The sequence below is a fragment of the Cupressus sempervirens genome, chromosome 9 (assembly GCF_028749045.1).
Source record: "Cupressus sempervirens isolate cs-2001-9-10 chromosome 9, ASM2874904v1, whole genome shotgun sequence".
In the NCBI taxonomy this organism is placed as follows: domain Eukaryota; kingdom Viridiplantae; phylum Streptophyta; class Pinopsida; order Cupressales; family Cupressaceae; genus Cupressus; species Cupressus sempervirens.
The window spans coordinates 153,826,002-153,898,090 of NC_143126.1; positions in this window are offsets into that span (position 1 = coordinate 153,826,002).

The following is a 72,089-nucleotide window of genomic DNA, read 5'->3' on the forward strand; positions in this document are numbered from 1 at the left end:
GATCTTTTTGATTTATGTAGGTTGTTATCATGTGCACTTACACTTGGTTTTAAAAACAATTCTTGCTATATTTCATCCTTATTCCAAGGATCTTTGGGCGGGGCATTATATCCTTCATTAGCTAACCCTACTCTGTAGATACTATCACAACAATGATTTTCCTGTGTTAACCAAGTAAACTTAGTTAACACTACATATTCATAAAGTTCCTTTGGTAACCAAGTGAGCTTGGTTAACATTGGTTCCATCCAACATTTCCTTCATTAATTGAGTGAACTCGGTTAACACTCAACTTCTTTAAACTTTCCTTTTTTGCCTAAATAAACTCGGTAGACACTATCTTCTGAACTAGGCAAAATCTAGAATGCTCGACAGACATAGGAAATTATCTTCAATGCCTAAGTGAGCTTGACATACACTAAATAGCAATGATATGACATTTTGTATAACATCAAAGACAATACGCAATTAATCAATTTTTTCCAACAGTTATATTATTATCTTTTCGGTATTCAAATAAAGAGAAAACTTGCATGTCTAGTTTGTGGTCTAAAGGCGAAATCTTGTCATTCAAAAAGTTTAGGAAAATAGATGTTTGAAGAGTATAGGAACTTCCTCCACAAAAATCATAAGTATCAAACTAAGAACAAATATCTTTTTAATTTAAAAGAAGACACCTTTCCTATGGGAGTTGGATTATAATAGAATTACTTGTTAAGGTAAGGTTGTTACACATAATGGTTTATGTTTGGTATTTATATATTTTTATTGTGTTTTGTTTGTTGATCATGTAATTTATTATCATGAAGATGCACAAGGCATTACTGAGCACCTTTGAAAGGGACTAAAATTCTATCCACAATAATTTAATAGGTTGCCCTACTATGATTACAAATTGTGCATTTATTTGATACTATACATATTGAAAATAATATAATAGAGACATTGTGGAAAATATTGGATGGAAGTTGTGACAAAGAAAAAAAATCATAATTTAGAGTGACATTCATAAATCCTATCATGCACTAAAATATTAAATTTAGTCGAATAATAATGGAGACCAGATTAATATGAGTTCCCTTTCTTGGTTACTAATGGAGGAACAAAGTGATTCCATAAAATCAGTCATGCAAAAAACTAGATTTCCCATAGGATTTTCTATAAACATAAGTAGTCTAGTATCAAAGAAAGGTGAATTTAAGCCAAGGTTGAAAACACATGATTGACATACCTTCATCAAGGTAACTTATGTTCTTCTTTATTTACAATATATTTGTAAAACTATATCTACTTTTCATTGTATTTTGTTAGGAAATAATGAAATCATCAGTTTATAATTATTGTAGTACATGCTACTCCCATCCCTCCCTATTAATTTTGATAATAACATCAAATACATATTATATGGTCTTAGAAAATAGATAAAATAAGAAGTGACATCTAATCAATTTGTTGTATATATTTATTACACTCAGTATTTTTTTCCTTGTTATGGAATATATCTCATTATCTTGTATTTATATATATTAATGTCTTGAATCTCTTGTAAGTGGTTGTCATCTAAATAAATCTATAAAATAAAAAAATATTGGAAGAGAAGAATTACTCAACTAACATGTGAGATGTAAAAGTACTACTTTCAACTTTTTTCAATGCACAAAAACACCACCTCACACACCAAGTCGAGGAGATTGAATTGTGTGGACCTATACAGAGTAGGTCAATGTGGATGGTTGAGAGTCACATGCAATTTTTGAAGGCTTTTATTCGACAAAGAGAACATCCTAAAGGTTTTATGGTGGAGGTATATATGGTATTCCAGATTATGGTGTACATTACTCAATATCTTCTTAATCTTGCAACAAAGACCCATTTAGATTGCATTTGGGATCCTATCCCCATTAAAACATTAGAAGGGGAGTACTTGTTGGGGAAATGTATATTGAGGAAACTAAGAGGCAAAATAATTATAGGATGTTATTTTAGTTAATTATTTATTAATATTCTAAATAAATCAGTTGTGAGTCATCTACTTATTTTTTTGTACAATGACTCGAGAGTGAGATGCACTACATTTGTATATTAGCAATAATCAAGATTAGATGATGGTATGTATATAATTATGTCAACATTATAGTCACACATTAATATGGGAAGGCATGTCTTCATTGGTTAGAGAAGCTCACCATAATGGAGATTCTAATGTTACACAAAGCAAAATAGATTTAGAAAATGGCTTAAGAGATTTAGGTACATATAAATTTGTTAATCACTTGCATATTTATTAACTCATGATAAATGAATTTTATATGTTTGACATATTATTGTAGATGAAACACTAGAAGGATATGTTATGCAATAGTTGTAAATTTGTATAAAAAATTTAGATGATACAAAGAAAACTTGTGATTTTGGGATAAGTACAATCTTTAGGTGACTAATATTTCATCTAGAAATGACTTACATCCTCAAAAGTTTCAAAATTGATACTATGGCATCTCAGACCATATACTTGAGTATGAATTTTTATTCCTTCAAATTATTTCTCTTTTTCGTCAAATGGTACATGCTTTGAATTAATCAAAATGATCCTAATAGAAATGTTATTGAACATGAAAATGGTTTTCCAATGATTAATATAAGGTTATTTGCACTAGTTGGGGATGAGCTCTATATTATTTCAAGCCAATGTGAGTAGGCATTTACTTAGAGGTTTCACATAAATTGAGTTGACCATTTGTCATTACATATGATCCAAGAGGAAGGTTGACAAAGTATAATGCGATGAAAGAAGATGTATTGGAAGACAAAGAAGCAGGAGATGATGTAGATGATGGCCACAATAGAGAGTTAGTTGATCATGATGTTCCTAAAGAAAATTATCTTTCAGATGATGATGATGATGCTGATGTTGCACATGTTTATCATGATGATGATGATGATGATGACAATAATGATGATGACGAAGATGACAACAATGACGATGATGACAATGATGGCAATGATAATGGTAATGACAACAACAACGAATATGATGACGATGAGATGGATGAAGAAAATAAATGACATAAATGAAGTGTATAGTTATGCAATCAATGTGTATGCTATTTAATATTGATTTCTTGATATAAATATATAGTTATTCAATAAATGGTTAATATCAGTAATTTTTGATGTAAAATTTAAAGTTTTTATTTCATATGTAATGGTTATAATAGATGTGAAACATTCAAACTTTTTGTTGGTGCTGATTTTATGTTTATGTTTTGTGTTATATTGCCACCCTTGTTGGAAACATGTAATGAAATATAGACATCGTCAAGCTAGCTTATTTTGAGAGTACTTTATAAACAACATAAACTAAAGGTAAGGGATACAAAAATTATATATTGTTCATGTCGTCTACTATGTAATTTTGAGTACGTGGCTCATGATATTTTTAGCTAACATAAGATAAATGAATTATATATCTAGGAACCTAAACCCCTTTCATAAGAATCCCACATATTCTCATGGATAATTAGGTATAACTTAATACACCCTATGAAGATTAATGTCTTTTATCATTTACAAAATATCTCTCTCATTTCTAGCTATTTCTCTCATTTCTTTGAGTGTAGTTACTGGAAAATAGGTATTTTGTTAGATTTGTGGCTTCCTTGAGCAAGGAAAATATATGAATGGAAGAAGAAAGTGAGACATTTAGTAGTCCTACTTTAAGGAGATGAAATATAGGTCAAAATATTAGAAAGAAATTCAATCAATGCGTGAAATATTTTCTTTCTCAAGGGGGTTCATGTTCTTATGACAATGAGAGAAAACACGACTCTTGAGGATCCCTTTAGGTACCAACATGTATAGTAACAAGGTTTCCAAGGAACTCCCTCCAATAAAATTGATGTTTTCATTGGAGAGAGGGTATATCACATAACATTGTTTCCATTACATGGTTTGGGCCTATTTTCCATGGATGGAATAAAGGTATCTTATAAAAAGTTGTTGAATCGATGGAGTATGTCAGACCTTGTTACAATTGTGGTAGTTGGATGCATACTATTAAATTAAAAAAGAGAGAGAGTATGTATAGGCATGCACTCTCGAGAAATTATATATAATAGAAAGACAATGAAAAATGTAAAAGTGTAGCTATATACATTAATGGAAGGCCAAAAAAATTCAGGGAATATTATAGGTTTTATAAATAGTATGTAACCTACATCAACTATTAAGAAACCCAATTTTATATTTGAGGCATGCAATGGAAATTGTGTATTCATATGTACATTTAAATCAACATGCACATGGGAAGAGCTTCTTATTTATTATAATTAAAATCACATAGATACACAAAAAACCACTACCATGGTATGTACTATGCACCATTTAAATCAATATCCAATCAATCACTCCAAGACACCATAAAATTATTAAGTTTTTTTGCTAAAATTTCTACTAATATATGTCACTCTCTTCCTATGTGTAAACTATTAGTACTATTCAAGATAGTTAAGTGTAATTAGCACTTATTTTTCACAAATAATTAGATTGTTTATAGACTCACATTTTGATATCAAATAGTAAATTGAATCTCTCTAATAATTATTTATTATTCAACATAATTTAGAATAATAATAATGTATGTGCTAAATATGGGCCTCTAATTCAATGACACACTTCAACATGATCATTATTTGTTAGGTACATCCAAGAATGAATATGAGATTGCTCATCATGAAAGTCTGCACAAGGTGATCTGTCACTTTCCATATAGATGGGGTTTTACTATGCGATCTCAGAATCATGAGTTTAGTAACTAGACCAACTAAAATGAAGGGTTTTAATATAGATGAATGTAAGATTAAGCTAGAATGTAAATGAAGTTAAGCTATTTTTTTAAATATTTTCAATGCAAAGATATGAACTAATCTATATGATTATGCAAATTTAATCTATTGAAAAGAAGAAAAAACTAGACTAAATGTATGCATATTAATCTAGAATGAAGTAATGAAATAAGTAAATGTGAGAAATATTTGAATGCACAAATGGTGAGGTCTTAAATAAAAAAGTTTCAATACTCATCAATTGTATCCCCCAAAATGAGAGGCAGAAGGTCTCTTTTATAGAATCCTAGAACCAAATGATAGTTGAGATTGAAGCAAAGGAACAATTTAGATTAGAGGAGAGGTGAGTTTAACTGGAGAGATTTCATAATCAAAGGAGTTAATCGATTGCTTTTGGAGAGAATCAGGAGTTACCTAATTTATTTCCTTTTCTAGTTCCAAGTAGACTCATAATATCCAATTTAGAACTTGAAGATAATATTTGATTTATTGAATTAAATGTGACCTCATGATTGAATATTCCAATTAATTAAATAATTAAATTCAATAATTGAGATGAGGGTATTTAATTAAACCAAATATATTTAGTTCCTTATGTCATGTGTTTTAGCTAAAGGGGATGAATTTATTTAATAAAAGTACTAGGACTTATAATTAACTTAATTCAATTAGAGGGTTTATTTAGCAAATTTAAGTCAATGTTTATGAATTAAATATGGTATGTGAGTATTGTAATTTTAGGATTTCTTTACAATTTGATATTGAGATCAAGTAGAGACAATTGGTCAGAAATGCCTAGTAAAATAAGACTTTATTGATCAAAAAATTGGTGATCTGAGATTAATGCACCAAAATTGGTTCAGAATGGTAAGGTGCCAATTTTGGGGTATTCCATTTCCCCTCTTTGAATTTATGTGCAAGCAGTGCATTGATTTAAAGAATAGTCAAAATTATGAAGTATAGAATGAGAACTAAGATTGGCTTTGAGATTGATGATACAAAGACCAATTGATGATATTTTAGGGTTATCTCTAGAATGAAGCTTAACCCTTCAGAGTCTAGATAGAAAACTTGGATACTAGCCTAAGAGAACAAATATTGTCATGATTCATAGAATTGTCCAAGAATGAGGCTCCATCCTTAGGAGCTTGGGTTAGAATGCCTCGATACTTGTTCATTGAAATGATGAAAAGATTAATCACAATTCATAGGATTGTCCCCAGAATGAGGCTTAACTCTCAGGAGTTTGGATAGAACATTCAAATACATGTCCATTAAAAGGTGATTGAAAGATAATTTTAGGATTATCTCTAGAATGAATCTTAATCCTTTGGAGTCCATATAGAACACCTAGATACTAGTCTATCAAAGAGATGAAGAGACCTATCATAAGTCATAGGATTATCCCTAGAATGAGGCTTAACCCTCAAGAGACACCCAAATACCTATTTGTTAAGCTATGATAAGGATTTCAATAAGTTTGATTAGCTAATTGATATATGAGATAGATAACATATGATGCTAGCTAGAGGGAAAAAATATTCCCCTAGTGATGAGATTCTCCTAGCAATGAGGACTTTGAGTTCAGATAAGATTTGAAGAAAAATTTGATTGATGCAATGATGTAACATCCTACCCCCTTGGGAGTGAAATTGAAAGATGACACATTAGAATAGTGAATGTAGAGTAGTAGCTTTGAAGATATTGATGTCATCAAAGACTCAGACAAAAGTAGAACCAATCAAAAGAGTATGCAGAATATTTTGAGTCGATTTAGAGTGACTTCGAGGTCCACTTGACCAAGGTTACTAGAGTTGATTTTTAAAGAAATTTTTGAAAATATTGAGAAAATGTTGATATGATGAGATTTTGGTAAAAATTTTGTGTCAAAAAATGAACCGCACAAGCCTTCAATCACGTTAGTCCCACAAATTTAAAATGTGATTTTGAGCTTTGTAGAAGTGACAAATTTTGACCTTGATCCTAAAAATGAGTGCAAAGCAATAAAATCAGCTAGGGGTGATTTTTATGTCAGTCAGAAAATTTTTCAAAATTAGGTCAAACCCTATATAACACCTCAAAAGGTCATTTTCAATTCATTTGTGCTTTTGTCCTTTTGTGAGGAGCTTTGAGTCACCATTGTGGTCCCTATCCATTTGCACAGATTTGAGCATTCATGACATCATTAATAGCCAGAAGACTATGAAGCACTAGTAAGTGATAAAAAATCTACCTTGCCAATTCAAATTTAATGCATTTTGGTTTAATTTTGTATTTTTTAAAGAATTTTTTAATATTGAGTCAATTAGTTCCTCATGCTTGAGTAACCTATTTTCTCGTGTGGGATGTGGAGGAAACTCATGTGAGGCTTTTTTGGGATGGTAAAGTCTCACATCATGAGGAACTATATCTGACATTAGAGGGATGCATAGCTCCTATCAAGAGCCCTAGAATATGGTCCTTTCTCTCATTGTGTGGTGCAAGATCTCGCATGAAAGGGTTTTCTTGCGTCACAACTACTAGAGTCTTGCATGAGACTTAGCATTATTTTTTATCTTTCTATTTTCTCGTGTGAAAAACATATGCTAGTTTTCTTTGTCAAAGGTAGAGATTTCACATTTTTGATCTATCAAAGCATCTTTATAGGGAGTTTTAGCATGTTTTTAGATAGTTTTTTATTATGTTTTTAGTGTTTTAGATAGCATTTGAGTTAATTTAGTATTGATTGTGTGATGTTTATTTGATTGTTTGCAAGTTGACTTTCTTGATATCTCTTTTCAGTGGCATTACCTAGCCATAAAAGGGATGGTGAGATAGTTAGATGCCACTAAGGTGGCTCATCTGGATGTATTGGGATTATCATATCTCTGTGATGTGCCCAACATTTAGGTGAATCATGGTTTAGTGACAATATTGGTGGAGTGTTTCCATTTGGAGAAAAACTCCTTCCACCTTCCTTTGGGTGAGATGAATATCACGTTACCTAGCCATTAGAGGAATGGTGAGATAGTTACTAAGGTGGCTCATCTAGATGTATTAGGATTATCATATCTTTGTGATGTGCTTGACATTCAGGTGAATCATGGTTTAGTGATAACATTGGTGGAGTGTTTCCATTTGGAGACAACCTCCTTCTACCTCCTTTGGGTGAGATAAAAATTACATCACCTAGCCATCAGAGGGATGGTGAGACAATTAGATGTCACTGAGGTGGCTCATCTAGCTGTATTGGGATTATCATATCTTTGTGATGTGCTCGACATTTAGGTGAATCATGGTTTAGTGAAAACATTGGTGGAGTGTTTCCATCTAGAGACAAACTCCTTCCACCTTCCTCTGGGTGAAATGAATATCACATCGGAGGATATGTATAGAATTTTGTGTATCCTCTTCCATGGCCTTCAAGTATAGTATGAAAAATAGCTTATGCTAATGATACTAGTATTGAGAGAAGTCTTTCGAGATGACATCATTTTGGGTAGGCCCATCCCTTGAGATGCTCTATGTTGATATGGTTAGAGGTGTAGATTGGAAGTGGTGCTAATAGAATTCATTAGTTTCTATTTGATACCAAGAAAAGGGAAACTTGGATTGGAGTGTGATTGGGGGAGGATGCTCCAAAGGATGTTGGATCAGCCATCATAGTTTGGATGGGGCAAGTGTATGCTGGAAAACATGTTTCACGAGATGCATGAGATTGCCCATAAAGAGGTGAAGAGCATGTTAGTAGGAGTCTTTGTGCTTTAGGTGTGGCCATGGGAGCACTTACCCATTACTAGGTCCATCTTTAAGGATCTCTGATAGCCACATGAACCTCATAAATGAAGATACAAAAGAGATATGACCCAACCTATGCTAGATAAGATAGACCACTAGAGGGTCTAGATGGATGATTTGATATTAGTTAGATGGAGATTGTAGAGAGAGACCAAGGCATGGGATGATGCTAGAGCATAGCTTGGATATATGTTTGCATCATGACTACTAATCAACTAATCCATTTAGATTATTGAGAGGTTTCCATTGACTTGGGTCTAGTGATAGTATGGGTGTCCCTAGGACATTTCTCAGAAGTATTGTGTGCATGCCTTCTTTCCTGATGAGTTGAAGAAGGGATGGTACCTAGGTTGGATCTAGGAGGATCTATGATAGATGTTAGAGGACTTACTATTTCTAGATGGGATAACCTCTCAAAGGTAGAAGATGAAGGGGTTACATTGGAGTTTTGAGAGTACTTTGCAAGTCATCCTTTTTTGAGGTTCACAGATCTGATGGTATAGTTACCACCAGTGAGTGCACAACAATAGCAACATGCTCCAAAATGGCAAGGACAACAACAACTATGGAGATAGAGGATGACCCAAGTGCCTATTCCTCCTTGACACATGATAATAGTTTCAAGTGCAAGTAGCAGTGAGTTAGGACAATGATGACCCGAGGGAGAGATGGGCACCTTGGTTGTTACTAGTGGAGAGGAGTAGATGGATGGGATTGATGAGGAGATGCTAGATTAGCCTCCATAGGGTCCCACAGTAGGGGACCTATTAGCTCAAACATAGGATGCTCTCCAACTATCTAGAGAGAGGGCATGGACAACACAACAAAAACTAGGAGAGCTATAGATCCAAGTTTCTATGTGGGATGCATGGTTAATAGAGTGAGACAAAGAGGTCTAGGAGTTGAGGAAGCAACTCAAGAGATAGCGAGAGGAGACCTATCATCAGACTACTTGAGTGGCATACTACTATGTTGCATATGTTAGAGTCATGCCAGATGTTTTTGAGCAAGTGCCCCAATTCTCTGAGTATGCACATGGTTTTGAGGGTGTGGCCACTCCAACAAATGAAGATGTACCTCCTCCTCCACCTTCTAGTGATGAGGAGGAGGGAAATAGTTAGCTCACTCTCTTCTCATCAAATTCTATAATGTATATCATGTTGTATTCGATGTATCAACATCACCTTTGTGTCATTTTGAGAAATTACTATTGATAGTTCTTGCGTAGAAAGGATTTTGAATTACCACCCATTTTGACTTATATATATCAGATATCTTTCCATGTGTCATGCTTTATCTTTATGATGTTCATATGTGAGATGTATCCTAGATAGATTTTGTACAAAATTTTATGTTGTATGGATGTATAGCTTAGACGATATGAGATGTATATGCATATATATGCAAATGTGATGGATTAGACATAGATACATGATGTATGCTTATGGGATGAGATGTAGATGATATGATTCTAACATGCATAAGTGTAAATGGATGTGTTATAATGTAAAATGAATATGTATTAACATCTCATGTAGGTTTCACTTTTGTTGTTCATGACAGGTGGTGAATCAAGTTCTTAAAGATCAAACATGGGATCAAACACTTGTGCAGTCAAGATGAAAATATGATATGCATAACAAGCCTTCTACCTCTTGAGTTGATGATTGCAATCTAATGAGAAATCAAGATAATGAAAGTGCAAGTCTAAAATGAAATGCAATCCTATGCTAGATGCAATCCCTAGAACTTGGTTACTAAACCCTTACTAACATTTCTATCATGAGAATATGAATATGACATTAGTCATAATTTTTCCAGAATGAGATGTAAGCATTAAGGCACAAGAAACCAGAATGACTAGAACATTTTTTCCTTTTGATTTAGCAAGTGGACATAAGCATTAGAGAATAAATTCTAGGATGACTAGATTGTTTCTTGTGTATAAGAATACCAGACACATGAGAGATCCTACTTATGCTAAGTAATCAATAACTATTTTTTTTGCAATGACTCTTACATTTGTAACTTGAGATAGAAGTGTGCTAAGTATACTCACAATGACCCACATGTTCACTTCATAAGCTAAGTATCAACATTTATTGTAGCATAGAGAATTCTATCAAAAAGACAAGGAAAAGAACCAAAGTCACCAAAGTTTACATATAAAATGAGTCGAGGTACATATGGTCATCCATCATGAGATAGAGGCTCTTGTAGTGGACACATCTTTTATGTGAATCCTTTAGTTTATTGGAACTAAACCAACAAATAGAAAACAAAGAAAATATAATGCCCCTAGTGTTTTCTCCTCTAGCCAAAATAGACATCCCAAAGTTTCTCGAAGGGGAATGACAAAGAGAAATAAAAACATACAAAGAAAAGTGTAGCATAGTTCAAATAGTTTCAATTTTCAATTTCAATTTTAGTGTCATAGGATTGATGTCAAATTGGAAGTTCATAATGTTTGTGAGAAATCTCTTCAGTAGGTGGACAATAGTAGGTAGGCATACTTAGGAAAACTAGTGATTGAACAAGAGAGACTCTCTAATAGCTTAGGAAAATGCTCCCCTAGATTGGGTAGATTACCCTTAGACTATGGCCAATTTCAATCCATGCAGGTATGAGTAAGGTCTTGAAGATAACTGAGAGCAATGAGAGCCACAAACTAAAGTGGAAAGAAAATAACTAAAAGAAGGAAAATAAATATACAAAAGCTAGAAGGTGCACCAATAGATATAGAATTTGGAACAAGAGGCACATGTTTACCTAGATTTTATCTTCTTGGTAGAGATTCTATTTTTTCTATGATGATGCCTATTTGCTAGGTTTTCATCAATGGAACTTTTTCTTCTTTTTCAATTTTTTTGTTCTTTTCTCCTTTTTTTGATTTTTTTGTATTTTTATATTTTTTGATTTTTTTTGATATTATCAAGGAACCTATTTCTAGGTTTTCACTAGGATAATATATATTTTTAGGACTTTTTGCAATTTTTAGATTTTTTTAGGACATTTAGATATGTACAAAGAGCTTTAGAAAATATTAGTTGTAGAAATTTTTAAGGTGAAGGGTGTTGATTGACTTCTTAAGAATTTCTCCTTCAGTAGTTGAGAATTGACAAGAACCTAATTTGAACACTATAGTGATGATGTGTGGACCAAGCTAGTTTGGTTCAAACTTTCCCTTCTATACCCAATGTTGCTGATTCTTGGGTTTCTCTCTTAGGATGAAGTCACTGACTTGGAAGTTACATGGTTTAAATTTCTTGTTGTGGATCTAAGACATCCTCTTTTGGTAAGCTCTTAATGATCAAATGATACTTTTCGATGTTCATCCAATAGTTCTATCTCTTGTAGCCTAGATATTCTATAGTCATCATCAGTGATGATGCCCTTTAGAGAGTCTCATAGAGTAGAAATCTTGACCTCAGTTGGGAGTACAACATCCACTCCATATACTAAATAAAAGGGCATTGACCTTGTAGTCATTTTGATACTTGTTTTGTAAGTCCATAGAGCTAGATTGATTTGAAGGTGCAAGTCCCTTCTAGACTTGTTGACAATGCAATATAGAATTTTAAGGATATCCTTATTGGATGCTTTCACTTATTCATTATCTTGGGGGTAGTAGATGGAAGAGCAATATTGTGTAATTTTGAACTTTGAACACAACTCTTTCAGATCCTTGTTTTTGAATTGCTCCCCATTTTTAGTAATGATTGAGGAGGGTACACCATACTTATAGATGATGTAATTTAGAATGAACATAGCTATAGTTTTTTCATTGACCTTAGTAAGAGGTGCTAACTCTACCCACTTTGTAAAGTAGCTTGTAGCTATGATAATGAACTTGTGTCCATTTGAGGAAGAAGGATGAATCTGACTCACCAACTCAAATCTCCCATTGCTGGAATAGCCAAAGTGTGATGAATGGAATTAACTCCCTAGCTAGAGCACAAAACACATTTTTGTGGAGTTGACACTACTTGCAAGACTTAGTATACTTGATTGCCTCTTTCTCCATCTTTGACCAATAATAACCAACTCTAAGAGGTTTTTGATTTAGTGTTAGGCCATTTGAGTGGGATCCACAAATGCCTTCAAGCACCTCAGGTAACATGCATTTTGACTCTTCAAGTTCTATACACCTAAGGAATGTACTGTCTAGACCTCTTCTAAAATTTTTTTTAGCTATGATGACATACCATGAAGCATTTAAGATAAGGTGGCATTTTTCTTTCTAGGTTAGAGTATCCAAAACAATATGGTCACGCAAGTATGATTATATGTAGTGGTAGAGGGATGAGTCATGTCCTATGATAGAACATATCATCCAAGATTCAAGAGAGTCATAAGAAGGGCAAGGTAATATTTTTACCAAGAATTCATGTCTAAGTCATTTTCTGGCATCTATAATATGAAATCTAGATTGGACATTGCATCAATTGCCTTATTATCTACTCAATGAATGTAATGGAAAGTAATATGTGAAAAGTACTTTTTAAGGTCATCAACCATTCTTTTGTAGGACATTATTTTTCATCCTTTGTTTGATAAATGTCATTGACCTAGTTGATTACCAATTGTGAGTTGTTGAAGATATTCAATTTACCTACCCTCCATTCAATGTCTATCTTCATTCCATTGATTAAGGCTTCATATTCAATAATTTTCTCTATACAAGGAAAATTATCTTCTATGCCTTAGGTAGAAACTAATTTTGTGGTGTGATGGAAAATATCCCAACACTTAATCCTTGTTGGTTAAATGATACATCAAATAACATAGTCCATATTTGGCATGTTAGAAGTAGAATCAATTCATTAGGAAACTCAATATTCATTTGTTGGTGACTTGGCAATAGTACTTCTTCCAGTTGAATAATGATCACTTTCCCTTTGATGGATTTCCTTTTGACATACTCGATGTTGATCTCACTCATTATCATGACCCATTTTGCTAGTCTTCTTGTCAGAGTATCCTTTCTTAGTAGATACTATAATGGATCATTTTTTATAATTAGGCTTGTAGTGTGAGAAAGCATGTAGTGTTTCATCTTCTAGGAAGTGAAGACAACTACCAAACAAACCTTCTTTATGATACTGTAACTCACTTCATACAAGACTAATGTACAACTAATTTAGTAGATAGCTTGTTCCTTATTGTTGTGATCTTCTTGAGCCAATAGGACACCCAAGAATGAGTCAGCCGTAGAGATGTATAAAATAAGTGGCTTCCCATGAGTTAGAGGAATCAATATAGGAGGGTTGGAAAGATATTGCTTGATTTGTGTTAAGCTCTAGTCACATTCTTTGTTTCAATTGTATTTCACCCCCTTTTGCAAAGTTTTAGTAAGGGTTATGATTTACATGATAGTTGTGAGATGAACCGAAAAATAGACTTAAAAATGCCCTATGTTCCTCTCATGTAACTAATGTTCGAAGGTGGAGGCATTTCCATTATAGCTTAAACCTTTTCAGGATCCACCTCTATGCCTTTTGTAAAAACAATATATCCTAACATCTTTCCTAATCTGACACCAAATGCATACTTTTTGGGATTCTATCTGAGACTAATTTTTTTCCATGTGATCTAATATAGGTCCAAAGTCTTTGAGATGAGTGCTTCTCTACATGCTTTTGGCCAAAGTATCATCAACACAATGTTTCATTTTTTTATGCATCACATCATGGAAGATTGTTGTGACAACTAGTTGGTATGTAGCTCCAACATTCTTTAAGCCAAATGACATTATGTTCTAGCAGAATGTTCCCCATGAACAAGTGAAGGTAGTCTTGTCTTGGTCTTTCGATGCAATCTTTATTTGGTTATAGCTAGAGAGACTATCCATTGGTGAATACATCTAATACCCAACAGTCAAGTCTAGTTTCATGTCAATGTTGGGTAGTAGAAAGTCATCCTTCACACATGCTTTGTTGAGATCCCAAAAATTAGTACAAATTTTGATAGATTTATCATGTTTAAAAATAGGAACTATGTTTCATATCCATGCAGTGTAGTTGATGATTCAAATGAATCCAACTTTTAGTAGTTTTTCCAATTCAACTTTGACACAGAGTGCCACATGAGGGTACATCTTTTGAAGCTTTTATTTAATAGGTTTTATCCCTAGTGCAATGGAAAAGTGATGCATAATGAGGTCAGGTGGTACAAGAGCACCTATTCCTTCACTCTCCAGAGTATCCACAATATCTAACTCTTAATGAGTTCCTCTTAAGGGAATTTGTACCTAAGAGACATTGTTATAGGTAAAAGTAGTTTCTTGTTTGAAACAAGCCTATTTGTAAGACCCAATCCCCATTTGGATATATAAACCATGGGTTTTTACTATGGTCATTAGGAAAATCTTAGTGCTAGGATATGGTAGGTGTGTTCTTAGGCCTCTAAACTATGTACTTAGTTAACATAGGGAATCCCTTTGTTAACTGACCCAACTTGGTGAGTATAGAGTTAATGCTAACATTACTTCATTAACTGACCCAACTCGGTTAACACTGGATGCTCAACACATACAAGGAATTGTCTTCAATGCTCAAGTGAGCTTTGTTAAAATTGAATGCTCGGTAAAGGCTGATAGTTTCTCATTACATTAAACAAAATATCATTTAATCACTCCCAATGGTCAGAAAATTTGAAAATTGGTTGGATTAGTTGGGAAAGGTCTTCAAATAGCCCTTTTAGGTGGGTGGAAGACATAATATGTAATTTTGCAATTTGAGTCTACAAAAGATCCCATTTTTCCTTGTAATTTAGTGCAAAATGTAAGTGTATAGATTGGAAGAGATAAATGAATGTTTGATTTTGAATCTTGATTTTTTTTGTAGAAGAATTCAAGTGGTTTGAGGTTTGGAATTGATATGCACCAAAAGATATCCAAGTTTCTTTCTCGAGTGGACCGAAACCCTCAATTTAGTGACCAATTTTGGTAAAAATGCCCTAACTTGAATTTCCATTGTGAGAACTTCATTCCACTTGGTAAAATGCAATTTATATTGATGTACCATAGGAAAATTGAAGGATGGGAGATGGAAAGCAAGGAATCTAATTTTACTAGCCAATCATAGGCCAAACATCTCTATGTGTTTGGTGCCATACAATAGGTACTGAAGTGTTGTAGACCATTAGGGGATGGATAAAACCTTTCTAGTGGTAGGATATGATCTTTGATAGACCCCTCTAATTTCTAAAAATTTGTGGTTAAGTCTGATTATTAGCCCAATGCATACTTCCTTCACAAACACAATGGCTAATTGAGACTCCTAAGCCTAAAAGCTAGTTTTGCTACTTGAGGCTATTGGCATAAGTTAGGCTATTCTAACCCAATATTTTGATTTTGTTGAGCATCTAGGAAGCTTTCCACTCCACTTTGAACATATAGGTTCCCATTTCAAGCATAAACCTAGTATTTAGTTTTTTTGTGCTATTAGACCTAGTTGTACTCTTTTGGGTACCTAGGCCATGTTTAGGAACAATTTTATTCTAAAGGTGTAGAGCCCTCTCTTGACTCCATTTTGGGGTAATTGAAGCAATCTAAGGCCACACAACAACCTATTTTCCTATATAAGGGAGAGCTCTTCATCAAGTTTTATCAAAACAACCTAAGATCCCTTAGGTTAAAGGATTTAAAATACCATTGAAGGAGAAGATGATGAAGGGTTATCTTCAAGGATGACCAATGTAGAGATTGTGAAATACTTGGGAGACCAAAAGGTAAGGAAAGATGAACAAAGAGACAAGGAGATTCAGTTGATGAGGCAAGAGATAAATAAGGTTAAAGAATAGCTTTGTAACAAAAGCAATGAAAACTCTAAAGAAGTTAGACAAGGGAGTGATGAAGAACACCTTGAGTAGGAGGAAGAAGAATGTCCTACTAACCAGAGGCTACTTGTGAGGACTCTAAAATATATGGAGATGAAAACCATGGATGCTAATCTTGACTTGCCCACATATAATGGGAAGATGAACCCAAATGCTATAGTTGATTGGGTAGATTCCCTAACCATTTTCTTTGATTGTGAAGACATCCCTAAGAACCAAAGGGTGAAGATTAGAAAGTCTAGACTCAAGGGCTCTACACTCACATGGTGGAACTTCACTAAAGATGACAGGGTGAAGAATAATAGAATCTAGTCACCACATGAAAGAATATGGTGGCTCTACTCAGAGAGACCTATGTCCTTGAGGATTTTTAAGTTCAACTTCATAAGAAGAGAATGAGTTTGAGGTAGAAAGAGATGGACATCTCTACCTATACTAAAGAATTTTAGGAGTTGGTGATGAAAATGAAACTTGTTGAACCTAAAAGTGTGAAAATTGCTGGGTATATGCAAGGCCTAAGGATTTCCATTCAAGATGAACTAAGTTTGATAAGTCCTACCACTATAAACCAATGCTATTAATTGGCACTTAAGGTTGAAGAGAAGTTTAAAAGAAGGAATGAAAAAAGTGGTAGAAATAAAGGAAAGAATGATAGAGGAAAAGAAACTATGGGGGTAAAGGAACACAAGGCAATATACCTCAAGAAGATTCTAACAAGGAGAATACCCAAGGAGAAATTAGTTCAAGAGGTGGATAGAATGCAAGGAGAGGTAATGGCAAAGGAAAAAATGGTGGAAGAAACAATGGGAGGATCAAATGCTACAGTTGTAACCAAATGAGCCACTATACAAATAAGTGCCTTGAGAAGGAAAAAAATCAAGGAGAGAGAAGAACTAATATTTTTCAAGAAGAAGATGATGATGAAAGTGTCAAAGACTATACTGGTGAAGAAGGGGCTACTCTCATGATGAAGAGGACATTGATTGAAGCACCCATGCTAGTGGAGCCTCCATAAAGAAATAATCTCTTTAGTACCAATTGCAAAAGCCATGGAAAGGTATGTAAGGTAGTTATTGAGTCTGGATCTACTAAAATCTTTTACCTAAAGAAATGGTAGATAAGTTAAATCTAGAGAAAATACCCCACCCTAATCCCTCCCATGTATCTTGGTTGACAAAAGGGCAACAAAAACTAATAAATGAATAGGTTGGGGTATATTTTTCAATAAAATATTATAAGGATAGAGTCCTTTCTGATATTGTAGACATGGACATTTGTCACCTTTTGCTAGGTCTTCAATGTAGTATGACCTTAAGGCCAAAAATGATGGTGTCACAAACAAATAAAAAATTACTAAAGATGGTCACAAATATAATCTTCTTCCCAACCCTAATCCTCACCAAGAGAAACCAAAAGAATAGTTAGTTATTATGGTAGGTAAACAAGAGATGATGATTACCATCCAAGACTCTCAAATAGGGTATGCCCTAATCCTCAAACCTAAGATGAAAGCATCCATTCAAGAAGTTACTAAAGAAGTAAATAATATACTACAAAAGTATAAAGGGATACTTGCAAGAGACACACTAGATAAACTCCCATCATTGAGGGACATCTCACACTAGATTGACTTCATACCAGGTGCTTCACTTCCCAAAAAATTTGCATATAAACTCATCCCTGATCAAAATGTAGAGGTATCTAGTTAGATCAGTGATTTATTGGCTAAAGAATCCATTGAAAAGAGTCTCAGCCTTAATGTAGTCCCTAGTGTATTGTTCCCTAAAAAGGATGGCAAATGGAGACTTTACGCTAACTCTAAGGCAATCAAAAAAATAACAATAAGGTATAGGTTTCCTATACCAGGTATTGAAGATCTACTAGACCAACTTGGAGGAACATGCTACATTTCCAAAATAGACCTTAAATCAGGCTATCATCAAATAAGGATTTGGCTTGGAGATGAGTGGAAAACAACATTTAAAACCACTGGAGGGTTATATGAATGGCTTGTCATTCCATTTGGTCTAAGAAATGCCCCTAGCACCTTCATGAGGTTGATGAATGAAGTACTTCATGACTTCATTGGTAAGTTTGTATGGTCTATCCTGATGATATATTGTTCTTCAACAAAACCAAAGAATAGCATATGAAACATTTGGATCAATTTCTTCAAATACTACATGAAAAGAAGTTAGCAATCAACCTTGAAAAGTGTGCATTCATGTAGACAGAATTGACATTCTTGGGCTTTGTCATCTCAAAGAGTATCTTGAAGATGGATCCTAAAAAAGTAGAGGCTATCATTAACTAGCCAACACCTAAAACAATAGGGAAGTTAGGAGCTTCCATGGATTGGAAACATTCTATTGAAAATTTATTAATAACATCAATCAAAGGAGGCAAGAAGAAAAAGTTTTGATGTACAACTCAAGAAGATGAATCATTTGAATACTTGAAGGGTAGAGTAGCATAATATCCAATATTAACACTACCTACCTTCAACAAATTGTTCATAGTAGAGACTGATGCTAGCAACCTTGTGATATGAGAATTTCTTAGTCAAGAGGGAAGATTAATGTCTTTATTCTCTAAAAAAATCAATGATGTCAATAAGAAATACAATACATATGACCTAGAATTATATATTATGGTTTAGGCTCTCAAGAATTGTAGGAACTACTTGCTTCCTAAGGAATTCATTGTCTACATAGATAATCATGCACTAAGCTTCCTAAATTACCAAGACAAATTGAGTTGTAGACATATGAAGTGGGTTGAGAAACTCCAAGCCTTCACATTCTCAATAAAACAAAAGAAAGGAACTACAAACAAGGTAGCAGATGCTCTCAGTAGGAGAGTCACCTTGGTGGAAGAAGTTAAAGTGCAAAGCATGAGGATTGATTCCCTTAAACATCTATGCAAAGATGAACTAGACTTTGGGGAAATCCATAAGGTTTGTTCTACATTATCTAATGCATATAACACAACATATTCTAAGTATTTTTTTTTGGACAGTCTCTTGTTCAAAGGAGGATATCTTTTCATTCTAAGATGCTCCATGAGGGAAAATCTAATAAGAGAGAAGCATTTTGGCACATTAGGAGGTCATTTTGGGATTGACAAAACTCTAGAACTCTTAAGGAGAAATTATTGCTAGCCAAAGCAATCTACTAATTTCAAAAAGTTTGTAGAAACTTGCACAATATGTCAAAGAGACATGGGAGTAAAGAAAAACCAAGGTCTTTTCTATTCCAAAAAATCCATGAGACAGTGTGAGCATTTTCCTTAGGCCTTTCAAGGACAAGACATGGTTTGATATCATTTTTTTTTATTGTAGATAGATTTAAGAAAATGGCTCATTTTGTTCCTTGTAGGAGCTCTAATGATGCTTCACACATTGCTATTTTTTTTTTCAAGGAATTGGTTAGGATTCATGGATTACCAACATCCATTATCTCAAATGGAGATGTCAAGTTCCAAGGTCATTTTTTGAGGACCTTATAGAAAAATTTGGGAAAAAATTTACCTTTTAGTTTTTCCTACCATCCACAAATAGATGGGTAGATTAAAGTAATAAATAGATCATTAGGCAACCTTCTAAGGTGTCTAACAAAGAAACATGAGTAGAAATGGGATGTGATCCTCCCTCAAGTAGAATTTATCTTCAATGACTTAGTGAACAGGTCAACATGGAAGACACCATTCCAAGTGAACTATGGACTTTATCCTAGAGGAGTCATGGAACTAAGAGATTTACCAAGTAATTTCAAAATTAGTGTACAAGGTGAAGAATTCTGAGCATGAATTAGAAAAATTCATGATTAGGTCAAAGACACCCTGAATCAAAATACTACAAAATACAAACAATAGGTCGACAAGAAAAAGATAGATGTTTCTTTCAAGGAAGGATATCAAGTATGGACTTATCTCAACAAAGAAAGGCTACCAAGGGGACACACAAAATTGTAGATGAGGATGATTGGACCCTGTCAAAAATTGCACAAATTTGGGGAAAATGCATATGAAATTTCATTGCCCCCCAACCATATCAATTTCTTCTATTTTTAATGTTTTTGATCTCACGTCTTTCAAATGTGATGCAAGAACTAGTGATATAATGTTGGATGCTAATGATAAAGAAGAATGGATCAAGGATCTATTAGAATAAATAGTGCACTAATATAACTATGGGGGGCATGAATCAATTATCCAACAATTATAAAAATTAACAACTTTAAACAATCTTAACCATATGAGTAATATAAACTGAAACCACAACAAGATACTCATTGATGCAAATAAGTCTACCAAAAAACCAGTAAATGGGATACATGTTGATCCCATCAAAATCCATGAGATAAATTCCATTCTTAGAGACATCTCATGAGGCAAAACACAACACTTTCCAATAAAATTTTACCAATACTTCGCCATTTACATTGTCTGATTTCTATTCGAGAATATATTACTCATAGCTTTTGTTTCTAAATTTTTCTTGAAAAAATATTTTAAGGAGTTTTTTCAAATTATCCATTATAAAACATATCAAACTCTAAGACCAATCTAATCAATAGATTACAAGTTATGATCTCTGTATCGAGTCCCATTTTTACTATCATAAATTAGTAACAAAAATTGTAACCCTGCATAGGGCATCCCATATCTTTCATAATAAAAAATCAATTGATCCCAAACCAATTTCATAATAAGGATTAATGAATCTAGTTTCCAAAAGTGTAATCCATTGAATCCTCCAATGCATGAATTATTATGTGCATGCAAATCTATGCCTGCAACTCCATTGAAGATTTTAAAAAACTAGTTTTCACTAAGAAATGTATAACTTCCACAAATCTCAATGAAAATGACTCAAATGAAATGGAAATAAAACTAGATTCTATATATTTCTAATTAATCAATTTAGAGTTTTTAAATCTTTAATATTTGTCAATACCAAGTGCTGCAACATGACTATTGTCACAAAATTTCAAATCTACAAACAAGCACTTTTACCAAAATACTTATATCTCATTCATTTCTTCACATAAACACTCCAAACCAAATCTAAAAGAAATTTTCTTCATCCTACTATCCATATATATATATATATATATATATATATATATATATATATATATATATATATATTTTACATGGCTTTTAGGCTATGATTAATATATTATTGAATAGAAATCAGAATATATTACTCATAGTAATCAAAACAACTTAGAAATATATTACACAAAAACTGAAAAACCAATCAAAACAACTTAGAATCACTCCAAATTTGTTAAAAATGTGAATTTTTCCTTCCATTATTATTTGGTTCGACCATACTTTAGTTTTTATAAGTTAATTGGTGGTTTAAAACTTCCCAACCAAACTTTGAACCAACTTCTTACAATCTTTTAATCATGATGCATTTTCATGACAACATTTTATGCGTTTTGCATTACAACTTTATAGTTTTGCACTTTCTTGACAACTTTACATTTGTTTCCTCTAGGCATTACCATTGATTCCATTACATGGAGTATCACATAAAAACATATGGAATTAAATTAAATAATAAAAATATTTCTAGGGATCATCTCCAATATCTTTAAGACTAGGTGCTCTTGCACCATACTTCTGAGCTTGAAAATTTTCCATATCCCATGGAAATGCTCTGGTGAGAATTTGTAAACAAATATTTTGCCTCTTTGTCTTCATCATTGGATCAATACCTCCTCCACTTTCTATATCTCATTCAACCATGAATCCTATTCATGAATTTTATGTTGGTCTCCTTCAATGGTACTTTAGCCATTGCACAATCCAATCATCCATGCTGCATTTGTCCCTCACCTAGGAGTTTCATCACACCTCTCTCCCCAAGACTATTGGTAATACAAAAGACCAATCAATGGCCCTAGATCATTTCTCATGACCCTATTGGTATAAATTCTTTTCCAAATACTAAAACTAATCAAATTGACACCAATCTACAACCAAAACTTCATAAAAAGAGTCTGAAATAAACCCAACAAAGGGTTCTTGGGGTGAGTCCTCACACTTTCAAGAGCTTCCAACTCTGATACCACTTTCATGCAGAGGATCCTATAAAGAAACCAATAATTGGGATACATTCTAATCTTATCAAAATCCATGAGATAAATTCCATTCTTAGAGACATCTCATTAGGCAAAACACAACACTTTCCATAAAAGTTTACCAATACTTCACCATTTGCATTGTTTGATTTCTATTCAAGAATATGTTACTCATTTGTTGCTGAATGTTTCTTGAAAAACCATTTCAAGGAGTTGTTCCAAATTATCACTTCTAAAACATATCCAACTCTAAGACTAATCCAATTAACAAATTACACATTATGATCTCTGGACCAAGACCCATTTTAACTATCATAAATTAGTAACAAAAATTGCAACCCTACCTAAGGCATCCCATTTCTTTTATAATACAAAATCAATTGATCCCAAACCAATTTCATAATAAATATTAATGAATCTATCTTTAAAAAATTTAATCCATTGAATCTTCTAATGCATAAATAATTACATGCATGCAAATCTATGTCGACAACTCCATTGAATATTTTAAAAAATTAGTTTTCATTAAGAAATATATAACTTCTATAAATATCAATGAAAATGACTCAAACAAAATAGAAATAAAACTATATTCACATACATTTCCAATGAACCCCTTTAGAGTTCATAACTCTTCCATATTTGTCAGTATCAAGTGCTGCAACATGACTACTATTAGGGAATCCCAAATCTGCAAACAAACACTTTTACCAAAATGCTTATAATTTATTTATTTCTTCACATAAACACTCAAAACCAAATCCAAAAGGAATTTTATACACCATACTATCCAAATATATATATTTACATGTTTCCATGCTGTACATGGCCATACAAGACCTAGAAACAACACAAAAACTAAAAAACTAATCAAAACAACAACTTAGAATCACTCCAAGTTTGTTTCAAATGTGAATGTTTGCTTCCATTCTTATTTGGTTTGATAATACATACATTTTGATAGCTTCATTGGTGGTTTATAACTTCCCAACCACATTTTGAACCAACTCCTTACAATATTTTATTCATGATACATTTTCATGACAACATTTTATGCATTTTGCATTACAACTTTATAGTTTTGCACTTTCTTGAAAACTTTACATTTGTTTCCTTTAGGCATTACCATTGATTCTATTACATGGAATATAACATAAAAACATATAGAATTTTTTTAAATAATTAAAATATGTCTAGGGATCATCTCCAATATCTTTAAGACTAGGTGCTCCTGCACCATACTCCCGAGCTTGAAAATTTTCCATGTACCATGGAAATGCTTTGGTAAGAATTTGTAAACAACTATTTTGTCTCTTTGTCTTCATCATTGGATCAATACCTCCTCCAATTTCTATATCTCATTCAACCATGACTCCTATTCATGGAGTTTATGTTGGTCACGTTCAATGGTGCTTCAGCCATTGAATAGTCCACTCATCCATGCCATATTTGTCCCTCAGTTGGGAGCTCCATCATGCCTCTCTCCCCAAGACTTTTGGTAACACACAAGACCAATCACTAGCCTTAGATATTTTCTCATGAACCTCTTGGTAGAAATTCTTTTCCAACCACTATGGCTAAGTGAGTTGACACCAATCTACAACCAAAAATTCATAAAAAGAATTTGAAATAAACCCAATAAAGGGTTAGGTCTTGGTGTGAGTCCTCACACTCTCAAGAGCTTCCAACTCTAATACCACTTTGATGCAAAGGATCCTAAAAAGAAACCAATAAATAGGATACATGATGATCCCATCAAAATCCTTGAGATAAATTCCATTCTTAGAGACATCTCATGAGGAAAAACACAACACTTTCTAATAAATTTTTATCAATACTTCACCATTTATATTGTCTGGTTTCTATTCAAGAATATATTATTCATATCTTTTGTTTTTGAATGTTTGTTGAAAAACCATTTTAAGGATTTGTTAAAAATTATCCATTATAAAACATACTAAACTCTTAGACTAATGCAATTAACATATTAAAAGTTATGATCTTTGTACCGAGACCCATTTTTACTGTCATAAATCACTAAAAAAATTGTAACCTCGTCTAGGGCATCCCATATCTTTCATACTAAAAAATAAATTGATCCCAAACCAATTTCATAATAAGGGTTACTAAAAATAGTTTCAAAAAATGTAATCCATTGAATCTTCCAATGAATAAATCATTACATGCATGCAAATCTATGCCTGCAACTCCATTGAAGATTTAAAAAAATTAGTTTTCACTAAGAAATGTATAACTTCCAGAAATCTCAATGAAAATGACTCAAAAAAAATGGAAATAAAACTATATTCACATATATTTCTAATGAACCCATTTAGAGTTTGTAACTCTTGCATAACTTTCAGTAATAAGTGCTGCAACATGACTGCTTTTAGGAAATCCCAAATCTGCAAACAACCACTTTTACCAAAATGCTTATAACTTATTAATTTCTTCACATAAACACTCCAAAACAAATATAAAATGAATTTTATTCATCCTACCATCCAAATATATAGATTTTACATGGTTTCCAAGCTGTAAATAGCAACAAAAGACCTAGAACCATCATAAAAACTAAAAAACCAATCAAAACAACAACTTAGAATCACTCCAAATTTGTTTCAAATGTAAATATTTCTTTCCATTCTTATTTGGTTTGACCATACATAAGTTTTTATAGGTTCATTGGTGATTTACAACTTTCCATTCAACTTTTGAACCAACTCCTTACAATCTTTTAATCATGATGCATTTTCATGACAACATTTTATTCATTTTGCATTACAATAGCTTTTCACTTTCTTGACAACTTTACATTTGTTTCCTTTAGGAATTACCATTGATTCCATTACATGGAATATCACATAAAAACATATGAAATCACATTAAATAATTAAAATATTTCTAGGGATCATATCTAATATCTTTAAGACTAGGTGCTCCTGCACCACTCATACACAATAACACCATATATGTTAACTAGGAAAACCCTTGATCAAAGGGGAAAAATCAGTTGGGATGGAACCCACAAGATGGTGCACTAATATAAATATTCCTTGTTAGAGGATAGACCCTATTAGGAGTCTATTACAACATTCAATACATATGAGTCCATGTTAGGAGACTTTGAATCCTTGTGAGGAGTTTCCAACTCTATTAGGAGTTGTGCCAACCCTGTTACGAATTGTGGAAGATAGTTGGACCCACTACCCACTGAACTTCAAGAGAAAGACCAATGAACCCACTTTTCAAATGATCTTTGTATTATTCCTTGTAGAATAATAGAGCTGAAATGTACTTTGTTCCTCTATCTTTGTCCTATCAACAGACTTCTACTCCTTTAGATCTTGTAACTAGATCTCAAATCTCACATCCAACAATCCCTTGGATCACTTACATGTATTTAGTAAGCACTTTTCTCCTTTTTTCACTTTGCACTTCTTGCAACAATAGATACTCTACATCACACTTTACAATCAAGGAAAACATCTTTCCTTTATACTGTATCTTCATAATAATTCTTTGAGTCATCCTTGAGGCTTTTCCAATTAATTAAAATAAGAAAATTGATTAATTATAATTACAATAGCTTGATAGGGTCATAGTCTATACAAAACTTCACACGTGCGATACTAGGGCTTGCACAATCATTGATGTCATCAGATAACTATCATTTATCATTGCCTAACTTTGGATCTCTTCATTACATCCTAGATGTAAGATAGCCATAAATCATTGGGAATTGCTTTTCCAATACTGTCTCCGAATTGCTCTCTATAAATTAGGTACAACTTTCCTACAAATTTGACTTAGAATCTATGCACTTAACCATGTTATTAGGACACTATGTTGTACATGTCCATAATTGCACATGACCAAAAAATAAACCATTGTCTATACCATCAAGATCTTTATCTATTACTCAACTATTCTTTATAGAAACAATTCTATGTTGACATCAATGCAAAACATAGTCATGAATGCAACATATCAATACTCTCCAATGCTTAGGATACTCCCACAATGTATTATGATCAGCATTCATGCTAACAATCTCCCCATTTGGCATTAATGGCAACATAGATGAAAAATATCCAAGTTCCAAGAATACCAAGTAGTACTCTACCGCATCTTCTTCTCATCTCATGCATGCTCTCCCCCATGCTTTAGAAAATGTTTTTCATGCATATTCTCCTCCATTGACATCAATGTCAAAGGTATCAATCTCAATGTACCAATTGTTAAATACCAATTGTTAATCAATTGCTCCAAGTCATCAACCATATTAAGTGTCCAAAGACAATTTTCAATACCAAATACTAAATACCAAGAGTCCTCAATGACTTAGTACATACCAAATACTCCCCCATACATGAAGCATTAACATTTAGTCCAATCAAATGATAGTGTTTAGCACAACTGGACTGATGCACTCTCTGCATCAACTACTTAGAAGTAGGCCGGGGGCTTAACCCCAAGCATATCTCTCAAGTACTCACATATATCTTTAGGCAAAGGCTTCATAAATATATCTACAATCTAATTTTTAGTACTTACATACTCCAATATGATATTCTTTTATGCTTCTTTCTCTCTCAGCACATGATACTTAATAGATATATGCTTAGTCTTAGAATGCAATTCAAGATTCTAAGACATACTCACTGTACTTGTGTTATCCTAGTAAATGATAATAGGTTCTTCAATCTCAATTCTGATATCCTTCAACATCTACTTCATCCACATAATTAGATTATAGTTATTTGCTGTTGCAATATACTCTGCCTTAGTAGTACTTTGTGAAATGCAATCTTTCTTCTTGCTTAACCAAGAAACTGATCTTCCTACAAGAAAGAATTCTCCACCACTAGTGCTCTTTCTATCATCCATAGTGCCTACCCAATCAAGATTAGTATATGCACAAAGTGTGAAATCACTTGATCTGTCATACCAAATAACATAGTTAGATGTCCTTTTTAGATATTTGAATATTCTCTTAACTGCTACAAAATGATATTCATTAGGATCAGCTTGAAATCTAGCTACAATCCCAACTACATTTTATATATTTGGCTTGGTGTGAGTTAGATATGTAAACCTCCAATCATTGATCTATTCTTCTTCGACTCAATTGTAGGTGTCTCATCTTTGCTAGATAAGTTGTGATTAGTTATCATAGGTGTGTCAATAGGTTTACAACTTTCCAAACCAATCCTTTTCAACAAATCTTTTAGTTACTTAGCTCACAAAATGAATATACAATCATTGTTCTACACAATCTACAAACCTAGGAAAACATTCATTTCTCCTATCATGCTCATTTCAAATTCATTCTTCATCTCCTCAACAAATCTATCACTAGCTTCATAATTACCTCCAAAAATGATGTCATCAACAAATATTACAATAATCAACAATCCAACTTTAATTTCTTTTAGATACAAGTTATTGTCTACTGTAGCTTTAGCAAATCCAAGCGTTTCCAAGTAATTGTCCAACCTTGCATACTAGGTTCTCGGTGCTTGCTTCAGACCATAAAGAGATTTCTTCAATTTGAACACCATGTCTTTGTCTTTTGATAAAGGAAAAACTTCAGGGTGCTCAATATAAACCTCCTATTCTAGTTCTCCATTTAGAAAGGCAGATTTAACATCCATTTGATAAACCTTGAATTTATTGTTCATTGCATAACCTAGGAACATCCTTACTCCTTTCATTCTTGCTACAAGTGCATATGTTTCCTCATTATCAATGGCTTCTTGTTGCGAATAACCTTTATAGACAAGTCTAGCCTTGTTTCTCACAACTTCTCCTTGCTCATTCATCTTATTCTTGAAAACCCATTTTGTTCCTATTACATTCTTGTCTTTTAGTCTAGGAGCTAAGTTCTCCCATGTATCATTCTTTATTATCTGATCCAATTCTTCCTTCATTGCTTGGACCCAATTATTATCTTTGACTACTTCATTTATGCACTTGGGTTCAACTTGTGATAACAAACATATCTCCCCATTTACTCTGTTCCTTGTCATTATGCCTTTGTCTTTACTTCCAATTATCTTCTCAAGAGGATGATTACTTGTTATATTTCTATTAGGGGTAGAAGTTGACATCTCAACTCTTATCTCTTCTCTAGGTTTAGAATTCTATTCTCCTCTATGCTAAGAAGTTAGCACATAATTCTACAAGTCATTGTTAGTCTTAAACAAAACTTTAGCATTTTGTCTAACAATTCTAGAGTTACTATCTTCTTCATTTGAATTATAATCTACCATATTTTCTTTGGTTACAAACTTCTCATCAATCCTTACATTTGTGCATTCAAATATTGTCTCAACTCTATAGTTAAAGCATATGTATGATTTACTTTTTAGTGAATAGCCAAGAAACATACTTTCAACACTTCTTAGATAAAACTTACCATTGCTATTGTCTCTCTTAATATAAAATTTGCTGCCAAATATCATGAAATATTTGATTGATGGTGAATGTAAAAACCATAGTTCATAAGATACCTTGTCCATACCTTTTCTGATCTCTACTCTTTTAGAGTATATACTACTGTATTAACTACTTCTCTCTAGAATGTCTTAAAAAACATCATTCTCAAATAGCATCACTCTAGCTACCTCTACTATAGACTTGTTTCTTCTCTCAAAAATCTCATTTTGCTCAAGTGTTCTAGGTGCAAATAGCTATCTTTTGATTCCATTTTCTTCAAAAAATATGTTAAATTCTCTAGAGGTGAATACTCCTTTAAAAGATCTCAAACACTTAATCTTAACAATAGATTCATTCTCAACTCTGTTCTTAAATATCTTAAACTTCTCAAAAGCTTCAGATTTCTCTTTAAGAAATGCTACCCACATTTTTCTAGTGAAATCATCAACAAAAATCATAAAATACCTTTCACCATAGAACCCTCTTGTTCTAGAAGGACCACTCAGATCTATGAGAATTATTTATAGCTTCTTTGTGATAGTGAACTTCTTTCTAGGGAATGATACTTTCTTCTGCTTAGCCAAAATACATTCCTTACACACAACATTAGTAGGCTTAACAATCTTAGGCAAGTTTCTAACTACAAAGGTGCTACTAACCTTCACAATATTATCAAAGTTTATGTGATATAATCTTCTATGCCATAGCCAACTTTTATCCACTTTAGCTACCAAACATGTCATCTCAATAGGATTCAACTAAAATACATTACCTTTGGATCTAGTGCTAGTTCCAATCATCTTACCATATTTATCTTTGATAGTGTAGGTCTTCTTAGTGAACTACAATAGATAACCCTTGTCCACCAACTGTCCAACACTCAACAAGTTATTATTCAATCCATCAACAAAAATAGACATCATCAGTGTTAGTTTTACCATCAAGAGTAACGAATTCAAATCCTATTATATGACAGGCTACATTATTACCAATTCTAACAATACCTCCATCATGATTCTTAAACTTGATAAACTTATTCATATCACCATTTATGTGATGTGAACAATCACTATCAATTATCCAATCATATATCTTTTCCACTTGGGAAACTAGAGCTCTTTCTTCTCTAATTTCTCTATCAAGATCATCTTCCTTGATAGCCATAAATACTAATTCATCATCACTTTCACTTTGACCTTTCTCATCAAATTCTTCATCTTCATTTGTATACAAACAATTTCTATCTCTATCTCTTCTAGGGTTGAACTTTCCCTTATTGTCATGCCCAAAACTTGAAGGCAAAAACACACACACAATTTTTTTTGAATTAATAATTAAACATGCCCTAGGTTTGAAATGATTGATAATAGTTTTAGTACAGGTTATTTACTTTACGTCTTAAGGTTATAAACATGAGGGCGATTACATCATTAAGATTTTGAAACTTTTGATATTAGATTGATATCGTTCATAGTCACGTTATTAAATTAACTTCACAACAACATTCTAAAATTATTTAAATAACAATCTAAATGAGTACGGTTAAAATAAATTGAAATATCTACACAAGGACTTATTAAAAGGAATATTGTGTCTACCTATACATATATGTATATACTTTAATGAACTTCACTTAAATCTCAATTTTATTTAAACCCATATTGCTATTAAGAATTAAACATGTCTAAAGATATTAACAATATAATTTACACTTAAATAAGACTAGTTGATAAAGAAAAATGATTTATCATTTTCTCTTTGTCTAACATATACTAACGTAATAAAGCAAGATAATAGATCACAATAAGTTTCTTAAAACTTTAAATGTATAAAATTACTACTAAAATTATATTAAATATTAAAACAAATGACTTAAAACAATTAACAATTAAACAAACATAATTGATAAGTAACTTAAACATATACTAATCTTATCCTACACTAACACGAATTTAAAACTACTAATAATACTATTAACGAATAACAAAAAGTACTAATCATAACATACTTACTAACCTATACTAAACTTAAATTATCCTAACACTAAACCCATCATAAAAGAAAATCTAAACAAAATAACTTAATTAAACCCTTACTAATCTATCCTACCCTCTCTCAAAACCCCTGCGCGCTTTCCAAGCGCTTCCCATGGTTCCCTGCCCCCAAAACATGCGCTGGCCCATGTGGAAGAATGCTGCCACAGATCTGCCAAGAGATATAACGCCTAGGGAAGCAAGGTGGAAGGAGGTTGAGCATTAATTGATTTAAACTTTCAAACTGCAAACAAGGATGGAATGAGTGCTCTTTTCTTGAGAGGTAAGTCACTGCGCAAGACAAGATGGGGAGGGTATGGTGACATCACCCTATGGTAGTTTAAATTGACTTTACAACATGAAGTTAGATTACTAACTTAAAAACTGCACTATTTTAAGCCAACGCCTAGGGTTATAGAGGACGCACTTTCCTTGGCTCGAGGTGGGGAAACGTGGGAACATGGGAGTTGACAACATATTAAATGTGTCCCCTCTCTTGTCATGGCACCAAGTTTTGAGGTGAGGGGTTGGATTTAATAATACATACATATTTGTATGTTCATAGCAACTATTAAATGGTTGGTGGAAAAAGTCTTGTTCTATAAACTATCTCATTAATATTTCAAACACCCAATTAAGTCTACTCCTTGAATAAAATATTGATCTGTAATCTAGAAATGGATTTATTTCTTTTCTTCATACATTTTACAGAGAATAAATGAACAGCTACAGCAAGAGATTTTATATTTTTATACATTCTATATTATTAATTGGATTTTCTTCTTTTGTAATCTAGGATACTCATGAAATCATTGTAAGGATAATTTGGAGCTTTTCTAAATTGAGTATAGCTGGAAAAATTGTGATTCATTGACATTCAAACATTAAACCTAAGACAATAGTTATACATTTCCTGCCAAGATTTTATATGGAACTCTCTGAAATGTTCCCATCTATGTATGGCGAAGTTTTAGAAACCTTTTTCTCAAGGATGAACATTATATTATGGTGCAATGCCAATTTGAATGTACACTCATACTTATAACACAATAAAACTAAGATGATAATAACAAGCTATAAGAATAATCCTTTCCTGTGAATACTAACTCCTCTATGATATCAAAGTTTGACTGGAAAAATCTTTTTGTATATCACTCATAACATCAAGTATTCTAAATTCTTGAGAGATATTTCTATCCAAGACAATGAGACAACCAAATTATAGCAATGGACTTTTCTCCCTTGATGTTCTTATATTACACAAAGGTGGTGGCCACAATAACACATAGTAAATTAAACCTCCTAAATAACTTGCATTGCAATAAATCAACCATAGCCATTGTATTCCTTCCTTAATCATAATTTTCATTTTGAACATAAAAGGAACTAGAAATTTTTTTTTCTTGATTAACCCATCATCATAACTCCATACTATTTAGATATGCATCCATCCAAAATTAGAATTTACGATTAACTCACAGGACAAGCAATTATACCCAACACCAATTTTATTGGCCAAACTGATTCAAAGGCTTAGCCGGGAAAGAATCAGGAAGAAAACTCAGCTTCGTTGCCTATTTACAATAAGGTTTTCAAAACAAAAAATACAATTTCATAGGATATCAATCCTAATTACAACAATTTTATCCAATTTTCTTCATGATCATAATCAAGGAGTTTGTAATATTTTCTGCATCTCATTTCAAGAACCATGGAGGGAACCAATAATTGATCGGGTGAAAACCAAGTAGAACCAAAAGAAAATCAAACATGCATAATCATACATGGTTTACACAATAGGATTCACAATGAATCAAGACTAGAGAGAGGTGGATTCTTCCAACTGGAGAAGTCAAACACAACACCAAATCAAATGCCCAATTGGGGCCAGTAACCAAGAACTTCTGTTCTTCCATTTAAACTTGCCATACTCATACCACGTTTGTGCTGACGGGTAGGGGCCCATAACACCCTACCCTTTATCCCTCTTCTCATCCTGAGAAGAGACTCTACATAGGTTGGAGTCCAACTAAACAGACCTCTCCCAAAATTGGTCACTTCTGCCCTCTCCTATGGTGAGTAATACCAAAACACCCATGCAAGGAAAACTCAAATTTTCAAACATAAACAAGAAAGGAAAACAACCAAAAAAAGACATGGTTTGCAAATCTTCCCAACATACCCACAACCATACAACAGTAAAACAACAACAAGGTAACAAGAACATGAAACAAAACATAAAAACTGAATAAGGGAGATGGGAGTTTCCTACCTTCACAAAGAGGCAATGGAAATGAACCAGTTTGAGTAGAGTATCCCTCCTTCCTTCAAGCTTCAAGAAATCTTCTCTAAATGTAGAGATTGAGCAACCCCAAAACCACTAGACCAAGGAAGGCCTCTAAATAAGCCCCCAACTCAACCACCCAAAAAGAAGCAATAACTATCTCCACCCACTAGCCACACTAGAAACTCCTAACTCTACCTACACCAAGGTTAAACCCTAAAAGAAGGTGGGGTAAGGAAACTCATGACAACCACTTGCAATTTTCGCACAAAGGCAAAAAGGGACTTTTTGAGTGACCTCAAAAGTCAAAGCAAGGGGCTTAGGGGTTGGAAAAGACCCCTAACCCATACCCACACCCTATGGTTAGAAAAAAAACAAGTTTTACAGCCTTAAGAAGAGGTTTAGAGTCAAACAAAATCTAGGAATAAAATAGGTCCAACTTACTATTCTAACCTAAACCAACTTGGTCCAAAGGTTAAACAATTAACCCTAAACAGCCACTGAAGCACATAACCATTTTACGAGTGTCAAGCGACATGGAGAGAACATAGTTACGAACATTTAACATTCATTGAGCAAGGAAAATGCATACATACATCTCGCAAAAAAAATACGTGAATTACGAAACAACAAGGTTTTCAAATTTAGCACATGGAGGTCAGTTCTGTTCCTCTATAGGGTTTCTTAGCTAAATATCTGCACACTCATTGCACACATCAGTAGTCCCGTAAAATCATATGTACATAAATGTATATGTATTCAAAAATTCTCATAAATTAAAACATACATCAATAAGGGTTTCTTTATCCTACTTAATTCTTAACCATTTAAAATATCTTAAATCAAAGCCTCGATCCTACCTTTATTGATTTCATCAACATACATATACATGAAACATTATATGACAATAATCAAATATATCTGAAATAACATCACACAACATGAAATAATAGAATATGTTCTAAGCATCAGATAATGTCTCGACATCTCGAGTCGTGAATAACAAAATAAGGGTAATGTATCACTATGCTACGATGGGTCGGGGCGAGGCCTCACACTTATACCTTTTCTTTCTTTTAGGACATTTAGATGCATAATGACCAAATTTATTACAAGTCAAACATTTATAGATTTTCTTACCATCTTTTTCTCTTCTCACAAGAAGAGCTATTCCTTTCTAAATCTTCTTGTCTTCATTAGCTCTATTGCTGCTAGCAAAATCTTCATGAGTGCTTGCACTCCTTGTAAAATTAGGTTGAATGCTTAGGGCACTAAAAACTATTTTGAATCTTGCAAGTTCTCTAGACTATCTTAGATCTACTTTTGCTGATTGTATTCTTCCAAAAAATGTTTCCTTACTGAAATCCTTAGTGCAAGGCGTCACTAGATGAATCATCAGAGCTATTGACTTGAAGGATAGTGTCAAACTTTTCAAGATCTTCCATATGAATTCATCATCTTCCTTGGTTCCACCATGAGTCTAAATTCTTGCGACCATTTTTGATATTCTTCCAATATAACTTTTTACAAATTCATCTTCCATCATTCTAGGATCTTGAAATGCACATATCCAATTCTATAATCTCATTCTTTTTGCATGATCATCAACTTGAAAGGTAGACTCTAAAGCTTTCCAAATTTCATGAGATGTTACAAGTGACTTTACTTGAATGTATTCATTCTTTGGAAGTGCTGTCAATATAGCTTCATTATCTCTCATGTTACACATGAATATCTCTCTCTCTTCTTCACTACATCCTTCAAGATTTTCTTCTTTAATGACTGTCTTCTAACTTTTTACAATAGATGAGTCTTCATCTTCTCCTTCTGACTATCATAGTTGGCCCCATTGAATCATGGACTATCCTTTCTAAACATATTTTCCATTTATCTCCCAAAGCTATTAAGCTTATTCTTCAAGGACCTAAGGCTTTGATACCAATTGTTAGAATATATAGTCCATTGATATAGCTAAGAGGGGGGTGGGGGGGTGTGAATTAGTTGTCCAACTAGTATCACAATTACCAACTTTAGACAATCTTAACCATATGAGTAATATAAGCTAAAATCACAAAAAGATAATCTTACACAATAACACCAGATATGCTAACTAGGAAAACCCTTGATTAGAGGGAAAACCCCAGTGGAGATGGTACCCATAAGATGATGTACTAATATAAGTATTCATTGTTAGAGGGTAGAACCTATTAGGAGTTTGTTACAACATTTAGTACATATGAGTCCTTGTTAGGAGACTTTGAATTTTGGTTAGGAGATTCCAACCTTGTTAGGAGTTGTGCCAACCAAATTAGGAGTTGTAGAAGATAACTAGACCCACTATGCAAAACACCTCAACAGAAAGAGCAATGAACCCATTGTCCAAATGATCTCTATTTTATTCCTTGCAAAATAATAGAAATGAAATGTACCATGTTCCTCTATCTTTTTCATGGCAACCAAACTTATGCTCCTTTAGATCTTGTAATCATATCTCAAATCTCACATCAAACAACCTCTTGGATCGCTTACAGGCATTCAGTAAGCACTTTGCTCCTTTTTTCACTTCACACTTCTTGCAACAATAGATATTATACATCACACTTTACAATCAAGGAAAACATATTTCCTTTATACTTTATCTTCATAATAATTCCTTGAGTTGGCCTTGATGCTTTCCCAATTAATTAAAATATGATAATTAATTAATTACAATTATAATAGAATTGCCATATCATAGTCTATACAAAAATTTACACATGATATTGGAGCTTGTGCACCAGCTAACATCATTAGATGATTGTCCTCTATCACTGCCTGATTGCACATTTCTTCATAACATCCTAGATGTAAGATAACCAACAATCATTAGAAATTGCTTTCCCAATACTCTGTCTTTGAACTAGTCTCTGTAAATTAGGTACAACTTTTGTACAACTTTGACTTAGACTTGTTGCACTTAACCACATCATCAGGATACTGTGCCATACATGTCCATAACTGTGCATGACCAAATAATCAAACTATTGCCTATACCATCAAGATCTCTTTCTACTACTCAACTAGTCTTTATATAAATAATGTTATGTTGACATCAATGACAAACACAGTCATGAATGCAACATATCAATACTCTTCAATTCTTAGGATACTCCCACAATGTAGTATCATCAACATTCATGCTAACATGATCTACCACATAGCCAACCACTTTAGTTGGAGAAAATTTTGGATTCTAAGGTGGTCAAAAATATAAGAAAGAAGACCTACACAGACTACTTGTCAAATAGAAGGGTCTTCAAGACATAGATGCTACATGGATGAGTGAAGAATGCATTTCCAAGCATGACACTTCTATTCAATAGCCATCCTTAAGTGGGACTTGAATTTTTCAAGCAAGGGAGTATGGTGCAAGAGCACCTATTCCTCCACTCTCCAAAGCATCCATAATACCTAACTCTTAATGAGTTCCTCTCAAGGGAATCTTAATGATCTATAAACCATGGGTTTTTTAACTATGGTCATTAGGCACATCTTAGTCTTAGGATAGGGTAGGTGTGTTGTTAGGCTTGCAAACTGTATACTTAGTTAACACATGGAATGCCTTTGTCAACTGACCCAACTTAGTTAGTATAGAGTTTATGCTTATTAGAATATATGTTCCATTGATATAGCTTGGGGGGGGGGGGTGCGGGGGGACGCTGAATCAGTTATCCAACTATTATCACAATAATTAAATTTAAACAATCTTAACCAAATGAGTAAAGTTAACTGAAACCACAACAAGATATACATAATTAACAATAGATATGTTAACTATGGAAACCCTTGATCAGAGGGAAAACCCCAGTGAGGATGTTACACACAAGATGATGTACTAATATAAATATTCCTTATTCAAGGATAGATCTTGTTAGTAGTCTGTTACAACATTTAGTATATATGAGTTCTTGTTAGGAGATTCCAACCTTGTTAGGAGTTGTGGAAGACATCTAGACCCACTACCTGAACAACTTCAAAGTTAAGATCAAAGAACACACTGTTTAAATGATCTTTGTATTATTCCTTGCTAAATAATAGAACTGAAATATACTTCCTTCCTCTTTCTTTGTCCTATTAACTAGACTTTTGCTCCTTCAAATCTTGTAACCAGAACTCATACTACACATCTGTGAGGCTTCACCCAACCTGTCATAGTATAGATGACATAATTGCATTATGATACTTCTAATTTGATGTTCTAAAATATGTTTGAGACTATAGGGTTATGTTATGTTAATATCTACATTTTTGTGATTCGCACTTATGTTTGCACATTAAGACCTAAATAATATAAGTAATTATTATGTTCATGTACTAACCCTTTTCAATTGCTTTGATATAAGCTAAATTGTAGAAATGCTTGCAATGAAATGTTAAGTGGGGGTATGTTATTTACTGTTGATATTTAGGATTTGGATATTTTGACATTAATCAAGACTTAGAAGGACCATCGCTTATTTTATCTATTGATTTTGACATTTACAGTAGTATTCTACATCTATGATATGTACTATGCACCTGATATTATGAATGGAATGATAAAACACATATAGATGCAACTTTATGACATGATAAAATTAGATTATATGATTATGGTGATTTGTGATTTAATGTAATATGAAGATTTTTGGAGGTTTAATGATTAAATGTTTTATAAGAAAATGATGGGGAGTAGAAAGTTAATTATGAAATGTGTTATATGTGAATTGTAGAATAATGAAATTATTATCTTTACTTCACATGTATTTTATATGTGATTTTTCATTGGACTAATGATGCTCTAGTTTAGTGTACAAGAAAGGAACCATATAAACATAATGGAGAAACAAGGTATAAACACATGTTCATATTTTTGGTATGATATTTTGTATGATAAAACTTCCCCAACTTAGGTACAAAAAATCAAATTGAATCCATTAATGGTGAATAAGGTTTCTAGTTTTTGAAAACATTTTCTAAAACCCTATGTCTTGATCCTTTTAAATTTTTGGCACGAATTTTTTTTTAAATTTTGTGAATATTCTGTATTCATTTTAAATTTTTCGTGCCCCCAAGTGGTCTTTTCTCTCATATTCCTCACTGCCTGATTCTGATAAGATCTACAGAAATTGCTACATTGCTATGGTGAATTACACACTTTTTATGTATAGCGAGGTAGAAAATATCGCAAAATTAAAGGACAGAGCTATAAAATGAACTTGCAGTGATCAAAAATGGTATTGCATCTGAAGTATTCAGTCACATGCACTTTGTCAGTATTATCAAAACAGGAAAAGGAACCCAGTAAAAAGCAGGCAGAAGAAGTCGCTTGAATAATGGTTTTTTTGATGATTTGCTACTTCGCTATCAGAAAAACTAAGCATCTCACCATTAGCAGCATAGCAAGTAGTTGGGAAATATATGACATGATGGCCTCCAAACTTCCTGATGACCATAAATATTTCCAAGTTGCAATGGTGAGTAATGACTGTTATGTCAGAAGCATTAATGAAGGTGATTATGACTTGACTTGCCTTTATTCTTTCAGTGTCGAGTTTTGAATAACCACTAGAGCTCGCTACTTCAGTATCAAAAAAATTATGCATCTCACCATTAGTGACATAGCCAGCTACCATGAAATGAACATATGGTGGGACCCAAGCAATGTGGAAAGATGACTAGGATTAGAGTATGGTTTTATTATGCCAGCTGTGCAAGATTTCTCATGTCATTAGTATCCTGGAGCCATGCTCCATTCATAAAATATAGGAGGGATTCTGATCGTTAGATCAAGCTTTGATCAATGATTCTCACTATCTCGCTATGAATAGATGTGCACCTTTTAATCTATGCAACATAGTGAATAAGGGACCCACCACATCTTCATGTAGTGTCCACACCCTCAGATCAACTTCAAATCTATGACCGTCGCTATCTTTCTATAAAGAGTTGCATGAAGTTTATGTATAGTGAAATAGTGAATGAGGGACCCACCATATTTCTCTTAAGAGTTATATCAAATATCTTTCACATGATCAAAGCATAATAAATGGTTATTGCTATCTCACTATACCAAGATGCTCAAAGTTTATGTATAGTGAGGTAGCAACTTAATGACATGTGTCCCTAGTCATCAGTGGGCCCAGACTAAAATGCCAGCATTGAAGGAATGGTATAGATGGAAGCATATCATTGGTTTGACTACCAACATGTTAAGAGGAAAGAGGAGTCAACTTTGTTTTTATCAAAGATCAACTAAACAAATTTAAAAGGAAAGATGATGCCACACTATTTTTTCCACTCTATGCATTTATGAAGCTTGAAAGCTTCGTGTGTGAAAGAAAATAGAGTCTAATATAGAATATTTTCTGTCTCATCCCATGCAAACATAGATTTCAAGATTTTCCTAAGCAGAAGACATTACTAAGAAGGTTGTGAGCTAGACAAGAATGTGAAGCAAATTTCTAGTGTTTGCAAAGACATTGTAGAGTTATAGAGGGAAATAAGCAAAGAATCAAGTAAGTACTTACACTATAATCTCTGTAGTGTCTCAATTCTACAAATTACAATTCAAATACCTCCAAAGAAGGGATTTTTTGGTCATGAGAATTACTTGGACAAGAATGTCCACGATGATTTACTTGAGCAGCTTCCCAATTCTACTACTAAAATTGTGCAAGTTAAAAATCTCACTACCTTAAACACTAGGTTAAAAATAGCAGATGGATTATATGACAAGGGTAATTGGGTCTAGGATGCCAATATCTCTCAAACTAGTCTAGATTTTTTAAAAAAATGGTTTTCAAAGAGGAGCCTTTTTTCCCCACATGCCAATATCTAGAATTTTGATCTAGGGAAATTGGTGGTTCCTAGTGTTTTCATGGATTATGATCTTCTCAAAGCTATGGCCAAGAACTATGACCCAACCATTATAGTTGTGAGAAGAATAGATGGCCAGGTCCTAATTATAGTTAGCCCATATGAGATTAGGGAAGTTTTTGGTTTAGGGGCTCTCACTAATTACCATGTGCCCATTGATTTGGAAGGATTAGAAAAGGAATATAGATCCAAGAAAGATACCATTAGGCAAGGTACACTAAAGGAACATATAGCTAAAATTAGAACCCCACCAACAATAACAACAACCTCTAGGGAACCTTTCAAAAGGGCATATTTCAATTCCAGGGCTATAGAGATATATAGGACCTTGTTTAGAGTTTTTGGGAGAGATGAAGAAGAGTTTATGCCTATGGATTTTATGTATATGGTTATTTAGATTTCATCTTTTGGTGTGGACATCATTTTTTTATTTTGCTTCTTATTTAACTGGGGAAATTCATAGTCGATTGATTGGGATTGCCAAGAGCAAGGTGGAAAAAACTTTTGGTCATTATTCTTTGTTGACGCACATGTTTTTTTTTAAAGGAGTTACATATTTTGGTAAAGAAATGAAATTAAATAGAGAGAAGAATGGGGAAGCATTCCCAGTCCAATTATGGAGTGTAAATATGGCTTGGGATGTAGAGAATGCTAGTTTTTTCAGGTTTGACGGTATTTTGCTTTCAAGCTGAGATGCCTCTTATTGAGTGATAATCCCAAAATCCCCAAGTCACTAATGGGTCTCATTAGGCCTATGGATAACCCCAATGGTTTGAAAGTTTCACATAATTGGGGGATATCATCCCATACTCTATTTCTACTATTTTTAGAATTTATGGTTTTAAAGGAAGTCCTCATGTACTACCTTACCAGGTGCCCTTGAAGGTAGGAGTAGCCGAGTTTTTGTGGCAATTGGAAGGAGTAGAAGAAACATTTTTATTGAAAAGATCAATAGGGTCAATATTCCCCACTTGCACAGTAGCCCATCATTTTGTAATAAAAAAGGGGGTTGGCTGTCTCTGAAAAAAATTTTGGATCCATACAAAATGGCCATTTCTCACCCTCATTTTGGTGATTCTGAGGGATTTTTTAATTTGGCTTTGAGGTGTAGAATTAAGCTTGGAAAAATTGAGCATGATTTTTACTTCCCAGAAGATATAATAAGCAATGAGTACTCCCTACAAGAGTAGGAGACTAGAAAAAAAAAGTGGAGAGTCTTCTCTAAAATTTTGGATTTCATTCATTGTTTTGATCCAGATAATAGTCCTTTGGATGATGCAATTATAAATGTAGATAAGATAAGAAAACTTATTAATACTTTTCCTAAAATAATAGAGGCAATGAATGAAAAGAAACAATTCTTTATTAGATTTTACTTGGATAAGGCTAGGGAAGTAATGAGAAGATTGGGTTTTACTCCCAATATAGGGGCAGGTCAATTAACTATCTAGAAAAGGCCAAGGTATACTCTTATTCAGAATAAAGGGACCACTATGTACAAAGGAAAACAAATAATGGCATCCACTAGTGTTGTTGTGGAAGAGAGGCCTTCTAAACCCTTTCTAAAAAAGAGAAAGATAATAAGGGAAGAGGATCCTCATGTTAAGGAATACTCACCCTCATAGACCCCTTTGAGAATTGAAGAGGAGCAGCTCATTGAAGAGCAAATTGAATAGTTGGGATCACAAGGTGAAGTTTTGGTCACACAATTAGAGATAGATGAAGGGGACCCCTAGGAGCCTCCAGTACCAAGTTTTGAATTAACAGTTGTAGATTATATAGGAAGGGAATTGGACCTTGTATTGGAATAGGCAAGTCATCAATTTTTGTTTGATGTAAATTTTGTAAAATCAAGGGCTTTCCATCAATTTGCATGGAGGGCAAATATGAATAATTTTGAGGAAAGATGAAAAAAATTGATAGTAGAGCATCTAGAAATGGATGAAGCCTCTATCCAAAACCAAATAAAGGAACAAATGATGCAAGAATTCTAGAGCATAACCCATGAAGAGGGGAGGAAAATGGTAAAGGCTTCCAATATATTGTTGTTACCCAATTGGGACATTGCATATGCATTGATTTTTAATTCTATTTCTAATAAATTGGAATTACAAGACCTCAATAAAAAGGAGTTTGTAGGGACTTCATTCAGTGAAGATCAAGCTACTCTGGTCATGTGGTCACTAAGAAGGGGATCTAGGGCTATTTCATCATAGCCAGATGAATTAGGACTAATAGGAAACATCATTGTGAGGAGGGTGGCTGATACCTCTCATATGCAGGCAACACATTAGAATGTGGATTCATCCCAATTTGTTTTGGCCACTGCTAAGAAGGAAGAACAAGCCATGTTTGAACTATAGAGTAAATATGAAACAATTCTAGAGGCCTACAATAAAGAGGTAAAAAAGAGAATTAAGCTTGAGAACAAGTTAATGGGGAGGTCCACAAGACCAAGAATAACATACCCTCGCCCCCTAGTTGAACCTTTCAAATCTACCCCTATCATAAAAATACTAGATACACCCCAAAGGCTAGAATACTACACAATAGAAGATTTTGAAGAAGAAAAAAGCAAGCTATGGTCATTACATGTGGAGTTGGATGCAAAATATGAAGATAAATTAAGAAAAGCTCTCACATATTTGGGGGACAAAATTGAACGGTCACTAGTTTATAACCAATTGGCTAGGGTGACTAGTATCTAGGAGGAATTGAAAGCAAGTGATGAGGCTTTGAAGCCTATTATGAATAAGTGGGTAAGAAGGAGGAAAGAGATTACATTTTTATGTTATTCTATCATAAAAACCTCATATGATCAAATTGAAAAAACTTTTGATATTGTTTTTTATCTTTCTAATTTTAACAATAAGAGAATTCATTTGTAAAGAATAATAGTTGGCTATTTGAATAAATATAAGAGCAAAAAGTTTAGTTTGTTTCCTCATGCCCTAGATAAAAGAAATAATTTGAAAAAAAAAAGATGAGTGGGCTAAGGAACTTGATGGTTTATTTTGTCTAAGGATGAATAAAATTATCAATGAAATAGGGCATGCATGATGGGCTACCACAACTGAAGAAATGGTGAAAGCCTAGATATTCTTTGATTCTTTGAAACAAGAATTTATTGATATTGATAGGGAAACATGAATATGTCACTAAGAAGCAACATGATATTCTGCATTTTGACTGGCTAGACAATACACATTTTGACAAGTGGATGGAGGATATTGCTTTTGGTGAGCAACTAGAAGAAGTTGAAAGTGATGATGATGAGATGCACAAAGATGAATTACAAATGATTGATCTACCTCCATCAGTACCTGTAAAAGAAGAAGGGAAATCATCTCATGCAAAAGAAGCAGTGGATCAATTAGATGACTTAGCAAATATAGAATCAAGAGTAATTGTCACTTTGGTAACAAATGATGATATGAGTGAAAATGCCAGAGTAGAGGTGAAGCTGCACGAATCAAAGCCTAACACATTATTGCAAGTCTACAACCACATATGGTGAGGATTCATAATAGTAGCCAATCAAAAAATAGCATTAAAAGGATGTAATAGAAAGGGACCTACAAAAGAATGTTTGACGTATAATTTTTTTTGTTAATAACAATTTTGTCTTTTTGTGATAGGTGTATGTAAATATCTTTTGTAATAGACACCTATCAGTTATTTATGCCTGAAGCTTGTTGCATCTGACATTATATAAGTGAGATTCCAGGGCTAGAGAAGGGTCTAATTTCTAATGCATTTTAGTATTACACTTAGGAGGTTTTTGGTCCAATCTTTGAGAAAAAACTTTATAAGGTATTTTCTCTGCATGTTCTCTAAGGATACGCTAATATGGAATGATCTTTGTGTCTCTTCTTAAGGTCATTCTGAGTTTACAACAATTGTATATAGTTTCCAAAGAAAATTAATACAAGTTATAAGCTATCCCTATCAGATCTTTCTAAATTTTGTCTCCTTTACTATTACCTAGTTATTGTGAGATTGTGTGAGTAAAGCTTGCTCAATTGAATGTAATTCATGTAGGTTGTATGTTAGTTCATTACTACTATTAATTCAATGAATTAAGTAAATACTTTTGATGAATTTGACAGGGTTTTCATGGTAATAGAAAGGATGTCTATAAGAATGAAATTCAGTAAGAATTGCTGATAATTTTTGTTGTAAAGAAACATATTAGATCCATAAATTGAATTAGACTCTAAATCCCAAGGAATAAGAACTGATCAAAACTTACTCAGTATGCATAATAGATACACTACAAAGAAGCATCAATTATAAAATCATAGTCAGCTTTAATTTACATTTTTTGAATATTTTAAATGATGGTCAACACTTTTTTGCATGGAATGTTTTAGCCTTAGTTAGCCACCATTGCTGGGAACACTTGAAAATCTATAGAAGAAATTTGACCAAATCTATTATATGGGATGTGTTTAATAAAACTATTAGAATCATGCATGTATTTGAGGATTTGAGATGATAATTAGAATGAAACTAAAATAATTCTCATACAGTATCTTCCAGTCTTGAATCATCCCTGGGTATAGCCATCCTAGTTTTGTAGAGCCTAAAGAGTAGAAAACCACCCTTGGTTTTGTTGAAGTTGGATTTGAATGGTTTACACATGTAATTGCTAATAAGAATTGGCTAATCCTTGGGTTATGTGAGTAATATCAATTTGGTATTGAACTTTTGTTGTTCAGTAGTTTTTTAAAACACCAACAAAATGGCGACTCTATTGGGTAGTTGTCAAGTATATGTGTAAGAAGTATTGTAGTCTCTTTGGTCCTGCTGTGTACGTGTGTGTCAAATATTTTAATAGTGCTCATGGTTATAAGGTGGGGTGTTGTAGTGACAAACCTTGAGAGTTTAAAAAGAAAGAAAAGAAGCATATGCCACTGAGTTGCATTGATGTACTCAGCCCTTCCATGTGTCTTATCTATCAAGCAAGAGTTGTAGTCTCATATCTTCAATGATTAGTCCATCTATGCTCAAATATTTCCTTATTATAGTGTGTTTTTCCAAAAAGTTGGGAGGGATTGTAATTGTTTTATTTCCCTAGAATAGGGTGGCAACTCAATCAAGGTTCTAGAGCTAGTGCTAATTTTATAAATAAGTGAATATGGCTGACAAAAGGAAAAACACAAGAGCTTACACAAGAGCCCATCTTGATGTACCTATCTATACCGACTTACCTTAGGGTGGTAGAAAAAATCCAAATAAGAAGAAGGCAGATCCACATCCCACTTGGAAACCATGAGGTAGTGTATTAGTTAATTCTCAATACTAGTCGGTGATAGGAAGAGAGTCTTCTTAGCTTAGTTCTAAGTCAGAAACCACAAGACTCTTAGGAGGAATTTTTAGTACCCCTTTTCTAGATGAAAGAACATATCAAGATAAGGATATGTCACCAGTAGGGAAAATATCTCCTAGACTAGATTTGATAACTGACATGAATCAAAGATTAGGACTCAAGAGCTCCTTTGGAGATCCTTTTAACTCAAAGGCAACCTCATACATGGAACCCAACCTAATAGATCTGGATGACCCTATTGATTCAGAAACTACTTTTGTTGATCCCAAAGAATTGCAATTAGAGATAAGATTCTTGAAGAAATGGGTTTCTAAGGAGGAAGCTAAGAATATCTCTCTAGAGAAAGAAAAGGAGCAAGTTACCTTAGAGGCCATCATTGAAAGAGATAATCTTCTTAGAAGAATGGTCATTTTAAAAGAACAAAATAAGAAGCTAATAGAGAGGACCTCAATCCTTCATATTGATGTATTTGGAGATACAGACAATCTAAAATCTAAGGTTGTAGAATAAGAAAAACTCCTGAGCCAGAAACAAGAACCTATCATCACTCAAGTTCAAGCTTATAAACCTGTTCAAGTGGACCCTATAGAACCTACTACGAAAATTACTGATAAGGGTAAGGGAAAAGCTATAGGAGTCCAAATAAATGAACCTCAAGTTTTAGCAAGCAAGAACACAAACCCTCCCATGTCAAAATTGGATCTAGATTGGGAAAAAGCTAGGAAAGAGAAAGAAGATCTTGGAAAGGAACTTGAAAAAGTTGAGAATGAAGCCCAAGCCACAAAGACTAGGAGGAAAATTTAGTTTATAAAATCCAATTCTACTTTGGCTTCATGGCCAAATTTGTCCCTCCCAACTACAACTCCTCTTCTAGTCCCTCATCCTTTAGTTTCAATATAGGGAACATCTCAGATGGCTCCAACCTTATCATCCACTATTAGTACTCAAATCCCTCTAGGTCAACCTTAACAATCTCAGAACATTTTTCTAAATAAAGCCAATATAGCAAGTAGTTCAAATTTTCCTGGCTTTCCCTAGTGGCCCACACCCTATATCTTTTGACTTGAGAGACAAGGTTGTCAAGTTCTTTGGGAATAATGCAGTTACTGGTGAAGAGCAATTAAGAGTTTTTATAGACATGCTAAATGATTTTGAGGTTAAACATGAGGATGTAGTGATGAAATTATTTGTTCATTCTTTGACTGAGGATGCAAGAGATTGGTTTAGAAGACTACTTGATGAAAATATTAGTTGATGGAGTGATTTGGAGAGTCTATTCAAGGAACAGTGTGGGGATGACATCAGTGTAGGATTTATGTTGGATGATTTTAATAATATTAAGAAAACCCTGATGAATCCACCTTTGATTTCAATGTAAGATTCCTGAAGGGTATGTACAAATTGTTCCAAGTTATGAGGTTGAATGAGGATGCTTGTCTTACAAATTATTTTAATTCTTTTGAAAACACAATGGCTTACCAATTAAGGGATAAGGATCCTAAAACTTTGAGGGATGCTTATAAGGTTGTAGTTAATATTGAGAATAAAAGGAAAGCATCTAGAAAACTTGGTAGGAGAGATGATCCAAATCTATTCAATCCTAAGAATAAAAACAAAAGAGAGGTTGATAAAACCCTTGCAGGAAAGAAGTTAGAAGAACATACAATAGGCCAGGTGTTGGAATTGCTAAAAAAGATTAATCCTACTAGTTTCAATACCCATAAATCAAATGTTGCTGAGAAAACCCCTGTGAACAATAGTAACCTCAATAGACAAACTAGAATGCATAATTACCCTTATACCATCTAATGGAAGGATGGCAAGCCAATCCATAACTAGACCCAAAATGTAAAAGATAAGGGTACATCAAATCCTCTACAAAGAAATTCAGTGAATATTAATGATGATGAACCATGATGTATTATTTGCTAGTCACTTCATTCCTCACAATATTGTGCAGTTTCTCAGTCATTTGTTTCTGATCATAGTTTACAAAATGAGGAGGAAGAAGAAAAAAGCCATGATGATGTAAGTTGTAATATGGTAAGCATGTGTAATTATTATGTAGATTCTAACTTGGAAGAAATAGAAAGTGATCTAGAGAACAAGAAAATTGCTTATCAGTTACATCATCAACAAGTTTTCTCAGATAATGAACACTGTGATGAAAATCAGATATGTGTTACATCTTCTAAAGTTGGTCATGTGAATTTGAGAATGCCTTCTAAGGAAGAAATTGATAGGATCACTGCAAAGATGATCTTCCAAGTACATAGTAATTACAACTTGAGAAATAGAATATTTAACAATGATGTTGGGAAGCCTTCTGGTATATTCATAAAGGATATCACACATAAGATGAAAGATGAGGGCAAGAAAACTAATGAAGAAATAGTCAAGATTAAAGACATCAAAGGTAAGAAGTGGGAACCCAAGAAGAAAGTGTAGTTCCAAGAAAATGACACAACAAAAGTAGTTGTGCAAAAGAAGTAGTGGATCAGTTAGATGACTCAACAAATGCATAATCAAGAGTAACTATCACCTTGATAACACACGATGACATGAGTGAAAATGCTAGAGTGGAGGTGAAGTTGCATGAATCAAAGCCTAACACATCATTGGCAAGTCTAATAGATGCATATGTCGAGGATTCAGAATGAAAAAAAGACTAATCATGGGATTCCTAGCATGCAAGGATGTAACAAAAAAGGGGGGCCTACCAAGAATAATATGATGATACTTTCCTATTACCTAATTTTTTGTCTTTTTGTGATAGGTGTATGTAAATATCTTTTTTAATAGATACCTATCAGTTCTTTATGCCTGAAGCTTGTTGCATCTCACATTATATAAGTGAGATTTCAGGGCTAGAGAAGGGTCTATTGTCTAGTGCATTTTAGTATTACACTTAGGATGTTTTTGGTCCAATATTTGAGCAACTTTATGATATGTCTTCTCAACATATTTTTTGAGAATACATCAATATGGAATGATCTTGGTGTCTCTTTCTAAATTCATTTTAAGTTTTTGCAATTTTATACAATATTCAAAGAAATTAATACAAAGTTTGAGCTGTCCCCATATCAGTTCTTTCTAAATTTTGTCTCCTTTATTGTGAGATTGTGTGAGTAAAGCTAGTGCAATTGAATAAAATTCATTTAGGTTGTATGTCAATTCATTTCTGCTATTAATTCAATGGAATAAGTAAATGCTTTGATGAATTTGATGGGATGGCTATGGTAATAGAAATGATGTCTGTAAGGATGGATTCATGTGAGAATTGCTAATAAAATTTGCTGTAAGGCAACAAATTAGATCCATAAATTTGTAGTAGACTTTGAATCCCAATGGAATAGGCATTGATCTAGTTTTTCTAGTCTATAGAGAGATATATCATAAACTAGTATCAAGTCTAAAGTTACAATAAATTTTAACTTTCTTTTTAGGAAGATTTTCAAAGATGGTCAATACTTGTTAGCATGGATTGTTCTAGCTTTGGTCAGCTACTATTGTTGAGAATACTTGTAAATCTACAGAAGAATTTATGACCCAATCTTCTATAGGGGGTATATTTTGTTGAAAATGTTAGATTTAGGTATGTGTTTGAGGATGAGAATCAGAATGAAACTAATATAGTTCTCATACAACATCAATCAAATTGAATCATTCCTTAGGTATACCCACCTTGTAGAGCCTAAAGAGTAGAAAGCCAATTGTGCCTTTGTTGAAGTTGGTTCCAACTAGTTTACATACATAATTGTTGATAGGGAATAGCTAACCCTTAGATTATGTAGGTATCATCAGTTTGGTATTGAGCATTGTATTGTCCAATAGTTTGTAACAAAAAACACCAACACATATGACACTGCCAAGGTGAATCTTTAGAAGATTCGTAAAACTCATTGTGATGTGTTTATTTTGTAAACATGAGATGTATGTGTGTAGTATGTATTTCATGAATAGATTCAAAACATATCATGTGTGATGTATAGTGAATTTTGTGTGTGTCACTTGACACTTGTACTTGTTGTGTGAAAATGACATGTTCTTTGAAGATGGATCATGTAGCCACCTTATCTCTAGTTAAATTCCTTAATTAAGAATTATACTTATTGCCTTGACTTAGTAAGGGGAACAAAGCTTATCACCGTAGGAAATTCGAAATTGGACTTTACCTAGCATTATGAGGGTCAAAAAGTAGCTCTAAGGTCAATTTGTGATGAAAATAAACCCCACCCATGATAATGCTTTAAGTTAGGGGGCTAATAGTGACCACTAGGGTGCCTAGAAGACCTAGGGGAGCCCAAAAAAATGAATTTTATATTGAATCCGAAAATAGGAGTCTTATATACAGGCAAGGCCAAATTAGAAACCCACTTACCCACTCTCTTACTTTAGAGACATTTAAGGTTCAGAGGAAGAGGATAAGGAGCTCTACAAAAACTTTCTTTTTCCATTGCTTGGAGTGAGGTTGGTATCCATGATCTATGATGTTTCTACATTGCATTGTAGATTTGATATAGTTTTCTTCATTGCATTGTAGATTTGATATGGTGTAGATGTGGTGTTGTGAAGAATCTTGTTGTATGTGTGTTGAATGTAAGAGGTTTTATATTATTTCTTCCTTGAATCTTATTTTTTTCATGTCGTTTGTTGTGTAAAATGGGTATGAACCATCACTCACCCTTGGGAGGGAAGAGATACTTAGGTGAAGGGGTTAGTTGGGCTCACCCATGTAGTTGAGAAACTCTCCCATGTGTGGAGATGATTTTGATGTGTTTCAATGGAGTATGGACTTCATGATTACTTGCATTCTTGGGAGGCATAAGGAGGTGTATGAAGAGGGAAGACATTTTTAAGCCTTGAAAAGGCATGTTACTTATGAGAAAATGTGAATATATGTGATTTATGGTTTGACATTCTCCTCATGGAGAGAGCCCACCTTCACCCTATTTCTTGATCCTATTGTTGAATCTTTGTGCAAGCCTTGGGATTGGTTGTATTGTGAGGTGTTGTGTTGAGTTGTGTTGCTATGGTTATGGATGATATGTGAGTTTGAGGTGTGCAACCATTTGTGCCTTGTTTCCTCGAGCTCGGTGGGTGGCTTCATAGAAGCCTAGGATGGGAGGTGAGCCTCCATGGTTCTAGGTTTTGTGTTATTTTGTGTAGGTTGTGGGAATGAACATCATGAAGAAATTAGGGTTTCTCCCTTGACATTGGTTGAGGATCAAGTGTTGTGGAGGAATCATTTATTTTCATGTAATTTTTTAATGTGTTATGGAAGTATAATCCTCACTTTATGACCTCTAAAGTATGAGAATAATTGATCCCTCAATGTATACCATTGTGAATGTTTAACATGAAGTTTGATGTTATGTATATAGTTTTCTTTGTAAGAGGAAGTTTGTATCTTTTTCTTAGTTGTATATAAGGGAAATAAATAGCTCATGTAAAGGAATATACATCATTTTGGAATTCATGTTGCAATAGCTCTTGTACATAAGTAGTTTCATGTATTCAACCCATATTTAAACCTTGTGGAAATTTCATGTGTGAGATAGTCAAATCAATGCTTGTTTAAGGTAGGATGAGTGAAATTATTGTTAAGTTTCATATTATGTGATTGATGAAGTAAGTTCCATTTTTGCACCTATTCATATGTATGCTTGGAAAATGATTCATTATGGTTTTTATGAGAAGAAATTCAATATATGATTCTATTCATTTCTTAGGAAACATTTAAATTTGATCTTGTACATTACAATGTTAAACTAAGTCATCCAATACTAATACATCACTAGACTAGAATAACATCAACCCATCACCTAAGGAACTCTCTAAATTTCATAGTAGTAAGGGAAGAAATTAACTCCAATGTAATACATAGTTGAAAAATTCATAAGGGAGAGTATGTTGTAGATGCATTTTAACTCTCTGGAAAATCTATGGGAGAAGGAAATAATTCCTCTCCCAATTACAAAGCAATAAAATATTTAGAAGGAATATGCCTAGAATCTTCCTTGTAGAGTACTAATAAAATAATCACTCCTATCTAAGAGACAAGGAAACTAACTAATATAAACAACTACCTAGGTATCTAACCCATGTCTAACTCACATCAAACTGTGATTAGACAAAAAACTCTTTGAGTACAGACATGTGAGTATTAAGTGCTTCTTCATACACACATAAAATTAAACAAACCTAATGCTATTAAAACTAGGTGCCATGTTTTAAGGGTGAGAAAAAGTCTAAATATATATAGATATATTCAAACAAATGAAAGGGACTATGGTCCCCACCCTCTCCTAAGCACCTCACATCTTTCTTGGAAAACTTGGGTGCTTTATGAGATGACTATCCCTATAAGACATGTTAGGGACCTTTTTGGGTGCCTCCACTCTTAGAAAAGATGCACCCAACCTAGGGAATAAAGGCACCTTGGGGAAAGGTGTAGCTTTTTAGGATGGGATAGGGGTAGGTGCTAGGGGGGAAAAGGGTAGTAGGAAATCATTGCAAGATGAGAGTTGGATGCCTGATTAGTAGTAGGCTATGTTATTTAATTAATGGGCTGGTTAGTAAAGTTTGGTGTTATATTATTATATTAATTCATGAGTTAGTGGGTGTGTTAGGATCAATTTTTGAGTGTTAGCTTTTAGGGATATTTGATAGGTTTAAAAGTTAGTATTACATTAGTATTAGTGTCTAGTAGAAAATTAACAACAGTTATTGATCAACTTCATTAGTTAGTTAGGAAATATTTTCTATAGTGGTGTTAATATTAAAATGTGTAATTAGTGTTTAGAAAGGTTAGGAGTTTAGAGACTGTGGTTAGGATTAAGAAATTAATTCAGATTCATTCATGGGTCAGTGTTAAAAGTATATAGATGGTATAATTAGGGTTTAGGTTACTCTAGAAAGTTAGGTAGTAGTAATTGTGATAGATATATAGTAATAGTACATTGTTAAAGTTAATTTAAGTGCTTTAAAAGGGATAGTGAATTTTGTGGGAATCACTAATTAGTAATTAGTAGTGGGTGCATTATGAAGTCTTACTAGTAAGATAAGAATTAGTTGTTAGTATTATATAGTGATTCATAAAAATTGTGATTATATTCTATTATATAAAATATATTTACATATTTAGTTGTACATGTATATGCAAGTTATAAAATATCGTTGGATTCATCCAATATATAAAGTATAAATGTTGTAAAACTTAATGTATCACTATCTCATGTAGAGTAACTCTCACGACTATATAATATTATGATTATAGCACCATTGAGTATAAGTTTTTGTATAGGTATATGAAGAATTGTGAGAAAATAATAATCTATGAAGTTAATTAAAATTAAAGTAGATAGATGATTAGGTATCATTCCTTGTATTAACCTAGAGATGGATCATGGCTAGGAGATGCATTCCTACATCATAAAGCTTATTGATGAGAAATAGAATTTAACATAGATCACATTATTAATGTATGTTGGATTACTAGTATTTTGGTAGAAAGAAGGTCATGAAGAGATTGTTTTCCCTGTGAGAGTATACTCTTATTTTGATATAGCTTATAATTGATTGAACCTACCCTTTAATGTAACCCCCACCTTGGATGCAAAAATTATGGTTCATACTGAGTCTAACCTCTTGACAAACCAACTAGTAATCCCTAATGTATTTTAACATTGAGAATACAAATAAGTTGGACTTCTTTCCATCGAATTATGGAGAAGCGTCATTCTAATGTTAGTTAGAATTGAACCTTCTACCAACCCAGTAAGGATCACTTCGGTTAGGGATTAGAAAGTTCGAGCAACCCTATATGCATAACCATTAGGTATCCTAATCTCTTGGCCATTTAATAACTTAGTTTTTAATGTAGAAGACCATATGTGATAATCTAAGTTTTATCTTCAAAAAAAAAAAAAAAATGTAGTTGTGTTTTTGCTTTATAGATTTTTGGGCATGATAGCATCCAATAATCCCTTGGATCACTTACACACATTCCATAAGCATTTTTCTCCTTCTCCATTGTGCACTAATACTTCACATTCCTCTTGATCCTCCAAATAAAGATACATTAAAAATAAGGAAAATAATTTTCCTTTATACCTTATCTTCATAATAATTCCTTGAGTTGGCCTTGAGGCTTTCCCAATTAATTAAAATAAGATAATTAATTAATTCACAATTACTATAGCACTATCAACTCACAGTCTATACAAAAATTCACACATGTGAAATCATTTCTTGTACACATGCTAGCATCATCATATGATAGTCCTCTATCACTGCATTAATGTGCATCTCTTCATTACATCTTAGATGAAAGATAGCAATAGACCATTAGAACTCTATTTCCAATGTTCTATTTCTGCACTGCTTCCAGTAAATTGAGTGTAATTTTTGTATACCATTGACTCAAACTTAGTCATCTTAACCACATCATCAGGACAACCTTAGGAACATGTTCTCCACTACACATCATCTAAAACTTCCTCATCTTCTATGCATCTTAAGATTACTTACTACTATTCTTCTAGTCTTAACAAAATTACTACTACATTGACATCAATGAAAAATATAGTCATGAATGCAACATATTAATACTCTTTAATTCTTAGGATACTCCCCTAATGTAGTATCATCAAAATTCATACTAACAATCTCACCTTTTGGCATTGATGGTAACATAGATGAAAAACATCTAAGTCCTAAGAATACCAAACTGTACTCTACTACTTTTGCTGCAACTATAATCTTCTCAAATCCTCTTCATCTATCTAAAATCTTCTGGCTATTTCCATGAGTTGTTCAAGGTAAACAACTTACAACACTTTTTTGGCTATGTATCTTTCCCATGGAGATATTCTTCTATGCACTTACATATTCTTCTATGCACTCTCATATTCTTCTACACACTTACATGAATATTTCTAAATCTCCCTAGAAAGATAACACTCCCCCATTTAACATCTCAACATGTGCCTCTTACATATTTTCACTCCTCATTTCCTAAGAGATGTTTTTTATATACACATTCTCTCCCCCATTGACATCAAAGGTATTAATACAAGTACACAATTATACTTCTTCCAACTCTTTCAATCAAGTGTCCAAAGACATTATTTAATACAAAATACCAAAATAAAAAGAGTCTTTAATGACTCAGTACATACCAAATACTCCCCATATAGGGAGCATAAACATTCATTCCAATCTAACCATGGTGCTTTGTACTACTGGGCTGATGTACTCCTTGTATCAACTACTCTAAATCAAGTAGGGGCATAATCCTTAGCATACCTCTTAGGTACTTAAAAGTATCTTTAGGAAAAGGTTTCATAAGATATCTACAATCTAATCTTTAGTACTTACATACTCAAACCTTTTCTCATTATTTGTTGCCTTCTCTCTCAAAACATGATACTTTATGGATATGTGCTTTGTCTTAGAATGCAATACTAGATTCTTAGATATACTTATTGTAATTTTGCTATCATAGTAAATAATAATAGGTTTTGTAAACTCAATCCCAATATCCTTCAATATTTGTTTCATCCACATAACTTGATTATAGTTATTTGCTACTGCAACATACTCTGCCTTAGTTGTACTTTGAGATATATGGTCCTATTTCTCGCTCAACCAAGAAACAATTATTCCTCCAAGAAATAATTCTCCACCACTAGTGCTCTTTCTATCATCCATACTACTTGGCCAATCTACATCAATATATGCGCACAATGTGAAGTCACTTGATCTATCGTACAAAATTCCATAATCAGATGTACCCTTCAAATATTTGAATATCCTCTTCATTGCTGCATAATGACAATCTTTTGGATCATCTTGGAATATTTATAAAATTCCAACTACATTTACTATATCTGGTCTAGTGTGGGTTAGATATTGTAATCCTCCAATCATAGCTCTATACTTCTTCTACTCAATTGTAGGTGCTTCATCTTTAATAGATAACTTGTGACTAGTTATCATGGGTGTACCAACAAGTTTGTAACTTTCTAAACCAAATATTTTCAAAAAATATTTTAGATACTTAGTTTGTGAAATAAATATCCCATCTCTGCTCTACACAATTTGCAATCTTAGGAAAAACATCATTTTTGCTATCATGCTTATTTCAAATTCATTTTTCATCTCTTCAACAAACTTATCACTTTCTTTACCATTTCCTCCAAATATTAAGTCATCCACAAATATTACAATGATAAATAAACCATCATCATTTTTTCTCAAATACAAATTACCATCTGTTGTACCTTTGATAAATCCAAGCTTAGATAAATACCTATCCAACCTTGCATACCAGGTTCTAGGTGCTTTCTTTAGACCATACAGTTCTTTCTTTAGTCTGCATACAAAATATTTATCTTCTGTGAGAGGGAATCCATCAGGTTTCTCAATGTAGACTTCTTCTTCAAGTTGTCCATTTAGAAAATATGACTTGACATCCATCTGATAAACCTTAAAATTCTTGCTCATGTCATAAGCTAATAACATCCTTACTACTACCATTATTGCAATAGGTGTAGATATTTATTCATAATCTATGACTTCTTGCTATGAGTAACCTTTACAAATAAGTTTGGCCTTGTTTCTCACAACTTCTTCCTTGCTCATTCATCTTATTTTTGAATACCCACTTGGTTCTTATAAAATTCTTGTCTTTAGGTCTAGGAACTAATTCCCATGTCTCATTCTTCATAATTTGATCTAGTTCTTCTTTCATTACTTGCATCTAGTGATCATCCTTACATGCCTTATCTATTCTTTTAGGTTCTACTTCAGAAATTAGACATAATTCCTCGTTCACTTTGTTCCTTGTCATCACACCCTTATCCTTACTCCCAATTATCTTCTCTGGAGGGTGATTCTTTGTCATGTTTTTGCTGGAAGTAGGAGTTGAAATCTCAACTCTTATCTCTTCTCTAGGTTCAGATCTTTATTCTTCTCTATGCTTAACATATACATTATTCTGCAAGTCATTGTTAGTCTCAAAAATAACTTCAACATTTTGTATAACAATTCCAAAATTATCCTCTTCTTTATCAAAATTATAATCTACCATCTTCTCTTTAGTACCAAACTTTTCATCAATCCTTACATTGGCATACTCAACTATTGTCTTAGTTATATAGTTGAAACATCTATATGCTTTACTTTTCAATGAGTAACCAAGAAACATACCTTCATCACTTCTAGAATCAAACCTACAAATATCATCATCTCTCTTTATGTAGCATTTACTTCCAAATATTCTGAAATACTTGGCTGATGGTGAGTGACCAAACGATAACTCATAGGGTGTCTGGCTCATAACTTTCTGACTGATATACTTTATACTTTTACTATTGACTTATTCCTTCTTTCAACAATCCCATTCTATTCAAGTGTTCTAGGTGAAGATATGTGTCTTTTGATTCCATTATCTTCACAGAACATGTTGAACTCTCTAGAGGTGAACTCTCCTCCTCTATCTGATCTCAAATATTTAATCTTGACACTAGATTCATTTCCACTCTATTCTTCAATATCTTGAATTTCTAAAAAGCTTCAAACTTCTCTTTAAGAAATGCTACCCACATCATCCTAGTGAAATCATCAACAAAAATCATAAATTACATTTCATCATAGAATCCTCTTGTTCTTGCAAGACCACTTAGATCTGTGTGAACAATCTCCTGTTTCTTTGTAGTAGAGAACTTCTTGCTAGGAAAATAAACTTTTCTCTACTTAGTTAAAATACATTCCTTGTAGATAACATTAGTAGGATTAATAATCTTAGGTAGATATCTTACTTTAAATGTGTTGCTAACTTTCACAATATTATCAAAGTTTATATGACAGAACCTTCTATGCCATAACCAACTATTGTCAACCTTTACAACCAAACATGTTATTTTAGTGGGATTCAACTGAAATACATCACCTTTGGATCTAGTTCTAGTACCAATCAGATTACTATCTTTGTCTTTGATAATACAGGTCTTCTCTATGAACTACAATAGATATCCCTTATGTCCCAACTATCCAACACTTAACAAATTATGTTTCAAACCATCAAGAATGTAAACATCATTAGTGTTAGTTTTACCATCAAGAGTAATAGACTCAATCCCTATGATATGGCAGGTTGCATTGTTACCAACTCTAACAATACCTCCATCATGATTTCTGAACTTGAAAAATTTGTTCATATCACCATTCATTTGATTTGAACATCCACTATGAATTATCTAGTCTGATTTCTTCTCAACTTGGGTAACTAGATCTCCCTCTTCTCTAATTTATCTATCAAGATCATCTTCCTTGATAGCCACAAATCCTAATTCATCATCACTTTCACTTTGATCTTTTTCATCAGATTATTCATTCTCATTAACAATTTCTATCCTTATCTCTTCTAGGCTTAAATTTTCCTCTAATTTTTTTCTCTCTTTTAGTACATTTAGATGGATAATGACCATATTCATCACAAGTCCAACACTTCAAGATTTTCTTACCATCTTTCTCTCTTCTTATGAGAAGGGTTATTCCTTCTTCAATCTTTTATCTTCTTTAGATCTACTACTATTGGTAAAGTCTCCTCTTGTGCTTGTACTTCTTGACAAATTAGGTCAACTATTTAGAGGACTAAAAGCTGTCTAAACTATGGCTAATTCTCTAGATTGTCTCCTTTCTGCTTCTACACATTCTAATCTTTTGAGAAATGTCTCCTTTGTGAAATCTTTGGTGTAGGGCATTACTAGCTGAATCATTTGAGTTTTTTTCTTGGATGGTGGAGATAAAGTTCTCAAGATCTTCCATATAACCTCATCATCTTGTTTACTTACACCAAGAGATTAAATACCTACAACAATTTTTGATATTCTACTAACATAACTTCTTATGGATTCATCTCCCATCATCTTAGCATCTTGAAATGCACAAATACAATTTTGTGATTTCATTCTTTGTGCATGATCATCACCTTCAAAAGTAACTTCTAATGCTTTACAAAGTTCATGAGAAGTTTGAAATGTCTTTACATGATTGTATTTATTCTCTACAAGAGCTGATAGTAGGGCTTCTCTGGCTCTCATGTTACACATGAATAGATCCATCACTATATTCCTCTAGCTTTGATTCTTCAATAGTTTCCTTCTTAGCTTTCATTAAAAGCCAATATCCTGGACCCATACATAGTAGATATGTCTTCATCTTTTCCTTCCAACTATCATAGTTGGCCCCATCAAATCTTGGACTATCCTTCCTAAACATATTCGCCATTGATCTCCCGAAACTTCACTTGTATGAAACCATTTATTACACATATGCTAGCATCATCATATAAATATCCTCTATCACTATGTGATTATACATCTGTGATACCAATAGACCATCATAACTCTATTTTCCAATGATCTATTTTTGCACTACTTGCAATAAATCAAGTGTAACTTCTGTATGCCATTGATTTAGAATTAGTCCTCTTAACCATGTCATTAGGAAAACCTTAGGAACATTTCCTCCACTACACATCATCTAAAACTTCATCAAAAAATTTTCATATTAAGTTTACTAACTATTATTCTTCCAGTCTTAACATAATTACTACTATGCTGACATCAATGACAAATACAATGATGAATGCAACATATAAATACTCTTTAATGCTTAGGATACTTCCCCAATGTAGTATCATCCAAATTCATGCTAACATATGCTGTAATTCATTTTTTAACTAACCTGACTTGGTTAACATTGGACACTTGAGACATATGGGGAACTGTCTTCAATGCCCGAGTGACTTAGGTTAACACTGACTACTCAATAAAGGATGATAGTTTCTCATTACATTTAACAAAATTTCACTTAATCACTTCCAACAATCACAAACTTTGAAAATTGGTTATATTAGTTGGGAAATGTCTTCAAATAACCCTTTAAGGTAGATGGAAGACAAAATATGTAATTTTTCAATTTGAATCAATAAAAGATCTCATTTTCCTTTTAATTTGCTATAAAACACAAGTATATGGGTTGGTAGAGACAAATGAATATTTGATTTTGAATCTTGATTTTCTTAGTAGAAGAATGCAAGTGGTTTGAGGGTTGGAAGTGATCTGCACCAAAAGACATTCAAGTTTCTTTCTTGAGTGTACCAAAACCCTCAATTCAGTGACCAATTTTGGCAAAAATGCCCTAACTTGCATTTCCATTATGGAAAATTCATGTCACTTGGTAAAATGAAAGTTAGGATGATGTACCATAGGAATCATAAAGGATGAGAGATGGAAAAAAAGACATCTAATTTTACTAGCCAACGCTGGGCCAAATATCTCTATGTGTTTGGTGGAGGATAATAGGTATTGAAGTGTTGTAGGCACTTAGGAGATGGATAAAACCTTTCTAGTGGTGGGATATGTTCTTTGATAGATCCCTTTAGTTTCTTAAAAGTTGGTGGTTAAGTTTGATCATTAGTCCAATGTGTACTTCCTTCAAAAACACCATTGCTAATTGAGACTCCTAAGCCTAAAAGCCAAATTTTCTACTTGAGACTGTTTGCATAAGTTAGGCTATTCTAACCCACTATTTTGAGTTTGTTGAATGTCTAGGAATTTTTCCAATCCCCTTTGAACATATAGGTTCCCATTTCAATCATAAACCTAGTTTTTACTATTTTTGTACTGTTAGACCTAATTGTACTCTTTTGGGTGCCTAGGCCATGTTTAGGAACAACTTTATTCTAAAGGTGTAGAGCCCTCTCTTGACTCCATTTTGGTGTACTTGAAACAATTTGAGGCCACACCACAACCTAGTTTCCTATATAAGGGAGAGCTCTACATCACTAGGGTCTAAATCTAGCATATCTATGATGTAGGAGCATCCTGGGTTACCTTGTTATTCTACTCATTATTGTTCATTTTGCATGTGGATGCTGAGTTGCTGTAACACTTGGTGCCAAGTTACTATAGCACTTAGTTGGTGCTGAGTTACTGTAGCACTTAGTGGATGCAGAGTTACTATAGCAATCTAGTGTTGATTGAGTATTCCTTCATGTGTCAAGTTACCCAGTGTATGCTAAGTGACTCTTCATGTGCCAAGTTACCTAGGGTATGCCAAGTGACCCTTCATGTGTCGAGTTTTCCTACTTCTGCTGAGTGTCAACATTTGGATGTGATTTTTGTGAGCTCACTTGTGAGATTTATTTTGATCACGACATTTATGTTAAGATCTTTTCTTGGGATGTGTCCATACCATTTTTGGGTTAGCCTTCCTCTTACGTAATGTTCTAGAATGATCTATAAGCCATTTTGGCAAGTATATATAGATTTTTTAGGCTTAGAGTTAAGGGAGTTTTGGAAGAAGATTGTAGAGAAGAACTAGAAAGTGAAAATTTACTACTAATCTTTGTGTATGAATGTATTTTGTATCAGGTCGTAGCCCATAAGGCCTTATAGATGGGCATGTATGTCGAATATTTGAAGAATCAATGAAAGTATTTTACTCTTCTTCCTCCTTTGGTTGTTGCTCTTTTTGTTTGCTTTCATTTTGTTAAATCTTATAGGGTGGTTTGGATAGTTGGGTGAGCCTTTGGCCCTAGTTTTCCCTATCCTTCCTTGCATCAATCTAAGTATATCCATGCCAAGTTGATTTTCTTTTGCCAAAAGAAAATAGTGAACTCTTCTTTTTCTTCAACAAATAAGGATTGGGCAAGGTCTATGATGTGTTGATGTCTTCAATACCCCTATTTATTAGTTGCATTGGTTCTATTATAATTGATGATCATTCTTGAAAAGGACTCAGAAGTGTATCAAATATCCCATCCTTAGGTAGCTGAGAGAGGTGTTCACATTCAAATACATATTTTATATATATACTATTTTAGGCTCTGATACTACTACAACATGGTTTTCACCATCATAGTACATCTTCTTTTTCTTTTTGATTGCATGACTAAGATATTTGATGTCAGCTTGAGTGATGTTTACACCATGTTCACTAGTGCGAGACATTATTGGTTCAACAAAATTTAGGTAATAAGTGAGAGCATATTTTTTATGGAAAAGAGGGACTTCACTAGGTGTGGTGTTGGAGTTCTAGTCTATTAGCTTGTGATAGGTGAGATAAAGAGAAATGGTAGGTTCAAGTGTGCTCATAATATAGTCATCAAATGTAAGAACAAGTAAGTCAAGGCATAGCACAATTTTGTCCATCAGTATGTTTGAATTCCTCTAAGTCCTAATGAAATCAACCAAAGACACATCAACATTAGTAGAGTTAGACTCATCAAACCAAACCCTAGACCACTCTCCTACTTTAAGTTTGTTTTTATATGTGTATATCCTATCCACATCTTTATTTGAAGTTGCACCTGATAAGGCATCAAACTCATACCCATGAGACTCGGTGATACATAGAGGTAGATTGAAGTATTCCCCAACACAAATGGGTACCCATTCTCCACTTTTACTATCATTTTGGTTTTGTTTATCTCTCCCAATAGTTAGATTGTGGCTAGACTCATCTTGTTCCAATTGATTTAGGAGAGTGGTAGTAGTAGTTTTAATGGAATCACTACTAGTTTCAACAGTACTAACACATGGTACAAATTCATCAAGCTTTGCAAAGAGAACAGAAAGATCTAGTGGAATAGGATAGGGAAAGTTATCCTCATCATTATAGTTTTCTTCCCAATTTTTAGACTTAGACTGATATCCATATTTGGAGGCACTGCCAGACTTTGGCATGGATAAGTTGATTTACAAGTGAAAGGGTACTTTCTTGAAAGCTAGGACTGTTGTATCACAAGGCCATCTAGATGTATCTTCAATTAGATTTATCATATCTTTATCATTTCATCCTATAGGACCATTACTATTATAGCTAGGTCATTTCATTAGTCTAAGACCTTGTTCATATTTTTTAGGGGTTATTTCATAAGATTGAACTTTGATATCGGCTGGGACCTCTTCCTTATACAACCAAGAATAATGGATTTGTTTTCATCTTTGTCTTCTAACAGTATGGTGGCTTGTGCAAAAGTTCCATGAAAGATAATATTAGGTGGTGTAATAGAGGGCCTCTTCTCCTTAGAAGGTCTCCCATAGTTCCTAGGAGATATATGAAGAGACTCCAGAGATAGTACTAGTTCAATTTGATATTCCCCCATAATAGTTTCTTTTAGTTTGAGAGTCTTTTCCATGTCTTTTATCTTGTTAACATGATTTTCAATAGACTCTCGATTGGTTGGATCAAAACTACTAGCTAATTTGAGCATGTTACAAGTGTAGCTGGTATTAACAAGTACTGTCACTTCTGACCCTTGGAATGATAATTTTATGCATTAGAGATGAGTTGAAGTGACTACTTGCATATCATGAATTCATGGTCTTCCTAACAAAATTTTGTATACCAAATGGGTATCAAGGACTTGACAAATGACATCTCACTCTATAGGTCTAACCCTAGTAGGTAGCACAATAGGTCCCTTGGATTTTTGCTCTTCTTCATCATATGCCTTGATGGTAATTTTCCTTCGATGATTAATGTACTCCTCATCATAGCCCAATTGAGTAATAAAACTAACAAAACAAATCTTAAGACCAAATTCATTGTCTATAAGCATAAGATGGACACATATTTGATGGATCATGACTTTGACATGTAATAGTTGGTTGTAAGGCTAACTCAATTAATTATCAGTTGACAACTAGCTAATGGAGTTATGTAATTTTTGTTATTTATGGAAAAACATGATGTACATGCTCATAGGAAACCTAAAAAATAAAGACTTAGCTTTTGCTACTTAGAAAATTGTCTAAGTATGAATTTGGTATACAACAATGTATTGTTTTGTTTATAACTTGTTGCTAATGCTAGATTATAACTAGCAAAGTTAGATGGATATTGTATACAAGTTGATGATGATGTGTATAACCTCAAATGTTAGTACAAATTGTATGGAAAAGAGATATTCATGTTTTAAGTGAAATAGGACAACAAAATAAAAGTAAAGGATTATTTTGTTTACAAAATAATTACTTGTCCAATTAGGGTCAACATTTTAGATGTTTACTCTAAGTTGGAAAAGTGTATTGTGGTCTTAGCTAACCTAGCAACAATTTTTATAAAAGCATGGTATTAATGCAAAGGACATTTTGCGATGAGAAGTGTGATTTTATGTGCTATCTTGTAATTGTTATTTTGGGCAATTGGATGTGAGCTTTTTTGAAAGCGATATATGCAAAGTTTTTCAAAAACTATTTTGTGATATGAGATCAAGCTAAAGATCAAAGATTAGTCAAGAAAGAAGTTATAGTACCTATTCGAGAAGTTTGATTACTTATTTGGGCAGTGAGCTTTTCTTGTAATTGGAAGTGCATGTTTGGGCAGTGGGCTCTTCTTGTATCTACTATACTACAACTCCTAATAGGGATCCAGAGTCTCCTAATAGGGACTCTGTATACTAAATTTTCTCATTGATTACTAATAGGGTCCATCCTCTAATAAGGAACCTATATATTAGTATATTATCTAGTGGGTATTATTCCCACCGGGGTTTCCCTAGTTAACGAAATATGATGTTATGAGTTATCTTGTGCATGGTTTAGCATTACTTTATTACTTTTTATGTATGGTTTATAGTAAGAAATAATATCCCATTGGTGACTAAAGTTTTTAGATTACTAATTCACCATGCCGCCCCCCGCTCCCCCCCTCTCTTAGTAATCCCTATTTCTAACAATTGGTATCAGAGCATAGTTACTTTGATGAGGCTTAACAACTTGAGTGAGATCCCTATGGATATGGAATAGTTCATGAAGAACCTTGAAGAGGCACTTGAACAAATTTATTTTATTACAAGAGAAAGAGATAAGCTAAAAGACAGATATGAAGACTCCAAAGCATACATTGGACAATTGAAGGAAAAGATTGAACATCTCAAATCCAAACCTAAATCTACTAAATCTAGAACGAGCGATGATGATTATTCAAAGTTGGAGACATAATACAAGATCTTGAAGCATGAATTGAAGATTAAAAATCTAAAGTTGACTTTGAGGAATGATCCTATTAAAGTTGAATCTGATTTGAAGACTGAGAATGCAGATCTTAGAGAAAGTCTAGGAAAGAAGACATCTGAATTTGAAACATTGAAAGATCATGAAGAACTTCATAAGTAAAATACTATTGTGAATGGTCAACTAACTCAATGTAATAAACAACTTGAGAAGCTCTATTCTAATAGAGAAAAGCTTGATGATTCAATGTCAATACATAGATCTACTTATGATAAGACTAGTCTTGGATATCTAATTAAAATGTCTGTAAAGAAACTTGAGATTAGAGAAGATTCAAAAGAAAAAGGTAAATTTGATGATAAGATTGAATCTAGTCACTCTTTTGATAAACCCAAATAAGTTGGACAAGACAAGGAGGTTGAAATATTTGATGAACTAGGTATGAATTTAGAGGTAAGTATTTTTTATGTAATGAAATAGGTCATATGAAAAGAGATTGTACAAATAAGTCATTTAATCATGTTAAGGAGTTTAATTGTCATAATTGTCATGGTATGGATCATAAAGAAATTGATTGTACGAAACCTAAGTATGATAATGATAAAAGAAATAGTAGAATGTCTAGGAATACTAACCCTGTAGATAGATGAAGATCTAACAAAAGGACATCAAGAGAAGGAAGATCTTATGAAGATAGAAGATAGATCACGTGTTATAAGTGTAACAACTTTGGATACATAGCTTAGAATTTTCATGCACCTAATGATCAAAAAAATCCTAGAAGCAGAACACCAATATGTTACTTATGAAACAACTTTGGACATACAAAAAAGTATTGCAAAATGGATAGAAAATTTAGAGATAAAAGACACAATGGAAGAAACTTCATAAATAGAAGGAATGATGGAAGAAATGTCATAAATGATAGAAGGAACCATGAGAAAAACTCTATAACTAACAAAGACAATAAGGAACAAAGGAATGTAGTCAATGAACTTTGAGAAGAACTTAATGAAGCATTTTTAATAGGATTGAACATATCAAAGGATAAGTTAGATGATGAAACAAGAAGATCAAATTCAATTATCAAGTTTGATTCAATTAAGTTAAATTAAGCTTGTTCACAACACTAGAATTTGAGAACTTCATTGAGAGATCTAATTAGAGGTAGTGAAGTTGGGAAAAGGTGTATCAAGATAAATTTAGATGGTACCTAAGCTCACTTGTAATTTGGAGCTTATCTAAAAAAGTTATGAAAGAATTAAGAGTTACTGGTATTATAGAGAAAGGTGATTCTGTAGAAGAAGATGAAAACTACATTTTACAGAGAATTTCGTAAAGTGAAGTTTTGTGGAAAATTGTCATGATGAAAGGAGGCTATTGTAAACCTTGGTGGCCTCTAAATATTGGATAGATGATCTTGAGCAGTTATTTGATTACAAAATGTAATTGAAAACTTTTTTGTGTTTGCAAAGTATGCAATTAATACAAGTTCAAGTTGATGGAATAAATAAAGTACATACTTGATTTTCACTTCATTGTGAATACATCCAAAGCAAAGAACACTCAGAAGTGACTTGTTAAGGAAATTTTGAAGAAAACTCTATTTTTAGAAGGAGGCATTTTATCATTTTTCTACAAATTTATTTGGTAAAAGTTCATATTTATTAGAAGCATGGATATGTCAGTAGTTCACAATGTTGAGAACAAGGATAGACCTAAGTTGAAGGTTGTTTCTGTGAAACCCATAGAAGGAAACCTTAACTCAACATTATCGATTACTCTGAACAATATAGGAATTTATCTTAATAGAAAGTTTCAATCTATTGGGAGTGAATATATGAACAAGGATATGGAATTAGTTTTTAATAACAATATGACTATAAAACCCATATTTGAACACTTGAAGGAACTAGACTTGTTAAAATATCATTTCTACTATGAATTAGACATAGATGAGTGGACACAAACCATATTAAGTAGGATACATGATGGGAAACTATGGATGCAAGATAGTGATGTAGAAGCATCCAGTGGTGTAAGGGCAATCCCGTATCACCCAAAAATATGCTTAGTTTTAGTTTTTTGTTAATGTGTTTTCATTTCTAGACACCCATTTGGGTCAAATAAAGATTCCAGCTCTCATAGTTCCACTATTGATTTTCTAGGTTAGAGTTTTTGAACACCTTGGGATATGTGCCAATGTAAAAAAAGGCTATTTTCTAACTAAGCCATAATAATGATGAGTTAGAGGGTGTAAGTTGGAGGAATGATTATAATTATAATTTAAAGCACTCTAGAAAAAGAATTAGGTCAAAAGGCTTTGTTGTTTGAAAGTTATTGCAATTTTAAGTTGCCTAGAGATCCCCTAAGAGCACTTCAAAGTCAGATTTAAGGTACTAAATAGCCTTGAAATGGCCTAAAAATGGAGGACAAGAAAAGATGGTCCATAGAGCTATAGAGTTCTTGGAGAGCATTCTAGAAATGTAAATGGTTTGTCAATCAAAATCCTAGATCAAAAGTTATGCCTCCAGAAAGTTGGACTACCATTTCTTGATTCTTCTAATTTTACACTGACTTTTGACATGTTTTCTAGAACCTTCTATTTTGTCAGTGGATGCCAAATGGCATATTCTAAAATGCATTCCTAACCCTCAACCTAATTTGGGTTACTTAAGGACATTTCTAGCATTGTAAAGGCAATTTTTGGTGGAGTTTGGGAGAAGGTACTAGAGGAGGGTTTTCCTCTTGGATCAAACAAAATTGTAAGCCCTTAGGGAATGTATTGGACTATTTTCATTGTACTAAATGTAATAGCAAACCACTTCTAATAATAATATTTCCCTTTTCCTATTGTGTTCATTTTTTTCTTGGGTTGTGTCCCCATCAAGTGGTATTAGAGCTAGTTTTCTTGAGTGTGTAGATAGAGCACCATCTATGAGGTAGTTTGCACTAGGCCTATGTAATTGTGGGTTTTGATACAAGAAGATGCCTCCACTAAGGGAGCATGGTGGAAGGGCCAGAGTTTTTACTCTTGAGGTTAGAGCCCTCCAGAGACAAGTCCATGCATTGCAAGAGGAAATCCATAGAGGTATGAATGTTGTCATAGGGGATGAAAGTGAGGAAGAAAATGAAGAAGAAGGAAATATTGGGTAGGAAGGGGAAGGAGATGGAGAAGTCCTAAAACATGTGGAGAAAAATATTTTTAGGGCCATTTCCAAACTTAGAAAAAGGCCTAAAATTGACGTTGACATGTTTTCAGGAAATATAAACCTAGATGAGTTGATTGATTGGATCAATGAGCTAGAGGAATATTTTGAGTATGGGGATATCAGGGACCCTGATAGGGTTACATTTGTGAAGGCCAAAATGAAAGGAAATGCCAAAATCTAGTGGCAAGAGATTCAGTTGGAAATATATAGAAGAGGAAAGGAGAAAATCACATGATGGGATTGCATGGTGGACAAACTAAAGAAATAGTTCATTCCTATTTATTACAAGCTTAATTTGTTCAGGAAGATGCAAGGGTTAAAGCAAGTGGGAAATCTATCCAAGAATACATAGAGGAATTTTACCAAGTCCTTATTAGGGTCAAGCATGCAAAAGAAAACAAGGAGAAGTTTTCCCATTACCTTAATGGTTTAAGACCTAGCATTCAGGAGGAGTTAAGTTTGGTTAGAATGACTAGCATTGAAGAGGCATACCTATTTTACTTACGAGTTGAGGAGAAAAAAAAAAAAATTGATTGAAGGCAAAGAGGGCACAGTCAATGAGGAAGGGGTTGTGGCAGGTCATTTGGAGGCTAAAATGAGAACTAGAAGAACAATGAAGATGTGGGTACTAGCCAAAACCAGAGGAACTAGGGTTTCAACTCCTGTGACCAAAACTTTGGAGATTAGAGTGGAAGAGGTAGAGGACATGGACAAGGTTTAGGAAGAGGAGGCTTCTGTGGTACCTATTTTCATTATAATGAAGAAGGTCGTCATGCCTTTGAATTCCCTTAATGCCAAGGAAGGACAAATAAGAGAGTTGATGGTCAAGCAAGGGTTGCTCATGTGGATGATGATGCACAGTCATCACATTTAGAGGATGCAAAAAGAGGAGAGGTTCTAGTTAATGAAAGGGTCTTACTGAGCATTAAGACTAAACCTGGACAAAGGAGGAGTTTGTTTCATACTAGGTGCAAGTGTGAGGGTAAATGTTATGATGTGATTGTTGATGTTGGAAGCACTAACAAATTTGTGTCAAAGGAGATGGTCTCAAAGCCAAAGATCAAGAGGAAGAAACACCCCCAATCCTATCAGATTGCTTGGGTATAGGATGATCATAAGGTCATAGTTAGTGAGGAATGTTTGGTAAAGTTCAAGATTGGGAGTTACCATGACAAGGATCTCTATGACATCATTCCTATGGATGTTTTCCATTTATTATTGGGAAGGTCATGGCAATTTGATAGGCATGTTATACATGATGGTCATGTAAATACATACTCTCTAACAAAGGATGAAGTTTTCCACAAATTGAAGCCCTTGACAAAGGAGGGTGAAAAGGTATGTAGTAGTGCTAGGGTATGTCATGTTGATGGAAGAAAATTTCTAGATGGTATGAAACATCAACATATGTGTTATGCTTTGGTTCCTAGAAAAGATAAGGAAGGTATTAGTGAAGCCACTAGAAGTTTATGGTCTATTAAGTGAGTATGGAGATGTCATCTTTGATAATGTTCTAGAATGGTTGCCATTGGTAGGAAAAATTAGTCATCAAATAGATTTAGTCCCTGGAGCTAGTTTTCCTAACAAGGCTACTCATAGGATGACTCCTACTAAGACCGAGGAGCTAAACAAACAAGTTCAAAAGTTGTTGAGGAAAGGTTTGATTCAAGAGAGCCTGAGTCCATGTGCAACACCTACAGTGCTAGCACTAAAGAAGGATGGAGAGTGGAAAATATCTACAGACTCTTGAATTATAAATAGAATAACCATCAAGTATCAGTTTCCTTTGCCAAAAATGGATGATCTTATGGACTATTTGAGTGGAGCTCAGTACTTCACAAAGATAGATCTAAGGAATGGCTATCACCAGATATAGATATGAGAGAAAGATGAGTGGAAGAATATGTTCAAGACCAAGGATGGTCTATATGAGTGGTTAGTCATGCCCTTTGGATTGACCAATGTGCCAAGCACCTTTATGTGGCTTATGAATGAGGTACTAAAGAAATTTTAGGGAAAATTTGTAATTTTCTATTGGGATGATAGTTTGATTTTCAATAATTCTCTGGATGAACATTTATTGCACATTCGTAGTGTTCTTGAAAGGTTGAGGGAAGAGAAATTGTTGATTAATTTGAAGAAGTGTAGCTTTGTCAAAAGGTATTTATTCTATTTGGGGTTTGTTGTATTAGTTAAGGGTCTCAAAATGGATCCAAAGAAGGTGAAGGTCATCTTGGAATGGCCTACTCCAAGGTCTTCCACTGAGGTGAGGTCATTCCATGGTCTGGCTAGTTTTTACAAGAAGTTCATTAGGAATTTTAGTAGTATAGATGTACCCCTAATTCAAACAATGAGGGTGGATAAAAAAGAGTTCAAGAGGACTACAGGAGCTGCAAGGAGTTTTGAATTTCTAAAGAAGAAGGTGATAGAGAAAATTGTGTTGGCACTTCCTAATTTCAATAAAGTGTTCTAGGTGGATTATGATGTTAGTGGTAGTGCTATTGGGGCTATGTTGAGCCAAGAAGGTAAGCCTATTGCCTATTTTAGTGAAAAATTGAATGATGCACAAAAGAAGTATTCTATTTATGATTAGGAGTTCTATGCAATAGTTTAGGCCTTAAAGAAATGGAGGCATTATTTGTTACCAAAAGAATTTTTCTTGTATACAGATCACCAAGCATTGCAGTACCTAAATAGCCAAGGTAAATTGAATCATAGACATTTGAAATGGGTAGAGTTCATGCAAAGCTATACATTTTTATTGAAACATAGAAGTGAAAGGTATAATAGGGTTGCATATGCATTAAGTAGGAGACAATTGTTGCTAATAGTAATGCAAGTTGAAGTGGTTGGGTTTGATGAACTCAAGAATCTATACCCTTAAGATCCTAATTTTGCAAAGGCTTGGAAGGCTTGTAAAGAACTTGTTACTCTAGATAGGACCAAGTGGCTAGATTACTTGATTTAGGATGGTATATTGTTCAAGGGTAGTCAATTGTGTATCCCAAGGAGTTCTATGATGGAGAGCTTGATCAAGGAGAAACGCAGTGGAGGGATGGCAGGACACTTTGGTTGAGATAAGACCATCGCTATTATTAGAGAACATTATTTTTGACCTCAATTGTCACAAGATGTGAAGAATTTTGTGCAAAGTTGTCAAGTATGTCAAACAAATAAAGGATTTAGTCACAATACTAGACTCTATCAACCATTGCATGTTCCATTGAAGCCTTGGGAGGACATAAGTATGGATTTTGTTCTTGGATTGCCAAGGAAAAAAAGGAGCAATGACTCAATATTTGTGGTGGTTAATAGGTTCTCAAAAATGGGACACTTCATTCCATGCCACAAGACTCATGATGCAGTACATATTATAGATTTATTTTTCAAAGAGGTCATGAGGCTACACGGTCTCCCAAAAAGTATTGTTTGTGATAGAGATACTAAATTTGTGGGGTATTTCTAGAGGAAATTGTGGAAGAAGTTGAAGACAGAATTGAAGTTTAGTTCTGCACATCATCCACAAACTGATGGACAAACATAAGTAGTGAATAAGAGTCTGGGTAATTTGGTGAGGTGTTTAGTAGGAGATAAGCCCAAGGGATGGGACATGATTCTACAAAAAAAAGAATTTTCTTATAATATTTGTGTGAATAGGAGTGCTGGTAGATCACCATTCCAAATTGTGTATGGAGTAGTCCAAGGACTGCACTAGAGATGAGGAAGGTGGAGCAATGGGAGAAGACATGTGCTGAGATAGAAGACTTATTTGAACATGTCAAGAACCTACATGAGGAGGTGTGAGCACATATTACCAAGATGAACCTATAGTATAAGGCTAGGGTAGATCAAAAGAGGAGACATGAGGAGTTCCAAGTTGGAGATTTGGTTATGGTATACTTGAGGAAGGAATGATTTCTAGTGGGTACCTACAACAAGCTGAAGATGAAGAAATTTGGCCCCTGCAAAATTTTGAAGAAACATGATTCAGGGAATGCATATGAGGTGGAGTTTCCAAATGTGATTCACATCTCTCCTATTTTCAATATTGCACACTTAACAAAATATCATGATTCTGGTTTAGATGAGGATCTGATGTTGGAGCCATTTCCAATTCCTACTTCTGCGAAGGAAGAGATTGAAGAAATTCAAGATAGTAGTGTGGGTTGGAGTACTAGAAACACGCAGTATGAAGAATACCTAGTGAAGTGAAAAGGATGACCAATAGAAGATTCAACTTGGATATCCACAATAGAGGTTTCCCATTTGGGTTTTCCTCTACTAGTTATAAAGTGACAGGG